We start from the raw sequence: 72,089 nt of genomic DNA, 5'->3' as shown, positions 1-72,089 counted from the left end.
CGATCCAAATTGAAAAGGTGAATACTCCCCAAACTTTACAAACTTGTTTTAAAACGAGTCAAACGTGTTATATGAAAAGTTTACATGAGACTAAGTGTCTCTAAAAACGTTATAAACAAGAGTATAAGCCTAGCCCTCAGGATATAGTATACGTTTGTCTGGATCCTTACATATGTGGTAAAATGCGGTGGGCACATCGCACCAAACTTGGTAGTAATGACCATGTGTATACATACGGGTACTTATCAAAATCGAACGCTGCGGTGTTTGATGGGGTATTTAGTGTAGAGACTCGAGTTTATAATTGTGTTGTTTTAACTTGATTATTCCTAAGGTAAGATGGGCCGAGAATTACGTGGACTTAAGGGGTGATCAAGTAAAAGAATATATTTTAGCGTTTGCATATTCACCAGCATTCATTGCTGACGTATTTTCTTAACATTTTGCTGGTGACCAAAGTTACGACTTGAAGAACGAAGTGCTCAAGATATCCGATGGCTCGGATCTTTTTGTATAAACTTAAATATTAAAATGGTGGTTTGTAATTAAACAAGTAATACTTTTGGTTATAAATTAAAACGGGTATTTTATAATCCCGTCTTTTGGTAAAGTAAAATATTGTATTTCAAATCCAAATGTTTTCAAGACTTTCGCTTTAAACACGTAACTCTGATTTATTTACATATGTGGTACCAACTGTTGGTCGCACTTCTAGGCCTTAGATGGGGGTGTGACAGGTTGGTATCAGAGCCATCGATCTTCGTGAATTAGGTATTACAAGATAATACCTAAGCTTCGATCCAAGTATAGGGAAAAATATTTTTATTACTTGTTTTATTTGAATAGGGATAAGATAGGTTGGTAACCTTTTCTTTCCCACCTCACTCTAAACCACCCCAAGGTATTAGATGTCTTTCAATAAGATGATGGATAGCTATGTAAGTAAAGCAAAGAAGGCTGGAATTGCCGAACCTCTACCCAAAGATAACATGAGCGAGGACTACTATGAGGCTTTCTTTAACCAAGACCAATATATTGACCGAACCAAGCCAATATATTTCCCGGGAACCGAGCATTATCCAATAAACTTACCCGATAGTCCACCCATGCCAAGAAATGAACCCCAAGGCATTCAAGCTACCAACCATCAAGAATAACCATGTACCACCCTTCCGAAGTCCCAACATATCATCCTTATGAGATTCCAACATATAAACCATCTGAGATTCTGCCATACTACCCATCTGATGCTCCGACATACCTACCACCAAATCCTCACCCATCGTACGCTTTCCTCTCCAACCGACCGATTATGGATGAACCTATGTCCGACTGGATGCAATTCCATTCGGATCAACGAAGATGGCGCACCGGAACCTCTGCCTTTGACTCTGTTGACTCCCGCCCCAACAACGGCGAATGATCATCCCGCAAGCCTAGAATGAGAGTTATGATGTCATACGAAAGTTTTCGCATGCCCTCGATAGTGAAGGAGACTAATCAACTAATGGAGGAAGAGGAACCTCAGGAAGAAGAGGATCCAGAGGAAGAATACGAAGAGGACCTGGAAGAGGAATACCCTGAGAACCCTAATGAAGTGTCGACACAAATTGAGGAATCGTTCTCATCCCAAAACCCGAGTTATGTCTCCATTTCTCCTTATGTGCAATATCTCGAGGAACTCTGAAACAAATCATCATCAAGCTTTGCACCCTACCAAGGCACGATCCCGACAAAGGAAGAACAAGCGGACGAAATCTGTCAACAAAACGAAGCTGCTGAGGCATTCTTCAACTACTCATCTGATGTGACCGCATCTCCATATCCGGAGCCGAAGAACCATTATGGCGTATTCATGACGGGGTACCGTGATCCGCCACCCCTCTACGGATATCCTAACGAGAGCCCTCTGTCACATGAAGAGCATTTGGACCGAGCCTTGCATGAAACCGATGATTTGAGAAAGAAGATAGCTGTGGATGGAAAGAAGAAGAAGAAGATAGGAGACAAGCTTCTTCGGAAATGTAACAAATTGACTAAGGTGGTGAAGAAGTTTGTGAAAAATTAAAATGAAGATGAGAGATGTGGAAGTTGTATGTGTTAATATAAACTTTTTTGTTATGTGTAATAGTATTTTTAAAATAAATAAGGATAGGTACATATGTATATCAAGTAAACGATATACATATAAATGTTGTAAAAATAAAAATATATATCATGTTGTGATATATATATATATATATATAATGTGAAATAAATAAAACGTGTGTTTTAAGAAAAGAAATTTGTTAAATTTCGAAAATTGAAAAGAAAAAGAACAATGTCACAACAAAGTAATAACAATAAAGCTTCTCGAAAAGAAGCCGAGAAAAGAGAGGAAAAGGGGAAAACCCTGAAAATTAACAAGAAGAAAACATTCCCGAAAAATACATGAATCAAATTCAACTTATGATTAAAGAAGCGATTAGAAATGAATTTGAAGCTAGATCCCAATCGAGGCAATCTAGAAAATCTCAATATGTTGAACTCTCCCGAAAGTCTATTAAATCTCAACCTAAACCATCCCATGTAGAAGAAAGTGTTCACGAGTCGAATGTCGATGGTGGAGTTAGGCAAGAGTTTAAGAAGTTGAAGATAAGTGGTTGTTCGTTCAAGGATTTCAAATACTTTGGACCAAAAGAGTTTCATGGTGACGAGGGAACCATTACGACTGTGAGGTGGCTAGAAGAGATGGAATCAATAGTTATTATAAACAAATGTTCGGATCAAGAGAAGATACAATATTCAACCCAGATGTTCAAAGGTGAAGGGTTAGAATGGTGGAACACGATGATAATGAGCAAAGGACGACAAGCGTTATACAATCTTTCGTGGGATGAATTCAAGGATATGCTAATGGCGAAATTCTGCCCTATGCACGAAACCGATCAAATCCAAACTAAATTCCTGAACTATAAGGTCATAGGGACAAACCTTCGAGAATATAATACCAAATGCCACGAGTATTGCCGATTCGTTCCCCAACTTGTTAACCCAGAGTCCAGCAAAGTCACCCGTTATATATGGGGATTGCCGCGGGAAATCCGCGACATGGTGAGGTCACACTTACCGAAAACCGCCGACTCCGCGATGGAATTGGCTGGTTACCTGATGGGCGGAATGATCCGCAATAAAGAAGAGGACAAGAAGGTTATAACAACGCATGGCCCAAATAAATGGGGAAATAACCACTTTAAGGGCAAGGGAGTTAATCAACGCAAGTCTAGCTTTAATTCCAATGTTCCACAATGTAAGACTTGCAGAAAATACCATAGGGGTCGATTCCACTTTTCTCCGTCTTCCACTGCCACGCAACAACCGATTGCTGGAAGAAGAAGATGACTTGCTACAATTTCAAGGAGATGAGGCATTAAAGCTTCGAGTGCCCCAAGAACAAACCTGCGACTAGTGGTGCGGGTGGAAGTGGTCAAGTTACAAAGGGCAATGCAAGAGTCTTCGTTCTTGATACTAAAAAGGCTACTGACAGGCCGGAAACCATCACCGGTACGTTTCTAGTCAATGACACCTATGCTAGAGTTTTGTTTGATTCGGGTGCCAATATAAGTTTTATAGATTATAACTTTTGTAGTCTATTAAACGAACCTTTAACAAAACTAAATAAAACTCTAAGCGTCTAGACTGCTAGCGGCGAAATAGTCAAAATCTCCGAAGTCTTTGAAAACGGAAAAATTCTTTTAGCCGGTTATATTCTGCCTATTCAATTGTTGCCTATGACTCTTTCTGGTTTTGATATTGTACTTAGTATGGATTGGTTATCCGACAACCATGCTTGTATCATTTGCAATAGCAAAACAATCAAACTTCAAGCCCCTGATAAACGAACTATTCAAATTTAAGGGGACAAAGACGCTGGCCAAGTTAGCATAATGTCCATGATTAGGGATAACAAATGTTTGAATCAAGGATGCTTAGCATTCATGGCCTACGTCACTAAAGAATCCAAACCAAAGGAGATATAGGACGTACCTATTGTCTCCGACTTTGTTGATATTTTTCCCGACGAACTTCCTGGAAACCCTCCCGATTGTGAAGTAGAGTTTAGGATCAATCTCATTCCTGGTACTGCTCCGATCGCCAAGACATCGTATCGCTTATCCGACCGAGTTCATCACCATGGGGAGCGCCGATACTTTTTGTCAAGAAGAAGGATGGATCTATGAGGATGTGTATCGATTATCGAGCATTGAACAAAGTCACAATCAAGAACCGTTATCCACTCCCTTGAATCGATGATCTCTTTGACCAACTCCAAGGTGCAAGTTTCTTTTCCAAAATCGATCTTCGTTCTGGTTACCATCAACTCAAAGTCCAATCCGAGGATATTTCAAAAACCGCATTCCGAACAAGGTATGGCCATTATGAGTTCACCGTTATGCCTTTTAGACTTACTAATGCGCCAGCCACGTTTATGGATATGATGAATCGAATCTGCAAACCTTACTTAGATACATTTTTTATCGTATTCATCAACGACATACTTATTTATTCTAAGTCTAAGGTTGATCATGAAATTCACCTCCGAACCTTACTTGAAATACTTAGAGCAGAGAAGTTGTACGCCAAATTCTTAAAATGCGAGTTCTGGTTGCAAGCAGTACAATTTCTTGGGCACGTCATCAATGTCAATGGTATTCAAGTGGACCCCGCTAAGATTGACTCTATCTCTAAGTGGGAGATTCCAAAGTCGCCAACCGAGATGCAAAGTTTCTTTGGTTTGGCCGGCTATTATCGAAGGTTCATTGAAAACTTCTCTCGTATAGCCGTTCCCATAACTTCTTTGACTCGCAAAAACATCAAGTATGAATGAGGAACAAAACAACAAGAGGCATTCGATATACTTAAACAAAAACTCACTCAAGCACCTATACTGGCATTGCTAGAAGGTACTGAGGATTTTGTTGTGTTTAGTGACGCGTCCCATTCCGGCATAGGATGCATACTAATGCAACGAAAGAAAGTAATCGCTTATGCCTCTCATCAACTCAAGGTGCACGAAAATAACTACACAACTCACGATCTAGAGTTAGGTACCATAATCTTTGCACTTAAGATATGGAGGCACTATCTTTGTGGAGTAAGATTTATCGTGTATACCGATCATAAAAGCTTAAAGCATATCTTTGATAAAAAAAGAGCTTAACATGCGACAACGACGATGGATGGAAACTCTAAACGACTATGACTGCGAGATCGTCTATCACGAAGGCAAAGCCAACGTCGTAACCGATGCCTTAAGTCGTAAGTAGCATGAAAAGCCAAAAAGAGTTCGAGCGTTAAGACTAGAAATTCAAGTAGATCTTCTCGAACAAATCAAATTTGCTCAAGTTCAAGCTATCAATGAAAACCAAATCTTCGATGAAAAACGCAACGGCACCATTACCTCGTTAATAAAAGGTGACGATGGTATCCTTAGAATGGGAAACCGGATTTGGGTACCAATCGTTGGAGACTTGCGTGAAAGAATAATGAATGAAGTTCATAAGTCCAAATACATGATGCACACCGGTAGTGACAAAATGTATCAAAATCTCAAACCGAACTACTGGTGGAATGGGATGAAAAAGGACATCGCTTCGCATGTGGCGAAATGTTTAACATGTTTGAAGGTCAAGGCTGAACACCAAAAGCCATCGAGATTGCTTTAGCAACCCGAACTTCCCGTTTGGAAGTGGGAGTTAATAACTATGGATTTCATCACTAAACTCCCGAAAACGACTCGACAACATAATGATATTTGGGTTATCATGGATCGACTAACGAAATCCACACCCTTCATTCCCATCAATGAATCATACTCAATGGATAGACTAGCGCGTATTTATGTTAAAACATCGTTGCTTTACATGGAGTACCATTGTCTATAATCTTTGATCGAGACAGTCGTTTTACGTCTCACTTCTGGAAAACCTTCAAACAAGCCTTAGGCACCAAGCTAAACCTTAGCACCGCCTATTATCCACAAACTGATGGGAAAAGCGAAAGGACAATTCAAACGTTGGAAGATATGCTCCGCGCTTGTGTGATTGACTTAGGTGGAAGTTGGGATGACCACTTACCCCTAATGGAATTCTCGTACAACAATAGCTATCACACAAGTATTCAAGCCGCACCATTCGAAGCGTTATATGGTCGTAAATGTAGAACACCCGTGTGCTGGTCTGAAACCGGAAACAATCAATCATTTGGACTCGAGAAAGTCCAAGAAACCACCGACAAGATTCTACAAATCCGAGAACGACTTAAGATGGCACGTGACCGCCAAAAGAGTTACGCCAATGTCTGTCGTAAGCCGTTGGAATTCAATGTAGGAGACAAAGTTCTTTTAAAAGTCTCGCCATGGAAAGGAGTAGTTCGCTTCGGAAAGAAAGGAAAACTAAGTCCTCGATTCGTTGGACCCTTTGAGGTACTTGAACGAATTGGTACTGTTGCATATCGTTTGCGACTACCCGAGGAAATGCAAGGGATACATGATGTGTTCCATATCTCGAATCTGCGTAAATGTTTAGCCGACGAATCTCTATCTATGCCATTAAAAGACGTCGAAATTAATGAGAACTTAAAATTTATCGAAAAACCAATTCAAATTGAAGATGTTAAGATAAAGAAATTGAAAAGACGAACATTGAAATCGTGAAAGTAAAAAGGGATTCATGAAGAGGCCCTGAGTATACGTGGGAACTCGAGTCCGAAATGAGAAAGAAATACCCACACTTATTCTAAGAGGCAATCTCGAGGACGAGATTTATTTCAAGGTGGGGAGGATGTAACATCGTGAAAATTTCGAGTTCAAAATATCAAGTTATCAAAGTCAAGGGACCAAAAATGTCAAATTCCAAACCTAAGGGATTAAAACGAAAATTTTGATTTCTTGACCCATCGTGATACGCGATGGATTAGAAGAGAGACCCATCGCGTATCGCGATGGGTTGTCTGACAAACGTGGCACGTGGCGTGCCACGTGTCAACACGTGGCACAAGGTCGCCACGTGTCAACACGTGGAACAACTCCTGCCACGTGGCAGGTCTAGGGGTGACTGGCCATAGCTACATCTTGATACGCGATGGTCTAGCTTAAGGCAATTGCTAATCGCGATGCCCCTCCTGGAAATGTCTATAAATAGGAAGCTCAGGTTTGATCATTTTTCACATCTAAATTCACTCATCTCTCTCACACTAACATCTCTCTAAGTCCCGACAATCATACCCTCGATCCACCTTGAAAAGCGTGCCCACATTCCTCGATTACAGTGTCTGTTTCCTCGTACTTCGTGCCACTTTCCACCGACGTCCCAATCAAGAAGGAGATTGCTATTCCGACATCTAGAAGACTCATCTCGTAAAGCGTTCCGACGTGTGAAGAGGTGTTGGTGTGCATTGTTTTGCGTGCCAACAAAGGAGTATCGAAGAAAAGGGTTTTTGATCAAGAAGGAAAAGATAGTGAGGCGGCGTTGGAGTGTTGCTCAAGTGTTTAGGGTATTCTTAATCCAACGAAGGTAGGCATAATGCCTGAATAAGAATAATGATAAAATATTATAAAAGGCTTAAACCTTAAGTCGAGGTTATATTCGATACCTCGATAAATATAAGAAAATATAACAAAGAAAAGGAAAGAAAGAAATTGTGATTATTAATATAAATATATATATGTGTGATTATATATATACATGATTCATTGTATAGAAATATTATTTATGTAATAATAACTATTCTTAAATAATAAAGAAAAGAAAAGAATACGTTTCTTAGAGAAGAAGAAACGTAGGGTTTTATGAAATAAACTTAAGATTTATAATATAAATTAAAAGAAAGACTTTTTAATTTATAAAAGAAAAGAATACGTTTAATCTAAAGGTTTTAATGTAAAATAATCTAGGTAAAGATTATAAAAGACTAAAGGTCTTAAGAAGGATTGTATATCCGACTAACTAAAGGTTATACTCGTACTATAGGTGCGAGATAGCAACGGGAAAGACCCTCGGAAGGTGTTTGAAGCCGATCCAAATTGAAAAGGTGAGTAGGCCCCAAACTTTACAAACTTGTTTTAAAACGAGTCAAACGTGTTATATGAAAAAGTTTACATGAGACTAAGTGTCTCTAAAAACGTTATAAACAAGAGTATAAGCCTAACCATCAGGCTGGTATACGTTTGTCTGGATTCTTACATATGTGGTAAAATGCGGTGGGCACATCACATCACACTTGGTTATAGTGACCATCACCTGCGGGGAGTAATGACCATGTATATACATACGTGTAACACCCCGTAACTGCAGCGAAAACGTAAACGGGGTGCAACAGACACGTCTGATATCAACAGCATTGTTTATAAAGAAAACACCACTACATTAATTTACACCATATTACATTGTTCCGAGTTTAGTTACCGTCTAGGCGTTAACACATAAGTTTTACCAACAGTACATTAACATATTTAATACAAAAGGATCATTTAGCTTCCACAAAAAGCACGCATCGTCAAGCATGTAGCAATTATTCCAGTTTGGGGGTACCTAGAAAGCATGTAAAGAAAACGGGTCAACTACGAATAGTTGGTGAGTTCCACTAATTTAAATAAACAGTGACAAATCATTATAATGATCATTTATTAGCGATGTAATTATGCTGAGCCCACAAGTGAAACCTCTGACTATCCACATACAACCCCGTGGCATACTCCGCCCACGGACCTGCCCCAAACCGCTATGCCTAACTTTACATAGCAAAAATATATAACAACAAAATAGACATGTGCAACTGGCTGGGAAACATCAGCAAATCCATGCCGGACCAGTTGGGTTTGTCAGACCAATAGTACTATTCACACTCTACCGGCTTTTAGCTAATCACTCGTGTTACGGGGCCTTACAATGTTAGCAACTCAGACAATTACCATCTTAGTACATTTCCGTACGATTCCCGTACAATAAGATATATATAAATACACGCAAATCCATGCGTTCAGTATGTACTTAAACATTTTAATAGTAACATGCTTCCCGCCCCGAGAAAATATTTAAAAACAATTCAGAAAAAGGGGCTCGTGAAACTCACCTTATCGTAAGCAATTAGGTAACACAGTACGTCAGCTACTAGTCCGGATCTGTAATACGATCCCTAAGTTCGTTACTATACAATCATTATTAATATAACTTTAACCGTGTTAAACGGTACATCTGGGGACACTGTTAACCCAGCACTGTACTCGTTCTGGGGGCAATGTTAACCCAGAAACACTTCTCCGGACTCAGATTGTGATATCGTTTAGAGTTCAATAGTTAAAATTACTATTAGTTCGTTTTCCCCGTTTAGCGTGCCTAGCACGGTTATCCGTTTTTACGTTTCAAAAATGAGTTTGGTCACACACGACCCGAAAATAGTTGTTGACTGATAATTTAATTAAAGTTGTGAAATTAGAGCTCGGTTTAGACGCCCCGATTGGCCGCGGGACCCGTTTCCGTCTTTAGTGTACCGGAAACTGTAAATCGGATAAAATTACCCAAATCATCCGAGTTATTTTCGGATGATTCATTTTTACCTGTTTAACTCAGTTATAAGAAAATAGTTCATTTTTAGGGTTTTTATACACCAGTCAGCTCGTTTAGGCGAACTTTACCGGTTTACGCGTTTTAAACTTTAAAAGTTTGTTTCTATTTTCTTTTTAGCACAAATAATTATCCGTTTAGTCTCGGATCTTGAAATTTTGCACAAATCACTTTTTGACAGTGGGGAATTTTATAAAAATACTTCTAGAATTAATTTTTATATTTAAAATTTATTTATCTATTTTTAAACACCATTCAAACACTAAATATGTCGTAAATACCAAACGACCTTGGAAAAATCCCAAATTTTTCCTGGATGACCCCTGCCATCCACATACTCCCCTGTAATTTTTCCAGAACCAAAATCTATTTTTACATGCCATTTTCACTAAAACCGAGCTAGAAAACCCTAGAACTCGTTTAACCGAAAAGCCTACTTAGACTTCTCCAACTGACTTAAAATTTTGTGTGTGACTTTTACATGTTATAAAAAGCTTATCTGGAATTTTCCAGAATTTATCATGATATTTAAGTATTTTTCACCATTTTTAGCCAAAACCGAGCATTAAATTCACAAAATATTCATCCTTTGTCCAAAAATTACCAAATTTTCACAGATCTCATATTTCCATGTGTAGACCATCTCTGTGAAATTTCGTAGCCTAACTCTAAACGTACCACAATCTGTCCAAAACACATACAACATACAAAAACCGAACTACCTTGTGTTTTTAGCTTCAAATTGCAAGGATCTTGCTTTCTAGCCTTGGTTAACAACTAGATACAACACCTACAAGCACAATAACACCACACCAAGCAAGTTACACCCACAATCAAGCCATTTCTTTCATGGTTTCGGTTATGATTTAAAAACAAAGATTTAAACCGTAAAAATTCGTTTTTGGTTCGTTTAACTCCTTTCTTGGACCAAGATCCCTTGTATAACCCGTATACATCACTTGATCATGCAAGAATCGGTTTTCATCTTTGAAACCTCATTTTCTTGCAAATAAACTCAAGAAACGAAGATGGAAACGTAAATAACTCGATCTTTACCTTGATTTTCTTGCTACAAATCTAGGTTTTTAGTTCATGAAGTGGAGAGAATTGTAAGATCTTGAAATACTTGGTTAAAAAAAAATGATAAGGCAAGGGGTATTTACCCCCAAGCCGATCGGAATAGAGGGGAGGTGGGGTGGGACCCACCTTTCCAATTCTAGCCACACATTTGGATTTTTGGAAATCCGGATAATGTTTTGGATAATCTGGTTCAGTTCGTTTTTCGGTTAAATGTTTAATTTAGCTTAAAACGAGGCTAAAACGGTCGTTTCCGGCTTAAAAAATGAAATTTATATTAAACTGATTTAAAAACTTTAAAAACTTAACCCATGACATTTATTAAGTTAAAACATCATATTATTAATAATTGCGCATCTATTTCGGCTTGATCGATCGTCTCTTGCTCGGTTTGGTATTAAAGGTTTCGTTTAACGTACCGACGTACCATTAAATCGAAAATTCTTTTTCTGTGCTTTAATTCACTTATCCCGAAGCTTTAATACTTCGTAAACATCACTAAATATCATATCTCATCTATAATGTAATCCTCGATTCGTTCGGGCTTCAATAACCGTTAATCGGTTAATCGTATTTCCAATACGATTAACTGTATAATCGAGTATAATCCGTACTGTGAATCATACATACTCGTATAAACGCATTATAATTCATTTATTCATTATTAAATAACACATAAATAGTATATACCGGTTAGGGTGTACCTGATTTTGCCGGAATCGTTACATTCTCCCCCCGTAAAATGAAATTTCGTCCTCGAAATTTTACGCGTCGACTACTTCCTTTTGAGGAAATTGATAGGGGTATTTCTTCCGGAATTCGTCCTTTCGTTCCCATGTATATTCTGGGCCTCGTTGCGAATTCCATCTAACTTTGACCAACGAAATCTTATTGTGTCTAAGTTGCTTGATTTTCCCGTCTACTATTTCTATGGGTTCCTCTACGAAATTGAGCTTATCACTTATTTGGACACCCTCTAAAGGTAACACCGACGTCTCATCCGCCAGACATCTTTTCAAGTTCGATACGTGAAACACGTTGTGAACTGCACTCAGTTCATCGGGTAGTTCTAATCGGTATGCTACGGAACCGATTTTTGCAGTAATATTGAATGGTCCAATATATCTCGGGGCTAACTTCCCCGCCTTTCCAAATCTGACTACACCCTTCCAAGGTGATACCTTCAAATACACTTTATCACCTTTCTCAAACGACAACGGTTTTCTACGGGTATCGGCATAACTCTTCTGCCGATCCCGCACGGCCTTCAGATTGTTCCTAATTTCAAGGATTTTGCTGGTCGTTTCCTGGACTAGGTCTGATCTAATAACCTGGGTGTCGCCCACTTCAGTCCAACAGAGTGGTGATCGGCACTTCCGACCATACAATGCTTCGTAAGGCGCTGCCTTTATACTGCTATGGTAACTGTTATTATAGGAAAATTCAACGAGTGGGAGATGTTGATCCCAATTTCCTTTAAAATCCAGTACGCATGCACGAAGCAAATCCTCCAGGGTTTGGATGGTCCTCTCAGACTGACCATCGGTCTGAGAGTGGTAAGCTGTGCTTAGATCAATATACGTTCCCAGCGCTTCTTGGACAGCTTGCCAAAGATTGGAGGTGAAATGGCTATCCCGATCGGAGATGATTGAGATGGGTATCCCATGACGGGACACAATTTCATTTATATAAATCTGCGCAAGTCTCTCAGTGTTATAATTATTTCTAATCGGGATAAAATGTGCCGATTTGGTTAATCGATCCACGATTACCCAAATTGCATCATGTCCTCGGGACGTTTTAGGGAGATGTGTCACAAAATCCATCGTGATTTGCTCCCACTTCCAATCGGGAATTTCCGGTTGTTGTAACATCCCCGAGGGTTTCTGGTGCTCCGCCTTAACTTTCGCACAAGTCGTACACTTACCGACATACGTTGCTATATCCTTTTTCATACCCGGCCACCAGTAGAACTCCTTCACATCCTTGTACATCTTATCCGATCCCGGATGTATGGAATATTTCGATCTATGCGCTTCGTCCATGATTAATTCACGAAGGTCATGGAGGGTCGGGATCCAAACCCGATTTTTGAAATAGAGAATTTTGTCCACGCGCTGTTCGAAATTCTTCTCATTGCCGTAAAGTCCCTCCTTTTCCAATTGTTCCTCTTTCAACGCCTCACGTTGAGCGACTCGAATCAGGTCCGAAAGGTTCGACCGGACTATCATCCCTAGTGCTCGCACTCGCAATGGCTTAACCCGATCTTTCCTACTCAAGGCATTGGCTACGACGTTAGCCTTGCCGGGGTGATAACGGATGTCACAGTCATAGTCGCTTAACAACTCGACCCATCTTCGTTGCCTCATATTCAGTTCTTTCTGATCGAATATGTGCTGCAAACTTTTATGATCGGTGAAGATGGTGCACTTCGTACCGTAGAGATAATGTCTCCAGATTTTAAGTGCGAAGATAACCGCTCCCAGTTCTAAGTCATGAGTAGTGTAATTTTTCTCGTGTACTTTTAACTGTCGGGAAGCATAGGCTATAACCTTATTATTCTGCATCAACACGCATCCTAACCCTCTACGCGATGCGTCACAATACGCGACAAAACCATTGTCTCCATCGGGGAGACTTCAAATCGGCGCTTGTCACAATTTTTGCTTTAACGTTTGAAACGCCGTTTCTTGCTCTTCTCCCCATTCATACTTTCGATCCTTTTTAGTCAGGAGAGTTAAAGGTTGGGCGATGCTGGAAAATTTCTCTATAAATCGACGATAATATCCAGCTAAGCCTAAGAATTGGCGGATTTCCTTTGGCGATTTAGGCGCTTGCCAATTCTTAATTGCTTCAACCTTACTCGGATTAACGTGTATTCCTTGATGGTTTACAACGTGACCGAGGAATTGCACTTCTTGTAACCAGAAGTTACACTTGGAGAATTTTTCATACAACTTTTCCTGATTCAGAAGCTCTAAAATTATTCTTAAGTGTTGCTCGTGCTCTTCTTTACTTTTCGAGTAAATCAAAATATCGTCAATAAACACGATGACAAATTTGTCGAGGTAGGGTTTACAGACTCGATTCATGAGGTCCATGAACACTGCCGGCGCATTTGTTAGTCCGAAAGGCATAACTAAGAACTCGTAATGGCCGTAGCGAGTCCGGAATGCGGTTTTTGGGATATCTTCTTCCTGAATTCTAACCTGATGGTATCCCGATCTAAGATCGATTTTTGAGAAATAGCTCGCACCTTGCAGCTGGTCAAACAGATCATCAATTCGGGGAAGAGGGTACCTATTTTTGATTGTTAACTTGTTCAACTCCCTGTAATCGATGCACATTCTAAGGCTCCCGTCCTTCTTTTTCACGAATAATACAGGTGCACCCCACGGGGAATGACTAGGACGTATAAATCCTTTATCCATCAATTCTTGCAACTGATTGGATAATTCTTGCATCTCGGACGGTGCAAGTTGGTAGGGTGCTTTAGCAACAGGGCCAGCTTGAGGTATTAAATCGATTCTGAATTCGACCTGTCGGGTTGGCGGTAATCCAGGAAGTTCTTCTAGGAAAACTTGTGGAAATTCGCGTACCACCGGGAAATCATCCACCCGTTTCTCCTCAGAATCTGTGGCCGTCAAGCTCGCTAGATACGCCACGCATCCCTGGCGTATATATTTTAACACCTTGAGGTGGGATATAAATGGTATCATTGTGCCCGACTTCTCTCCTTGCACTAACACCTCTTCGTCATCCGACACCCGGATCTTGACGATTTTCTTTTCACAGTTTATTTCCACTTTGTTACGTGCTAACCAATCCATTCCCACTATCACGTAAAAACTACCTAATTCTACCGGTAATAAGTCAATCAGGAAGGATTGATCGTTCAGAATAAAAGGGCAATTCCGAACTATCTGATTAACTATCATGGTTTTACCGTTAGCGACTTCTACGGTATAAGGTTCTATGGTTTCACTAATCGGAAGGTTTGCTATCGATAGGAATTTAACGGAGACAAAACTTCTATCGGCGCCCGTATCAAATAATACAGAAGCGTAATGATCAGAGACGAGGAATGTACCTGTCAATACGCTGGGGTCCTGGCGTGCTTCGTTCGCCCCCATCATGAATGCTCGGCCTCTCACCGGATTTGACGACGATGCCTGACCCACGGTTTGCCTCCCATTTCCTCCCTAGTTCAGTTTCGGACAGTATCTCTTGAAGTGATCTGTGCTGCCGCATTCAAAGCAAGCACGGCTGGTGGTCATCATTTGGTTTCCTTGTGGGTTTTGTTGTCGGGCTGGTTGGGTCCTATGTGGCTGCACACGGATAGGTTGCGGTTGTCGGTTCAGATTGTTTAGGTTTGTCCTACAACTCGGTGCGTAGTGCCCAATCCTGCCACACCGGTGGCACACTACTCCCTTGCACTCGCCACCATGCTGGTAACCGCATTTCCCACACTTAGGGAACGTCCCTTTCTGCGATTCCTGCATTCCGCCTGAACTAGTCATGACGTAGTTCTGGGCAGCGGGCCTAGCATGTTTATTTTGCTGCTTCTCCTGGATCCTATTGTCATACGTACCTTGCTTTCCCCCAGCGGACTCTCCTGCCACATTCAGTGACCCACTCCTCACGAAATCGTATGTGACGATACCAGCTTGTGTCACCGCACCCTCAATCGTCTTGTGTCCCCCAGAGTTGACTATACTCCTTACTACTGGAGTTAGTCCCCATATATAACGCTCAACTCTCTTTGACTCTGGGGTGACCAACCATGGCACCAATCGCGACAGTTCATTAAATCGGTTCGTATAACCCAAGTGGTCTGCCCCCTGCATCTCCAGGTTCCACAATTCGTTTTCTAACTTCTGCAGTTCGTTTTTCGGGCAGAAATGTTCCAGTACAAGGGCCTTGAGCTCTGCCCAGGTCATGCGGTTCGTCGCTGCCTGACCGCGAGTTTGCACTATTGTGTTCCACCATGTCAAGGCATGGTCCGTGAACGTGCAGGTAGCATACTTAACAACGTAATCCTCAGGGCAGTTGCTGATGTTCACAACAGACTCTATTTTCTCAATCCACTTAACCAACCCATTTGGTCCCTCAGACCCGCTAAATTCTAGGGGCTTGCACAACATAAAATATTTGATTGAACATCCCTTTGTTGCAGGAGTCGGTTCAGTGCGGTTCGTTTCTACACTAGGTATAGGGCCATTACTGTCTGTAACGACCACCCTAGGCGGTGCGTCATTACTCGGAATCGGGTTACCGTTCGGTGGAGGGTTAACATTTTGTTCCCCATCATTATTGGTGGTCGTTTGATTGCTCGCAGGGTTTGGATTGGTCGTATTGTTAATACTGGCGGCGATGCGCGATACTATATCCGGTATCGCCGCCTCTAACTGTCGAGCAATCAGATGGTCCACATCCACTTCTGACATTCGAGCTGACCGTTTTGGTGCCATTATACACAACATTAAGAAAATACATATAATTGAAGGACCGGTTTGGGACTCGGTTTCCCAACGATTCACGGGGCAACGTGTTAGAGTGCGGAATCCTCTAACACGGCGATTCGGTGGTGATCAACGGGCACGTAGGTACGATTCCTAAAGGTGTTTGACGCCTAGTATTGGAGGAAACGACCAAGAACACGAAGAACGCTCGAGAGTGTTTCTGGAGGCTGCTGCTTCTCTGATTTTCGTGAGTGTGAGTTGTGTTGAAAAGCCTCTGTGAAATTTCCTAAGTAACGTTTATATATCGAAAACTGGTTCGATCGAATGAGATACCCATTCGATCGAATGAGATCTGGTTCGATCGAATTAGTGACTGATTCGATCGAATCAGCTTCGTTTGACATTTTCAGTACGTTAACTTGGTTTCACGATCGTTGGTTTCTTGTTGAACCAACCTGATAGAACTGGGGACATACATGTGACATTTCATGTCCTAACAAACTCCCCCTTGGAGCCAGTTCTATTTGCTTGTAACCAATCGAGTTCTCTTGCTCGACCGTAACTCCCCCTTGGAGTTATCTCACTCTCTCTTTTCTCAAAACTAGTGGTGCATACGTTGCATCCACAAACTCCTTTCTTCATGGAGTTCTCTCTTTACCAAATGGTACAGTCAGTCAGACTTACCATAGGTTCCGCATATCCTGAGACGCTGTCAATTGGAATTTTGGATTAACATTTAAGCACAATTGTATTAGATTTGCAAAATAGACATTAAAGCATAATCTATCACAATATTCCAAATCATATTTCATTCAATTCAAAACAATTACAACCAGAAGATTTAACTTTGAATTACAATAAGAAACAAGATAAATGATAGACATGACAATTAATCTTCAGTTTCTTGGGCATACTTCTTCTGTTGTTCTTTCCAATTTGATCCTGCATGTATGTCATAGGCAAAGCAAATCCTAATGACATTTCTGTACGTTAACGCTTGCTCTATGTCTTCGGGAGCGTAAAGAATCTCTGTCTTGTACAACGTATAGACATCCTCCCTTGACAAATTTGTGAGCCACATTGGATCAAAAATACGAATTGTGCTCCAATTTCCATTGTCATTGAGCACAATAACTGCCTCATGCAGTTTACCATCATAGTACCAATGCCTGAATGATTTGTAGAAGTCCTGCTTCATCTTTCTAAGAGGAATCTTCTTCATTGTGAGTGGTGGCATGTACTTCAAGATAACTTTTGGCCTGTTGGTGATCGGATCGATCTCTTTTTTGCTTAGATATCTCTTCGGCCTTTGTGGTGTGATCATCTTCCATTTTGTGTTGTACTCTTTTCGCAACACATTCTGATAATACGTGGCAAATGGAGATGAGTTGGCGTATAGCAGATCAAGATAATTCAGACGGTTCAGATCATGAGTAGGAAGGGTCTTCAAATCAGTAATACGTTGAAAGTATTCAACCCCCCTTTCCCTCTTGACAGCTACGCAGTTAAGATCCTTCAGACATGCCCAAGCGATAATTTCTCCTGAAGTTCTGCGACCCTTCATTTTATATGACGTTGTATGAGGAATGGTCGGCTTCGCTTGTTGTCTGGATCTTATCTTCTCAAGAATAGCATTGAATGCTTTCTTGCATTCCTCGGTTTTCTCTAAAAATTCGGCTTGATCCGCTTCAGAAGGCTGTTCCATATTGTTTGACCTTTCTTCAGCCTTTTTCTGCATTTCCTCCTCTATTACATTTTGGAAGAAACTTGCAAAGTTAGGAAGATCGTCATTTTGAGACGTATAGTATTCAGGATACTCTTCCTTTGACAAGTCTTCCATTTCAACGTCATCAAATTGAGAGGGATCGACGTGTGAGGGATCAGTGGCCGTAGATGATGATGATTCAGGTGTAGCAGCAGAAGAAGACGTTTGTTCTGTTGGAGGCAAAGCCAGATACTTGCCTGTTTCTACGTTGGATAACTCAAACATTTGTTCCAATTCTTCTTCTGTGAAATTATGAGAAATTTCACCTTCTTCCAAGTCTCCACTTGCGAAGTTTAGCTGCTCATTTGGATTGTCCAGTAGAAACGTGAAAAATTCTGCTGCTGTTTTTGATTGCAGCGGTTGGACATTAAACGGATTATCATCACCTGTTTGATTAAACAAACACAATGTAACAACAATTGTAAATAAACATATGTAATATCATAAACATGAAATACAATATCATTACATATGAAACTGAGTTTATACAAAAATCATCATTTAACAAGATTTAACATTTAAATCCTCACTACATCCACTCAACTCACTCTTTAGTACCTTCACCACCATCATCTGAAGAGTCAAGTTCGTCTGTGTCCACATCAACATTTGTTGGACCTTTCAAACGTAGAACATTTCCTTTCAGTTCTGTTACTTTCGCCTCAAGGCTTAGATTCGACTCTCGTAGTTCCTTGATAGAAGAGCCCTGTTCGGCGACAGTCGCATTCAGCTGAGTGTTTTCAATTCTGAGCATGTCGTTTTCGGCTTGAAGTTTGGCAATCTGCTCATCTTTCAGTCGATTTTGCTCTTGTTGCCGTCTATTCAGCTCTTCTTGCTCAGTCTTGAACATGAACATCTTCATCATTGCCTTGTGAAGATCAGCTAGTTCTGTTGCAACCTGAGGAGGTATAGACATTTCTGGTTGAGGTTGAGTAGTCGGTTGTGGTGCTGATTGTGGTGCTGGTTGCTATGGTGGTGGCGGTGCTTGTTGAACGGGAGGAGCAGCAGACGAAGTCCCAACTGATTGTAACGGTGGAGGACGTGGGAGATCAGAAAATAGACTACGATACTTCCTTGTAACCTTCTTCTTTTGCCTCTTCGCAGGCCTTTCTTCGCCCGCAATTATATCGGCCAGTTGCTCCTCGGCCCTAACCTCACCAGCAAAGTGCACATCCGAAGCACTTGCTTCATCACCAGCATCCAGATCCTCAACGCTTAAGAATGAATCAGCCTTTTTTTCGGCATCTGTTCTGGTGTATGCCGGTACCCGCCTCCTCCTCAGTGTCAGACTCGTCGCTGGTTTTCTGATAAGGTAAGTTCTCGACGTCTGAATCACTGGTGGCTTTCCTCCACTTCCTCTTCGGAGGAGCCTTGTAAGACTGATTTGCCACGTGCCCAAAACACCTTTTGTGTGGTGGCCTTGTGGGGCGGTCCTTGTATGATTTTAATCGGTTGAGGGTTTCGTTCTTCATGTGGTCCAGTTTCACCACATCACCCTCATTTTCTTTCAGTAAACCCGGAGCTTGACTATCGACGATCATTTGCACAAATCGCGGGTACTGTAGAAACTTCTCACCCGCCCTTGTTTTATTGTAAGATTCTCCACCATATGGCTGAAGGTCATCTGCGAAAAGTTGTAGGGGCGGTTCATCACTAATGCAGCCATTGTAAACTGCATGCTTTCCCTCAGTTTATCAAAACTTGTTCTTTGAGGCCCTAAGCAGTGCATCACCACGTGTGCCAGATATTTGAACTCTGGACACAGATTGGCTTTATGGAGTAGACCGGCATTTAGGTCACCGTCGTACTTCATTCTGGCAAAACAGCCTCTGGTTCCAGCAGGATGTAACACAGTAGGATCTGAATCAGAATCTACAAACCCACAGACTTCCCTAAGGATTTGGGCAGATATAACAATTTCGTGCCCTCTAACAGTGGAGCGAATTACCGACGGCACAACTGTTTTGTCGTGCGTGGCATTCCTCCAGAATTCCTGTTGAACTGACATGACGGGTTCGACTACCCTAGAGATAGGTCCGTGAATCCTGGACCGTTTCAGAAATTTGATCATAGTTGCAAAGTCTTTCCCATGGCTTGCCTTTTCGTCAAGAAAGGCTACAATGTTGTGCTTGATGGATGTTTTGAAAGGCACAAAAACTTCTGCAACTTCAGCCATTTTATCTGCAAACATAAACGTGTTAGAACGAACAGATATCGAAAAGATTGAATGCGTTTAACATTTTCAAACTTTCTGGACTGGTTCAATCGAATGAGTAAAGATTCGATCGAATGAGCTACTCATTCGATCGAGTGAGATCTAGTTCGATCACAGACAGTCGAATAAGATAGATATCACCTTTGACCTCTGATTCGATCGAACTACTGACCGAATAAGTCTCATTCGATCGAACAAGAGACTCGTTCGACCGAATAGACTGATTCGACTCATTCAAACGTCAGCCCAGATTTTGAAGAATCCCGATCGAAATTTTCGATCGTTTAAACGATACACAACACACAGATAGCATCGATTGTAGTTTGTGAACATTTATCAACATTAAACTACAAGTTTTAAACGGTTAAAAACAGTTTATTGTGTGTTTCTTTCTAATGTCCGATTCCGAGAACAAAACGACCAAAAACTTGATCAAAACACGGTTATAATCCAAAAATTCTTACATATTTGTGATGTACGTGAAAAACCGAGTAAGATGTATGGATCAAAACGAGGGATTCGCGAAAACGATTTTGAGAGCAATTTTCTGGAATTTTTTTCGAACATTTCTGACCGATCGAATGAGTCTGAGTATTTATAGTGTTTCTGGACTCATTCGATCGAACGAGATGTCATTCGATCGAATATGATCTCATTCGATCGAATAACATTCCTATTCGTGCGAATGGCAATTCAGTCGTACGAATGAGATTTCATTCGATTCACAGGACTTGTTCGATTGGACCAATCGATCGATTGTGAGTCTATTCGATCGAATAAGTCTCTTCGCAACACTCTCATTCTCGCAACAACTGACTCGATCGAATCGGCTCATTCGATCGATTTACTCGATCGAATAGTCACATATTCGATCGAATGAGGGAAAAACTTTGAAAAAAATAAACTTTTAAACTTTTTATTCCCCGCCATCGATCGTGGTGCCTTTGAACCTGCAAGAAAACATAAACTTTTGACACTTGGTTAGTTTTCTTAGACATTTTCCGATAATGAGAGCTTAGTTCCTACAGAACATATAGACCATAAAACATTAGTAAACAAACGGAAAAATATCAGGCACAACCATCTTTGGGTTTTCTTGCCACTTCTTCTTTCTTTCATGCACAGCCGGTTGCGCAGATAAACATTTAGCAACCTGCATGAAGTTTTCTTTCATTCCTACACCCTGGATAAACATTTAGTAGGAATAGACAGGGATCAGACTACCTGTCACGATGATTTCTCATCGATTTTCAAACAAACAGAACTAAATAAAATGAAAAATAAATAGAAATAAAATCTTTTTGGTTTTTTTTTTTTTTTTTTTTCAAAGAATTTACAGGGAGGGACAGGGATCAGACTACCTGTCACTGGATGATTATTCATCAACATTAAAGCAGAATAAAAATAAAAAATTAAAAATAATTCAGAATAAAAATCTTTTTGAATTTTTATAATATTCAAACTGAAATAAGCAACTGTACAAAATTTAAAGTACAATATTTTTGGTTGAGAAGGATCTATAATAAGAAATCATACAGACTTATTTGACTATCTACTGAGACTTTTCGTGATTTTTCACATGTTTTTGATTTTTCTGAATAAAAGAATATACAATATTAAACTAGACATAATGAACATTCTTTTTGTGAGAAAGATCCGAACATGGGATCAGTACTGACATTGTAGCACTCAGTAAGTTCAATTCTTATAATTTCTTTTGGTCGATACATATTACCGATGCGATTATGGGTATATTTGTCCATTTAAACTTAAACAAACATCCTCTCGTCTGTCAATGACCATTTGATAATTGCTTTAATCATATTTCTATGATAATTGCTTGTGATCACAGCTATGTGTCCCACCATATTTTTGATTGACTCATGTAGGACCTCACAACATATTGAACAGTCAAATCGGCGCATCTTATTTTTGACAAACGACCATAAGCTTATAGGATCCCCTTTGTTCGCTTAGACATGTTTTTCACATACGTGTTCGGTATTCATCTACTTGTCCCAAAATCATTTATTTTATTTTTTACAGGAGATATCCAAGTTATCAGCGCTGTCCAGGTCGATACTTACGTATCACAGAGGGAGATAATAATTTAGATATACCAGCATGGAAGAGCGCTGTCCAGGTCGATACTTACGTATCACAGAGGGAGATCATTCCAAAACCGGTGGAGCATAAGATATTTAATACAGATATCCAAGTTATCAGCGCTGTCCAGGTCGATACTTACGTATCACAGAGGGAGATAATAACTTTAGATATACCAGCATGGAAGAGCGCTGTCCAGGTCGATACTTACGTATCACAGAGGGAGATCATTCCAAAGCCGGTGGAGTATAAAATATTTAATACTCCTCCTTAATCAACGCATAAAGCATATGATTTAGAAGGGACTTTCGATGAAAGCAGACCTGCAACACGAAGATCTAACATTCTTTAAGAATTTAGGTTTTGGGGGAACCAATTTGGGCCGATGGTAATTCGTGTACGCGTGATAGGACATATCCTCAATTGATATTGGTCTTTAGACAGTGACGTCTCGTCAATTTATCTTAGATGTACACCCATAGCTGACAATCTAAATGATTTAGATAGGTCAAATCCAGACTCAATTCAGTAAGATAAGCCTACCAATATATCACATTAGTACTATGCATGACCAATTTTTCACTTTATATCTTTCTAACATCATGCTACTGTCAGTGTGCCATCACTTCCCAAAGGTTGGATACAATTTCTCATTTTCTGATTATTTGAATGTTTTTGGATTTTTTTTAATATAAGGAAAATGAAAATAAGCTATACAGAAATAAAAATCTTTTTGATGTCTCAGTATGATAGCGTCTGTGTACTATCATCTTTCTTGTAACAAGATCAACTTCTCAAAATTTTAAAATTTTTGATGTTTTTGGGTTTTTGTATTTTATATTGTTTTTTGTTTTTCTTGAAACCTTTCTCCCCCTAAAAATTTTAAAAACAAAATCTTTTTGGATTTTTCAAAATTTTTAAGAAAAGAAAAAATGAAAAACAATTTAAATGATATCTTTAGTAACATCATCTGATTGACGTTTAACGCCGTTGATCTCTAGCAAATATAAAAACCGTGGTTTGTCAAATGCTTTAGTGAAGAGATCAGCGCGTTGTTCCTGAGTGGGGATTTTTACCACATCGATTAACTTCTTTTCGTAACAGTCACGAAGGAAGTGATATCGAATTTCGATGTGCTTCGTTTTGCTAAATTGGACAGGATTTTTGGTAATTGAAATTGCAGCAGAATTATCAAGATATATGGGAGTAGTAGAACATTCAATACCGTAGTCACGCATCTGTTGCTGAATCCAAATAACTTGAGAACAGCAACTGGCAGCCGCTATATATTCTGCCTCAGCTGTTGAAGTGGAAACTGACGTCTGCTTTTTGCATTGCCACGTTACTAAACGACTTCCAAAGAACTGACATCCTGCTGTTGTTGATTTGTAATCGAGTTTACAACCACCATAGTCCGAATCACTATACGCATGTAGATCAAAGTTATCATCATGAGGATACCAAAGACCCCAATCTGGAGTACCCTTCAGATAACGCAAAATTCTTTTGACTGCAATAAGATGGGAGACCTTCGGCTTTGACTGGTAACGTGCACAGAGACACGTAGCAAACATTATGTCCGGCCGAGAAGCAGTCAGGTACATTAGAGATCCGGTGATCCCTCTATAGTGAGTTGGATTGATCAATTCACCCTTCTCGTCAGGATTAATCCCGTGATTAACCGCTAACGGAGTTCCCTGTGAAGAGGAACTCAACATCTCGAACCGTTTCAAGATGTCATTGACGTATTTTGTCTGGTGAATGAAGACACCGGAGTCTATTTGATCAACCTGAAGTCCTAAGAAGAACTTCATCTCACCCATGGAGCTCATTTCAAATTTTTCTTGCATCACTTGTTCAAACTCCTTGCATAGTGTTTTATTCGTGGACCCGAAGATGATGTCGTCCACGTACACTTGTACCATAATGAGATCTCCTTCTTTCTCCTTTGTAAATAACGTGCAGTCGATCGTTCCTCTTCTGAACCCGTTGTTCAGAAGGTGTTTGGATAGTTCCTTGTACCAAGCTCTCGGGGCTTGGTGAAGACCGTACAAAGCCTTGTTGAGCAGGTAGGCTTTGTCCTTGTGATTTGGGTCTTCAAAACCTGGAGGTTGTGCCACATATACGGTCTCTTCGATGTGACCGTACAAAAAGGGACTCTTGACGTCCATCTGATATACTTTGAATCTCTTGAAAGACGCATACGCCAAGAACATCCGGATTGCCTCCAAACGCGCAACCGGAGCATACACTTCATTGTAGTCTAGGCCTTCGATTTGCCTAAACCCTTGGACCACCAGGCGGGCTTTGTTGCGAACAATCACTCCCCGATCTTCGCGTTTACATTTGAGTACCCACTTAGTGCCAATTTTCTTCTGTCCTCTGGGGAGATCCACCAGCTTCCACACACCAAGTCTCTTGAACTGCAATAGTTCTTCTTGCATGGCTGAGACCCAGTTAGCGTCTTTCAACGCATCGGTGATGCTGCTGGGTTCTTCTTGTGCTAAGAAGCATTCATGGGCATTTAGCGCAACTGATCCTGACTCCATCATTTCAGTGTAGAGGCCAAAATTCAGCTGTCGACGTGTTTTGACACCCTGTTGAATGTCCCCTATAATGTTGTCTTGTGGATGATCACGTTCAGTCCTAACCACCGGATTGTCAGGAACGACAACATTTTGTTCCAAGTTAGTTAAGTTCGGCTCAGGAACTGGAGCGGTTGGTGCCTCTGAAGTAGACGTTAGAGGCTGTACTGCATTTGGCGCTTCTTGATTTGACGATGAAGGTTGTGGAGTAACCTGTGTCGGCGCCGATTGTACATCATCTGCTGGTGATTCATCTTCAGAGTCAGATTCGGATGACTCTTGAACTTGCTCGCTAGACTCTGTGGAGGAAGACGATGATGGACCAGGATGAGGTGAAGATTGCTGTGATTCATCAGGAGGTGCATTTTGCGCCTCATACATCATCTGAATAGCAACCTCATACAGATTTAATGACTTGAACAATTTGTCAAAATCAAACAACCAGTCTTCTCCTGACCCCTTGGCTGGTTCTGTGTAGCGTTGAACGTCGACATGGTACCATTCTTCAACTAATTTTGTTGATCTGTTGAAGACCCTTTTGAGAGGTACGCTGTAACCCAGAAAATAGCCGTTGATGATCTTCTCCTCGAACTTATTATCGACTTGCCTTTTAAGTAACGTGCAAAGAGCTCCAAATGGTTCCAGGTGCTCTAAGTTAGGCCTCCGTCATTGAAGAAGCTCGAAGCTTGTCTTGCCGTGGCGCTTGACAATGCCTACCCGATTCAATGTGAAACAGGCGTTGGCAATTGCCTCACTCCAAAACGTGACAGGCAACACTGAGTCTGCTAACATTGTTCTAGCTGTCTCGATTAACGTTCGATTTTTCCTTTCAGCAACCCCGTTCATTTGTGGAACGTACGGGGCACTGAACTCCTGGACAATGCCTCTTTCTTTGCAAAAGTTTTCAACATTCGCATTCTTAAACTCTGTCCCGTTATCTGAACGCATTCTCCGAACCTTCAGATTGTACTGTGACTCAAGAGTTGTAACCAGCAGATTTATACACCCAAATGTCTCGGACTTTGCTTTCAAGAAAAACACCCAAGAGAATCTCGAATATTCATCAGTTGCCACCAGGCAGTATGAGTGCCCAGAGATACTCTTGACGCTTATTGGGCCAAAAAGATCCATATGAAGGAGTTCCAATGGTATATCAATCGAGTGGAAACTCTTAGACTTGTGGGACCTTTTTACTTGCTTTCCCGCTTTGCACTTCACACACGAGTCAGGGAGACTGAAACTTCTCAGATTAACTCCCTCAACTAGCCTGTTGTGCACAAGCTTATTCATGTTCCTGACATTAATGTGACCCATCCGTTTATGCCATATGACAGTATCACGTTCGGATGCCTTGGACACAAAACATGTCACCGTTGGAGACGATGACTCTGCCTTAGCCATATCCAGAATGTAGAGATCACTCTGGCATGCGGCTGACATTAAAACTTTGTCTTCAGGAATGGTGAATTCCTTAGCCAAGATGTGGCAGTCTCGGTCATCAAACATAACTTTGAAACCCTTGTCACAGATTTGACTTATCGACAACAGGTTGTTCTCCAACTCCTTGATGAAATTAACCTTATCAAACGAAATTCGCCCATTTGAAACAATTCCTTGGGCCGTGATGTAACCACCTTGAGTTCCTGCAAAGGAAACTGCACCTCCTTTTATCTGTCTGACACTGGATAGGAGATTCATGTTTCCAGTCATGTGCCTGGAAGCTCCTGAGTCGATGATCCACATGTTGAATCTTGGATCATAAAGAGCAACCTGCACACAAAAAGCAAAAGGTTTAAACATCATTGGAAACCCAAGCCTTTATGGTCTTGGGTTTTCCATTTTCGTCACGAATTAACAGTTCAATCCATTTACCCTCATTAACACTGTTTTCTGGTTTGACATTGTTGTCAACAGTGTTGTTTTCCATTTGTTTCCAACTGTCAGTCTTCTTCTTAGCCTGTTTGACATAGCTGGTTGAAGACTGACTTTCACTTGTTGAAGTGGAAACACTTGGGTTTGAGGGATCAACAACTTTTGTTTTAACATTTTGATATTGTTGTTTCTTCGGTGATCTGTGTGGTGAGGTTGACTGAGGTTTCCTAGGAGAAACCGACCGCGGTGTGTGATACCGTGTTTGACTTTGAATGTCAACGGTCGGTCGCCTCATAGGAGTTGACTTGACATATCTAGGATCCGGAGTTGATATGTATTGCTTAGGATCCGTGTACTTGTAGCAGAATCTTGCTACATGGCCAACCTCTCCACATGAGAAACAATAGTTTCTCTCCCTTTGACGTGGTGGAGAGTAACGACTTTGTTGTTGTTTGTTACCATAGTACCCCTTGGATTTGACATTTTGGGGTGAAGTTTGTCTGGGAGGAGGTTTTGGAAAATTATGTTTTTCATTAAAGTTACCCTCCTTGACAAACTGGGTACCATGTTCCACATGCACTTTCTCAGATTTATGATTAAACTTGTTCTTCTGAGAATTACTTGTTGTTGCCTTTGATTTAGATGTGGATGGGCCTGACTTAGTTGTGGAACCTAAGTCTGTGGCAACAACATTTGGTTTTGGCTTGGTCTCAGGAGCCGGGTCAATGACTTCTTTACCCTTGGACTTTGAAATTTGTTTTGTGTCCTCGGGTGTTTTAACATTTGAGTCATCTTCTGGCACAGCTCCTGGTGTGTTCACAAATTGGTTCAGCACTGGGGGTGGGACATTGTGATATCCCACACCTCTTTCCTTATTGCACCGGAACTTGGGGATAATGTGTTCTAGCAAATAAGAGGAATTGGAGTAACTCTTTAACTTGAAAGTCAATGATTCAAGATCAGCTTTTGTGTTCTCCATTTCCTTTTTTAAGACATTATTTTTATTGATATGAAAGTTTATAGAGTCTTGTTGATTTAGAACACATATCTCCAATTCCTTGTTCTGACGCTTAAGGCTATCAACTTTTTCTTTATAAGCAGACTCTTTCTGCTTCCAAGCCTTGTTTTGAGCAAGAGCGTCAGTCAGTTCAATTAAGGATCTTGAGGCTGCTTGTTTATAAGCCTCGACATCTTCAATTCTCTCTTTCAGAGAATGAATTTCTTGTTCAGACATTTCACATTTTAAACATTTGGTATTTTCTGGTTTGGGAGTAGTCGGGTTAGAACTTACCTTGGCATCATTTGACGTCTCTGCCATGAACGCAAAGTAAAGATTCCCCGCTCTTTCCAGAAAAGATGCAGAAGTTGCTTTCGACAGTACTTCGTTGACTTCTTCAACAGTAGCAGCTTCTGCAGGAATTGTTGAACTTGGAGATGATTGAGGAACATTTGATTCTTTTGCTTGATCCTCCTTAATCTCCACTGATGACACTTCAGCTTCATGCTCTCCTTCATTTACTTCAGTAGCTGGCTCCTCGACAATGTATTCTTCATCAGTTGAGGAATCATCAGACCCAGATTCTGAGTCTCCATCCACAACGGTGATGTCAGCCATGTTAATGCTGAAGTTCCAGGACTCGCCTTCATCACCTTGAACAGCAAGAGCAGTTTCATTGTTGATGTTGGCGTTGTTTGCTGCTGTTTGATTTTGAGGGACCAGTTGTCTCTCATTGTTGACATTTGCAGCAGCTGCAGCAGGAGTAGATGAAGTTGAAGTAGTTCGGAAGGGATATTGGTGACCTTCCCTCTTTGGTTTAGAGCACTCCTTGGCAAAGTGACCAAGTTCGCCACAGTTGTAGCATTTAACTTTGGTTTTATCAAAACCAAACTTGGATTTATTATTGATTGAAAGGGCTTGGCCTGTTTTCTTAGCCCACTTTCTAGCCCTACGGAACGCGCTGCCAAGTGCCCACATTATGTCGATGCGTTCCATATCGTCTTCATGTAGCTGTTCATAGTCATCGCTGTCCAGATGACTGTTGCCAAGTTTACCAGCCACCATTAAGCTGTATGATTCAATTATTGTGCCTAACGTTGCCATATGTTCTTTGGCAACTTCCACCGTTACCTTTCCCAAGCCTTCGGTGTTTAACGTTGCCTTTTCAGTTGACTTGGGTCCGGAGTTAGAACTTGAATTTCCGGAATTTGATGTTGGTGGTGCAGAAGATCTCGTTTCGGTCCCCTTAGATTGATTTGACATTGAGGAGACAAACGCAGTCTTCATTGGAGCATGGTCATTTGAATCTGACATTGGTGAATTTGACATGTACAGCGACTTGTCAGATGTTGCTCTGGGTTTCCTGGAGGATGCTCTTAATTCAGCATCTTCCTGTCTGATTTCTTTTATAAAGTCAGAAAGAAGAATCGTCTCCAGTTGATGACTTCTTCTCATCACAGTCAGGAAGGTGTTCCAGCTTGTTGGGAGTCCTTGAGCGAGACATCTAACCTTTTCAGTCCCTGTTGTTTTGACATTATAGGACTTTAGCTCTGACATAAGATGATAGAATCTTGACAGCAACGATTCAATGTCTTCGCCGGATTCTGGACCAAACAAATCAAATTCACGCTTTAGCTCCCGTGCGTGAATTTCTCAAGCGACTCAGATCCTTCGCATCGTTCTACCAGTGCGTTCCAAAGAGTTGACGCTGTTGTGAACTGGTTAAATTGATGGAAGAGATCGCTGGAGAGAGCTTGAGACAGTAAAGAGAAGGCTTTCTTCTCAGCATCAAAGGCTATCTTTTGTTCTTCTGACAGCCTAAAGTAGCTCAGGCTTTCACCATCATCGTTTGTAGGATGCACCCACGTTGTCTGAACCGCTTCCCATAGTCCAGGATTCACACCTGTGATATGGATCTGGAATCTTGTCTTCCATGTAGTAAACTCATTGAGTGCCATCAACTTTGGAGGCTTGTTGAAGCTTCCAGATTCTGAATCACTCTCAAGGATCGATTGGATCCTCTTGTTTGCACTTGAACTGGCAGACATGTTTGCTTCTTTGTTTTAAACTTTGATCTGTAAACACTTAACAAATAACGTTAGTAACAAAAGTGTCAGTCAATTCTAGTGAAAAAATTCACTTGAAAAGACTGAAAAATAATTGAAAATTTGCTAAGTATTGAGAAATCAGCCTTTTAATCGAATGTGACTTGATTCGATCGAATGTATTCTTTATTCGATCGAATGTGTCCTGATTCAATCGAATGCCTGACTGATTCACAGTTCTGGTCTTCTGAAGCTTATCCGATCGAATACGATCTTGTTCGAGCGAATGAGGTGACAGGTTCGATCGAAGGAGTGTCCGGTTCGATCGAAAGGGTTCTGGCAGTCGAATAAGTAGGAGATCGAATGGGAGGATCGAATGAGACTTATTCGATCGACTGGAAGCAGGTTCGATCGAATGGATGAATTTATTCGATCGAATGGACTTGGCGTAAATCACGGCGCGAAAAACTAATTCGGTCAAAATTCAAACTGGTTCGATCGAATAGAAGGCTTATTCGATCGAATGAGTTCCAAAAATACGACTTGTTCGATCGGGATTTTCGGAATTTCCAAACTTAGAAGATTTGACCAGATTTTCGGTTTTAAAATCACTAACACGAATCCTATTCGATTTAGAAGCAAAATAGGACTCTTTTAAGTGTTTTAACACTTAAACAAACAAGTAAACACACAAAAATGGATCAAACGTTTAAAAAACGAAGAACACTTTGAATGTTCTTGATAAAATCCGAAATTTTAAGAGCAAACATTTATGATTTAGACGTGTAAAACGAACACAGATGATTAGAATTGATTGAAAATCAATAAACCAACACTTTTAACACCAAATTTTGAGATCAAAAACCAAAATATTTGACTTTTTATGAGTTTTTGATAAGAACACTAAGAACACCAAGAACAAAAACACTTGTTTTCGAAAATTTTTCAAGCAAAATATATGTATTTGACAAGAAAAACACGAATATCACCACGAATCTTTCGTGAATCAAGAACCTGAAGCTCTGATGCCACTTTGTAGGACCGGTTCGGGACTCGGTTTCCCAACGATTCACGGGGCAACGTGTTAGAGTGCGGAATCCTCTAACACGGCGATTCGGTGGTGATCAACGGGCACGTAGGTACGATTCCTAAAGGTGTTTGACGCCTAGTATTGGAGGAAACGACCAAGAACACGAAGAACGCTCGAGAGTATTTCTGGAGGCTGCTGCTTCTCTGATTTTCGTGAGTGTGAGTTGTGTTGAAAAGCCTCTGTGAAATTTCCTAAGTAACGTTTATATATCGAAAACTGGTTCGATCGAATGAGATACCCATTCGATCGAATGAGATCTGGTTCGATCGAATCAGTGACTGATTCGATCGAATCAGCTTCGTTTGACATTTTCAGTACGTTAACTTGGTTTCACGATCGTTGGTTTCTTGTTGAACCAACCTGATAGAACTGGGGACATACATGTGACATTTCATGTCCTAACAATAATTAATACAAATTCCAATCTCGAAACACAACACACATTCCATTCATTAATAAACATTAGTACATATTACATAAACATCGTCCCATAGATTAAGTTTTCATACATCGGTCCTACATCGGCATCATTTCGACATAACCCGCTATGGGTCAGTGCTTGAATGATACACCAAAAGTATCTACAAAGATATTCCCAAAAGAGACCCCCTATGGGCTAGTGGCTGTACTATAACTACCCAAGATTCACTCTATGTTAGCATCGCCACTAACTGCTTACACAGAGTATCAAAAAGCGGACCCTGACTACTACCACCCTAACACAACTAAGCATGGTGGTATACCAACCACACCAACACTGCCACCATCACCACCAACACCGCCAACAAACCCCGGATCCGTGTCTCCATCCGGTCAATCATCCACCGGGAGTATGCGCCCTCTCTCCTCAGCTGGCAAATCGCGTACTGGCTGTCCAGTACGCAGTCCGCCAAGTGTCTCCTCCTCTGGATTCCCACCGTCAAGGCGATGGTGTGCTCAACCACCTGCTCAGTGAGCACTCGGAGCCATGCAGCCTCAGAGGAGGGACGCTCATCCCTCTCCAGCCTAGGGGTACCCCACACGGGTGGAAGCACAGGCTCGGGCTGGGGGCGGGAGGACTCGCCCCTGTGGAAGGTAGGTCTGGGTGGGGCAGAGGTAGGTGGGACATAGGGGACACTGATCCGCGCCGTGAGGCGGGGTCCGGGTCTGGGAGGGGTAGGGGTGACCTGTGGTGCGGGTGGGGTGGGGGATCTGGCAACCCTAGTCGGGGAGGACAGGCTAGTACTCCTACGGCTAGTCTCACTAGGCTCAGTGCTGGATGCTAGGCGTAAGCTCCTAGAGTTCCCGGAACTGGCCTCCTCCGGGTCCTCTTCCACTGACAGACTTCGTGACCTCGACATCCTTACCTGTACACAAGTTAGCAAACATATAGTTCCTTCCATAATGTAAATCATAATTAATATACACATACTTATACAACTTTGTCACATAAAAATATTATCATATACTTACACATATGTTACCAATTTTACCTATTAATGTTCCCAGTGACTTCCCCTGAATTCCCTCGTGCGGACAAGTCTGTTATTATGTTCCGGACCATAATAACTCACTTGTCCATCCAAGTTCATCCAGATCTCGTCACTATAAATTATTAGTTGATATTCAGATCCTATAATACTTGAGCTACTGGTTATATTTTAGGTATCTTTTAAAGACATCCTAATTCTTTATAACCAATGGCTCTGATACCAAGTTCTGTAACACCCCGTAACCGCAGCGGAAACGTAAACGGGGTGCAACACACGTCTGATATCAACAGCATTGCTTATAAAGAAAACACCACTACATTAATTTACACCATATTACATTATTCCGAGTTTAGTTACCGTATAGGCGTTAACACATAAGTTTTACCAACAGTACATTAACATATTTAATACAAAAAGATCATTTAGCTTCCACAAAAAGCACGCATCGTCAAGCATGTAGCAATTATTCCAGTTTGGGGGTACCTAGAAAGCATGTAAAGAAAACGGGTCAACTACGAATAGTTGGTGAGTTCCACTAATTTAAATAAACAGTGACAAATCATTATAATGATCATTTATTAGCGATGTAATTATGCTGAGCCCACAAGTGAAACCTCTGACTATCCACATACAACCCCGTGGCATACTCCGCCCACGGACCTGCCCCAAACCGCTATGCCTAACATTACATAGCAAAAATATATAACAACAAAATAGACATGTGCAACTGGCTGGGAAACATCAGCAAATCCATGCCGGACCAGTTGGGTTTGTCAGACCAATAGTACTATTCACACTCTACCGGCTTTTAGCTAATCACTCGTGTTACGGGGCCTTACAATGTTAGCAACTCAGACAATTACCATCTTAGTACATTTCCGTACGATTCCCGTACAATAAGATATATATAAATACACGCAAATCCATGCGTTCAGTATGTACTTAAACATTTTAATAGTAACATGCTTCTCGCCCCGAGAAAATATTTAAAAACAATTCAGAAAAAGGGGCTCGTGAAACTCACCTTATCGTAAGCAATTAGGTAACACAGTACGTCAGCTACTAGTCCGGATCTGTAATACGATCCCTAAGTTCGTTACTATACAATCATTATTAATATAACTTTAACCGTGTTAAACGGTACATCTGGGGACACTGTTAACCCAGCACTGTACTCGTTCTGGGGGCAATGTTAACCCAGAAACACTTCTCCGGACTCAGATTGTGATATCGTTTAGAGTTCAATAGTTAAAATTACTATTAGTTCGTTTTCCCCGTTTAGCGTGCCTAGCACGGTTATCCGTTTTTACGTTTCAAAAATGAGTTTGGTCACACACGACCCGAAAATAGTTGTTGACTGATAATTTAATTAAAGTTGTGAAATTAGAGCTCGGTTTAGACGCCCCGATTGGCCGCGGGACCCGTTTCCGTCTTTAGTGTACCGGAAACTGTAAATCGGATAAAATTACCCAAATCATCCGAGTTATTTTCGGATGATTCATTTTTACCTGTTTAACTCAGTTATAAGAAAATAGTTCATTTTTAGGGTTTTTATACACCAGTCAGCTCGTTTAGGCGAACTTTACCGGTTTACGCGTTTTAAACTTTAAAAGTTTGTTTCTATTTTCTTTTTAGCACAAATAATTATCCGTTTAGTCTCGGATCTTGAAATTTTGCACAAATCACTTTTTGACAGTGGGGAATTTTATAAAAATATTTCCAGAATTAATTTTTATATTTAAAATTTATTTATCTATTTTTAAACACCATTCAAACACTAAATATGTCGTAAATACCAAACGACCTTAGAAAAATCCCAAATTTTTTCTGGATGACCCCTGCCATCCACACAGTCCCCTGTAATTTTTCCAGAACCAAAATATCTTTTTACATGTCATTTTCACTAAAACCAAGCTAGAAAACCCTAGAACTCGTTTAACCGAAAAGCCTACTTAGACTTCTCCAACTTACCTAAAATTTTGTGTGTGACTTTTACATGTTATAAAAAGCTTATCTGGAATTTTCCAGAATTTATCATGATATTTAAGTATTTTTCACCATTTTTAGCCAAAACCGAGCATTAAATTCACCAAATATTCATCCTTTGTCCAAAAATTACCAAATTTTCACAGATCTCATATTTCCATGTGTAGATCATCTCTGTGAAATTTCGTAGCCTAACTCTAAACGTACCACAATCTGTCCAAAACACATACAACATACAAAAACCGAACTACCTTGTGTTTTTAGCTTCAAATTGCAAGGATCTTGCTTTCCAGCCTTGGTTAACAACTAGATACAACACCTACAAGCACAATAACACAACACTAAGCAAGTTACACCCACAATCAAGCCATTTCTTTCATGGTTTCGGTTATGATTTAAAAACAAAGATTTAAACCGTAAAAATTCGTTTTTGGTTCGTTTAACTCCTTTCTTGGACCAAGATCCCTTGTATAACCCGTATACATCACTTGATCATGCAAGAATCGGTTTTCATCTTTGAAACCTCATTTTCTTGCAAATAAACTCAAGAAACGAAGATGGAAACGTAAATAACTCGATCTTTACCTTGATTTTCTTGCTACAAATCTAGGTTTTTAGTTCATGAAGTGGAGAGAATTGTAAGATCTTGAAATACTTGGTTAAAAAAAATGATAAGGCAAGGGGTATTTACCCCCAAGCCGATCGGAATAGAGGGGAGGTGGGGTGGGACCCACCTTTCCAATTCTAGCCACACATTTGGATTTTTGGAAATCCGGATAATGTTTTGGATAATCTGGTTCAGTTCGTTTTTCGGTTAAATGTTTAATTTAGCTTAAAACGAGGCTAAAACGGTCGTTTTCGGCTTAAAAAATGAAATTTATATTAAACCGATTTAAAAACTTTAAAAACTTAACCCATGACATTTATTAACTTAAAACATCATATTATTAATAATTGCGCATCTATTTCGGCTTGATCGATCGTCTCTTGCTCGGTTTGGTATTAAAGGTTTCGTTTAACGTACCGACGTACCATTAAATCGAAAATTCTTTTTCTGTGCTTTAATTCATTTATCCCGAAGCTTTAATACTTCGTAAACATCACTAAATATCATATATCTCATCTATAATGTAATCCTCGATTCGTTCGGGCTTCAATAACCGTTAATCGGTTAATCGTATTTCCAATACGATTAACTGTATAATCGAGTATAATCCGTACTATGAATCATACATACTCGTATAAACGCATTATAATTCATATATTTATTATTAAATAACACATAAATAGTATATACCGGTTAGGGTATACCTGATTTTGCCGGAATCGTTACAATACGGGTACTTAACTAAGTCGAACGCTGTGGTGTTTGCTGGGGTATTTAGTGTAGAGACTCGAGTTTATAATTGTGTTGTTTTAACTTGATTATTCCTAAGCCAAGATGGGCCGACTTACGTGGTCTCGAGGGGTGATCAAGTAAAAGAAAATATTTTAGCGTCAGCGTATTCACCAACATTCGTTACTGACGTATTTTCTTAACATTTTGCAGGTGACCAAAGTTAGGACTTGAAGAACGAAGTACTCAAGATATCCGATGGCTCGGATCTTTTTGTATAAACTTAAATATTATAATGGTGGTTTGTAATTAAACAAGTAATACTTTTGGTTATAACTTAAAACGGGTATTTTATAATCCCGTCTTTTGGTAAAGTAAAATATTATATTTCAAATCCAAATGTTTTCAAGACTTCTGCTTTAAACACGTAACTCTGATTTATTTACATATGTGGTACCAACTGTCGGTCGCACTCCTAGGCCTTAGATGGGGGGTGTGACAGACATGGTATAAGAACAAGGTCATCTCCATCGCAGTTATGCATGTGCATAAAGGATTAAGAAAGAATCAAAAGATAGCTGTAAAGAAAATGGGATTTGGGAGGATGTTGAAGTTCAATGTTGACGGGATACCGACCAAGTTAGGGCATTTTGTGGTTGACAGGTTCAATCCGGATGAAATGACAATAGAGGTTGAGACGGGGAGTATTAAGGTCACAAAGAAGTCAATAAGAATATTGTTTGGAATACCATGTGAGGGGGGAAATTGAAAATCAAAAGTATTATGAAGAATGTCAGAAGAGTGTGATTGAATGGAGAGAGAGATACCTAGGTGTACATGTTTCCCCAACTGAAATTGTGGCAAAAATAAGGGAAGACGAGGACAAAGACAAATTCATGTTCCGTCTTGATTTCTTAATGTTGTTTTTATGTATTATGTGAGACTGCAAAACTCAAGGGAGATGTAGGGAGGAAATCTTGCATTACATAAGCAGGAAAAAAAATTTCAAGAAAATTGATTGGGGGTCTTACATTATCGAATTCTTGAAAACATGTAAGCTTGGATAGGAAAGATGTAATGTAAGCAAGTACTTCTGCGGGCTACTGACAGTTTTAACGGTAATTTTGAAGATAAATTAATAATGTTAATGCACAATATGTTTCCAAATTGTAAAATATATTAAAATGTAGGAAACTAATGTTTGTTACTTTTTTGTTACAACTTCTATATGTTGAAAGCATGGACTTCAAAGAGGTATGTTCAGATGAAAAAATGAACCCAATGTCATTTTAGAATAAGGAGTTGCTGTGTTCAAGAGATAAAAAAGAAAGGTTAGTAGGAGGATTCGGAGTATGGGAGAAAAAGAAAATTAGAAAATGGATAAAGGAAGAGAAATTTGATGAAGAAGAAGTTTTGCTGGTAAGGATAAAAGGTTTTAACATATTTTATTTATTAAATAAAACGTATGTTAATGTATTTAATGTTTATTTTTGTAACAAAGGCTAAGGTGGGTGAAGCCAAAGAATATCTCCAAGATTTTGAGAGTGTCAAAAAGAAGTTGGATAAAATGTTAACAAATCTAATCCATAAGTACATACAAACAGAGGAGTTTGAAGAACTTTATATGCGTTACGGAAGTACATTAACAATCAATCGTGTGGTAGGAGACCCAACAAATAGTGACAATGATGATACCAATGAGTTAATTAAGAATGTTTTGGATAATCTGAATTGTGAAGGTAAGAAATTTGAAAAATAATATATTATATTATAAATAATTATCAACAAGTTTGTGTTTTTTAAAACTTGTAAATGATGAAAAAAAGAGTATGATGAGGAAGAAACAGATGTCCAAGAAGAGGAAAATGTAGATGATGCAACAGAAGTTAGCTTAGACAATGACCAAGAAGAGTATAATGTCAGCGGGGGAGGTTCGTGAAACAAACAATAAACATCACAAACAAAATTAATACATAAAACAATGTAGTTCATATACATATATTTTGTCAATCATTTTATGGCAGGGGATAGAGAAAAAAACAAACAAAGTGAAGGAAATGAGATGGGAGATGAAGGGGAAAGTGAAGGGAAAAATGAAAATGACTCTGAAATGGAAGAAGATAAGAGCAAAGGTGACCTAGAGGGGGATGATGAAGAAGAAAAAAATGGGTTGGGTGAACAAGAAAATGAAAAGGAGAATAACAGTAGTGACAAATCCGAAGACGAAGGTAAGTATTAATTTGTATAAATAGTTAATTTTTTTTCTGTGAATATACATATAAGTAGAATAACATGACGTCTGCTATGTTTGACAAAATTATGATAGGTTGTGAAAATAATGATGTGGAAAAAATGGAAGTTAAGATGTGGATCTCAATGCTGATGATAAAACAGCCAAAGATGCGGATGACAAGGATGGTGATTAGAAGACGCAGGAAGATGAAAACGAAAAGTTGAGGTGGTTAACGAGGCAACACCAAAAATGGAAAATGTCAAAAAATCAAAGACAATAGGTAAGAAAAAATTGAATAATTATTGATACAATGAAAAGTTTAAAGTTATTAATAATTGGAATATCTAGATCATGAAGATTTTGAAAATGATGGACCCTCTTTCAGTCTAGGTGTATCACAGATAGGTAAAAAATAAATATTACTTGTTAGTTATCGATTTCGGGACTGGTGTAAATAAAAATTGTATTAACAACATATTTGATGTTTTCTTTATGTTTGTAGCCACACCAAAAAAGACAAAGAAAAGTGATGATGTAGGGAGTCTTTCAAATGAAACAGTAAAAGAGGATAAAAAAACAGGTACTAAAATTTAAGTGCAAAAAAAAAAAAAATTGGAAAAAGCATTTTGCATATATAAAATATTAACATATTTGTTGTGTTCTTTATTTGTTGTAGCCAGAACAAAAAAATCAAAGAAAAGTGATGATGTAGGAAGTCCTTCCCCTCAAACAGTAAAAGAGGATCAAAAGTCAAGTATTAAAAAACGAAGTGCCAAAAAAATCTTAGTAAATATCATTTTACATAAAATGAATATAATTAGTTTTGTGTTGGTTTCGTATAATGTGGAAATGAAAATTGTATTAACAACCTATTTTTGTGGATCCTTATGTGTTGTAGCCAAAAAAATATTACTAAATATCAATTTGCATAAAAATGAATATAATTATTTTTTTGTTGATTTCGTATCATTTGGAAATGAAAATTGTATTCGCAACCTATTTTTGTGGATCTTTATGTGTTATAGCCTCACCAAAAAAGAAAAAAAAAGTGCTGACGTAGGAAGTTCTTCGCGTCAAACAGTCCAAGATGATCAAGAGACAGGTATTAAAAATGAAGTGTAAACAATCTTTTGAAATATCATTTTCATATGTTTTTTTGTAAAGTAAACATACGTTCTAATTTGGTGAAAACGTGTGTTATATCTAGTTGAGCAATCGAAAAAGGGAATAGATCTGAGTGGGATGATGTCTGAAATGGAGAGAAATAAGTTGAAATTGAAGACAGGGGAAGTTGGAGGAAAAGTGGACAAAATGTCAATCAGGAATGGGGTGTTAGATATTGAAAGCAAGACAACGATTTTGGAAGACATAATATGGGATAATGTGATGGTTGGGGATGAAAACAGTAAAGAAAAGTATGGGTAACTTACTAAAACTAATGGTTGGGCTATTATGGTGTCTGTGTTACTAACTACAATTTTATTGCATTTCAGAATATGGGGACAGAAAACCTCAGGCCTACCGTCAAAGTAAGTTTAATTTATGATTTTCAGTTGCAACATTAGATTTAGTTGTGTTCTTTATGAGTTGCAAAAACATAAGTCCTAAAAAAAGTAAAAAAATGCAGGAAAATAATATTCAAAACGAATCACGGGCTGACAGCTGAAGTGGAGGAGATTAGGAGCTTAAAATATGAACAGAGGATAAACAAGAAGGTTGTGAACTTGTGGTCGGCGATGTTAAATGAGAATGTAACTTTCACGACACAAAAAGCTCCTACAAGATACTTCTTGAACACAGATGTGTTGGTAAGTTTGTACTTATTTTAAAACAATTGTTGATTGTAAAATCTAAAAAATATTAATTAATATGACAACAGGAAGAATGGATGATAGGCTCGGTGGAATCAGACAAGAATGTTAGAGAAGAAAGTTTGCACAAAACATGTACAGTTCAATGAGGTCAGACCTGAGTATATGTAGTTTCAAAAACATCGACTTGGTCTACTTCCAAGTTATGGAACATGAGGAATATTACATGGTGGTGTTCAATCTTAAAAAACCGTCAATTTTTACAATTAACCACTTCCCAAACATGTTTTCAGTTAGCAACAATACGGGACAATGAAGTGTTCGAACTGAAAGACACCGCATACAAACTGGTAAGAATCTAGTTAATACATGGTTATATAATAAAAGCAAACAAAACATTGTATTAATAAATAATAATAAAACAGCTATGTTACTTATTTTATTAATGTTTATGTAGAAGGACATGTTTGTGAGATATATGGAGTCGTGGAATCATCCAAAGAGACAGGAGATAAAGGAAGCTAGGATGGAAAGAATTCAAGTCAAGTGGGCAATCACAAACCATACGACAGAAGGTGGAGTAGTGCTGATGAGGCACATGGAGACTTTTATGGGGGAGGAAAAAAACTTTGAGGCTGGGTTTGCTAGAAAAGGAATGAAGAAAAAGAGTCAACTTAAAGGTTTAAGGAAAAAAATCTTGGCAATAATTGTTTTGTCGGATTTAAACACTCTAAAACAAGAAGTTTGGACGGATGCAGGAGGTAAGTAAAATCATTTCCGTATGGTTTGGTTAAAACTTTAGTATTTGTTAAATGAATATCTTGTAGCTTGTTTTGTTAAACAGTAAGTGTAGGGTAGGCCTATGTTGGGTATGAACTTGTTTTGTTGAACTGGAAGACTGGTTGTTAGGGTAGGCACGCGTGGGTTGTTAGGTTACTTTATGAACTTGTTCTTGTTGAACTCTAGTAAGTGGTTGGGGAAAGACGTGATTGATGTGACGTCTGATTTGGTGTATTTTATGTTTTAAAATATGATGGTGGAAAGTATGATGTATGTTGTACTTTTGGACACCTTTTGTTTTTTTTTTACTTTATGTTTAAATATGTGTGGACCAAAAGTTTATTGGGAAGATGTTAAGTATAGTAGGAAGTATGGTAGAAAGGAAAACATGAAAACCTAGAAAACTACGAGATGTGATAATATTAAAGTTGTACCATACTTACTTGGTTGTGACCGCATTTTAAAAAACCTTTAAAGCAGTATTAAACCTCAAAAAAAATGTACAGGTGATTATCTATTTCTACCAATAGCGAGTTTATATAGTAAGATAATTTTTAGGTTGGTATTTAACACACTTAAACAAACCTTTAAAGCAGTATTAAAATAGGGGAAAAATGTACATGTGATTATTTTGTTTCAAGTAATTGCGAGTTTAAATTGTAAGAAGACTTTTGGGAAATAGAGGTGGTTTGGTTTGGTTTGACAAGATAATGCTAGGTGGGACCTTGTAAAGTGTGGTCAAAAAGTTTATTGGGAAATATAGATTAAATAATAAAATACTATTAGGTGGGACCTTGTGTGGAATATGAAGTACATGAAGATAAAGTGGGGTACAATAGAAAGTGTGTTGGGTGAGGGTAAGTAAAAAAACTGTAGATGTGACATTAAATGTGAGTTTATTTAGAAACATTAAACTTGTGTGGAATATGAAGGACATTAAAGTCGTACCATGCTTACTTGGTAGTGACAAAACAAGTTAAACAAACATTAGAAAAATAATAAATCAGAGAGAAAATGGATACGTTCATATGTATAGAAATTAAACGTGAGTTTATTTAGAATAACAATTTTTTTAAAGATTAGACGAGGGATAAAAAAGATGTTAAAAAATGAAGTGACCAAAAGATAACAGAATGTCTAACCAAAAGAGAGATGAAATTGTAAAAACTGGTTTGATTGAATAAACTTTTATAGTAAATAGCATATGTTTATATTAGAAAAACATATGTTCTAACTTTTTGTAAAAACGTGTGTTCTCCATTTTAACATAGGTTTTCCGTTTTAACATAACATATGTTTTCCGTTTTTACATAATATACTGTTCGAGTAGACACTAACAAAAAAAACATGAGCTGGTCGAGTAGACACTATAATAATCGTTCATCTAAAAGTGAAATGACATCTAATAACGTTTTACTACGTTGTAAATTTAAAGATTTTATTATAATAAGTTAAATTATATTCTCTTTTCATTAAAGTTAAATTAAACATGCATGTAGGTACTAACCATCATTAAAGTTAAATCAAATATAGCTTACATCAAAATAGGAAAAGACGTATTCTTATTACATGATCCTTTCTTATTACATCTCTTCGTATACAAATGTTAAAAAAAGTTCAACTGATATTGTTAAAAATAAAGTTTTATTAAAGCATATTGTAATATCTTGTACTTTTGCAGGTTGAATAAGATTATTTCAAAGTTTTTATTTTTTCAAGAGTCACATTTACCTTGTTACTATACAAAAGTATATGTAGGATAAGACATAGCAAGTAAAGATAACCTAGTTATGATAAGACATAACAACTATACACATGTATAGTGCACATTTACCCAGGAAAACTTTAACTTTAACGTTACAACAAAAGTTAAGGATGGAACAAATTAGAGTCATTCTAAAAAATGACTCTTTTAATAAATTAAACTATGTAAGTAAACCAAACTAAATTAAAAATAAGAGAAAAAACCACAACAAAAATAAAGTTAAAATAATAATAAGAATGTCACTATCGCGTATTTGCCGTTGCAAAACTTGGACATCAACTTCAAGATTGTTTTTTGATTTCAACAACCCATGTATTATTTGGTTTGAACGGTCACACATGGGTTGATCTAGCCAAACAAAATAACCACACTTGTTCTCCTGTAGATTTAAAAACATAAACAAAAAATAAAAAAAACATAAATATAATGAAATTAGAAAAAAAAAAAAATAATTATGTAGACAAGGACATAATATACCAAATGAGGACATGAATAAAAATGGCAACCAGAATTCAAATCTGTCCAGGATATATGTAAGGTGGCAACCTTATGGCAGTAGCAAACATACATAGTGGTGTGTGTGTGGTAGAATGAGTTTTTGAGTTTTTGAGTTTTTTATGACTCAGGGGGGAGAAGAAATATTAAATTAATAAAAGCAAATAAATGTAAATACATAAGGTAGGAGGGAAAGTAGATAGATCAATTAATTGATTTACACAACAGAGGCTTGGCACATTTCCCAATATAGTAAACAAAGTAGAAGAGTAAACATATTTCCCGTGCACTACTACAATAAACAAACAATATATTCTAAAGCTAGTACAACAACATAGTACACATACATTGGGAAACAATAAAAACCACCTAATACATTTTAAAAAAAATACATGAGATAGAGTACATAGGGAGTAATAAACTTAGATAATTTTGACCAACTGAAGTGAGGATCTCACAAACTAACGAACAAATTAGAAACGTTTGCAACAGTAACAAAAGTAAAATGAGGGAGTCGGGTATGGAAAGAGAGTGGTGATGTTAGGTAGGGGATTATCAAAATCATAATAAAACATCCATTCATCATCATGATGTTGATCGTAACAACTTGAATTTTTTATGCAACTTTGCTCAACTTTGGGCCTCTCAACCTTCGGGGTTTTGTACTTAAATTCTTCAACTTTAGGTTCAACGGAATTTGGGTAAGTTTTGAACGATGGTAGGTTCTCTTTTTGACGACAGGTTTAAAGTACATTCAAGAAGACGACTCAATTTTAATCATAGAATGAGGAACTAATCTACGACGAGGTGTAGAAATGATAAAAAATGAAAAAAAGGGATCTTGTAGAAAATAAGAGTTCAAGTATCACCTTTATATAATGAAAAAATAAAGGAGGTTAGATGAAGATGTGATGTGTTATAAATATGGTTGTAAATGTAAGTCCAAATGTCAAATGGTTGTTAAGACCACAGGGATAATACACTCATTTTATTAACAAAAGAAAAAGTTAAAAGAAAGTAAATTGAAAAAAATAAAAAACACAAAATAACAAAACCATTATACCACTTGCAATGTAATTCATGATAATAGGAAATTAAGAACGAGCATGCTGAAAAATAAGAACAAAATAAGTATCAGAACCTAACATGCATTCCTATGAAATTTATTTATTAATTCCACAAATCATGTTGCATCCAAAATGGCTTCCCAGAAACTATCTAAACATTATAACTGGTTTCAGGCTCTGCCAAAGACTTTTTCTTCTTGTTCTTGGGATTTAAAGGGCAATTACGAGAATCATGATAAACATACTCACAGCAAGTACGACATAACCTTGCGACTTTAGCTGCCTTCTCGACATTTTGCTCAGTCTCACCCATCACTTGACGAACCTTGCCACATCCTTTAGTCCGAACATCATTTGGATTCTCAATAAAATCATCACTCTCATTCACATTGCCAATAATTTCTATAAAAACAGATTCGTTGTCATCTACCGCATCCGCATTTTTAAAACTTTTTTTAAAGAAAAAAGATATTAATTCTTTAATATTCATAGCAAAAGAATTAAGACCTTCAGAATCAACCCTCAACATGTCAACACACTGACTAACCATCTCCAAAATATCAAAACGTAAAACACTTTGAGGGTTCGAATACACACTAAAATGATTTGAAAGTGAGAAAACACTTCTAGGTAGAACATCCTGTTTCCACCTATCACTTACATACTTCAAAGAGATCTTGTCAACCTTTTTAATTCTGTAAACACAAAACACATGGCGGCATAAAAACCCAATACGATTGAATCCCATGCAAGAACAAGACGCCTAGTTGTCAGTAGGATCAAATTTAACCTGTAGGTTAAAAAGAAAATGTATGATTATATCATATGTTAACATATAGTTCACTTATAACATATGTTTTGAGGTTAACGTATAACATATGTTAACAATATAACATATGTTAACGTGTTAAAACATGTCACTTAACGTACCAGAAAGACGTTCGTTATATCCTTCCTTTTGTCCAAGTGTGTCACAGAAAATAAAACATGAGCATCAACGGATTTATTATTTGTTACATAACAAAAATACTTTCCTTTCATTATCTCCTTTCTAACTTCATTAAAAATTGTTTGAGTGTACAACTTAAATGCATGGTTTTCTATTTCTTCATCACTAGAACTTTTAAATGAAGCAGATGAAGTCTTGTACTCAAAACTTCTTTGAGAATAACGTTGACTGTCAAGTCTAGACTCCATACACAACATGAATTGGACAAGCGCATTAGTGCTAGTTGAGTTGACCTTAAATGTTGCGTTAGAGATTTCACACTGAGATGTAGTCTTCATTAAAAAACAAAATGGGATATCACGAAAATAAGCAGGAACCCAACGATCTCGGATCTCAAACATATCATTCAACCACTCGTTTTCTTGTAAACCAAACTTCTCAATAAGATAATGCCATCTGGACTCAAATGTATCAGGGGTGCTAAACAAATTCCAAACCAAACGATGTAGTCTCGATTGTCAATAACATCACCAGATACCTAATTTAAAAGAAACAAAAATGTATCAAAAAAACATAACACAAATATCAAAAAAAAATATCATTGCTCAATTTAATATCATAACCTTGGCTGGCAATTTCCTCATTATGTGCCACATACAAAGCCTATGACGTGACTCAGAAAATACCTTAACTATTGCTTGCCGCATAGAAGGATCCTGATCACTTAAAACTAACTTGGATTGTACACCATGACAATTAAGAAAGGATTGAAGCAACCATTTGTAAGAGTCGATAGTCTCACTAGTGATCAAAGAAGCTCCAAAAGTAACACATTTTTTGTGATGATCTACACTAGTAAAGGAAACAAATATCATTTTGTACCTGGAAAAGAAAAATTGTTAACATTATAACCATATGTTTTAAGTATAAATGTACATATGATAAATTGAAAACAAAACGTGGAATCAAAAGACTGACCTATTAGTCTGATACGTGGCATCAAAAGCCAAAACATGACCAAAACCTTTATAATTTAACTTGGATATCTCATCAGCCCAAAAGCTAGATCTTAACTTGCCATTTCAACTATAAAATCAAAAAAGAATTCGGGGCAACACTCGTAATGATTTTTCAACCGGTCAATAACTAACTGGGAATCGCTATCACCTATGAAAATCTTCATTCCATTGTAAAAGTTATTGAAATAAATAGGTGTACCTCTATATGATGACCACCCTTTATTGAGACAAGTAAACGATGAAAAACAGTAAGACCAATTCTATTTAAACTCATCTGGTGGATAATGTTTTGGTTGAAAATGAAACCTTTCTAGATATCTTAGTCACGTCACGGTTAAAAGTGTTAACAAGACAATGATTGTGATCTTCTACAAACTTTGACACAATGAAGTTAGATGTTTCACAACAAAATGAAACACCTAGGTGAGCCTTGCAATTAGTTACGGTAAATTTTTTTTTGCCTGAAATACATTGAGGGTTCAGCCATGGAATAAAATGAACGTTTGCTTTGGGGGGTACCACACTTACTACACCCTAAATACTTATGAGTAACGACACCTTTCCATTTCTTAGTTTGGACTTTGTGGACCGAAAAACCAGATTATTCAGCATACTTATAATACATAGTAACAACATCTTCCCAAGATTTAAAAACAGTGCCTTCAATAGGTTTTAAATTGTTATCAATCTTTGGACGCCAAAACTTCGTAACATTAGGAGAATAAAACATAATAAGAATCCTCTTCTTGAAGAATTGTTGGTTCTATGAAAACAGGAGATACGACATCTGGTTGGCCTAAGGATGTTTGGTTGCTAAAGATATTCTCTAAAATAAAAATAAAAAAAATTTAAATATAGTAGACAAGGGATCCCTAGTAGACAATAATACTTAAAAAAAATGGATTTTAAGTTGTTAAAGCATTAACACAAAACCATTTATAACCAAATGGAGTATTTAGAAATATTAAAAACTAGACTCATAACATCAATATGAGTTAATGAATACTACCTTGTTTGGTGGGAGTAACTAAGTTGTTCAGAAAAGTATTTGAAGTAGACTGATCAAAAGGGATACTAAAAACTTGTCTGCTGGGAGTAATTAATGTGATATCATCAGGAGAAGGATTATAGCCGGCTGCAACATCCATTATGATAAAGGTAAAGTGGGTGAAGGAAGGTGGATAAGATTAACGGTGAGTCTTAAATTGTGTTTATAGAAGAAGTAAACAAAATATAGGAGAACATATGAAATGACATCTACTGAAATATGAAAAGACAACAAATGACAACAATATAAAAAAGATTTTCCAACATCAATTAAATAAATTAAAATAAATGGGGTTCAAAGGAATTCAAAATGGTTCCACCAAATAAATAATCAGTGTCATCTCCCAAACTCCCACTCACATCCCATTCACATTTCGAGTAATACATTTTACTCTACCCATAAAAAAAATATACAAAAATGTGTCCCGGCCCAAGTACACCTCCTAAGGATGTTATTGAAAACAAAAGGTGATTTGGACTAAATAACACTACAGTTGAAAATCCTGCTAACAATGTGGTTGAACCAGCTAATCAACAAGTGGAAATTGGCATTGTCTAGGTTGAACCGAATGGTGAGGTTAACAATCAGCCACATGTAGACGAGAACCCACATGAAGACAACCATCCTCCTCCTCCACCTCCTCCTTCTAGTCTTCGACCCACACAAGAAGTGTCTGATTGGGAAGAAGGGTACGAAACAGACCCCGTGTAACACCCCGTAACCGCAGCGGAAACGTACACGGGATGCAACAGACACATCTGATATCAACAGCATTGCTTATAAATAAAACACCACTACATTAATTTAAACGAATTACATTGTTCCGAGTTTCGTTACCATCTAGGCGTTATCACATAAGTTTTACCGATAGTACATTAACATATTTAATGCAAAATATAGATCCTTAATCTTCCACAAAATAGCACACATCATCAAGCACGTATCACTCATTCCAATTTGGGTGTACCTAGAAAGCATGTAAAGAAAACGGGTCAACTACGAATAGTTGGTGAGTTTCACTAATTTAAATAAACCATAACAAATCATTATAATAATCTAAATAAGCGATGTAATTATACTGAGCCCACAAGTGAAAACTCTGTTAACCCCGAAACCTATCAAATAACCCCTGGGGACACTGTTAACCCAGAACATTTCCAATAACCTCTGGGAACACTGTTAACCCAGAAACACATTTAAGAACCTCTGGGGACACTGTTAACCCAGAGCACTGTTTCGGGCCTTACAATATTAGTAACTCAGACAATTTCCATCTTAACACATTACCGTACGATTCCCGTACAATAAACATTATATAAATACATTCATTTCCATGCGATCAGCATGTACTTAAACATTTTGATAGAAACATGCTTTCCGCCCCGGGAAAATATTTAAAACAGTTCAGTAAAAAGGGGCTCGTGAAACTCACCTTTTTGGTGAGCAGAGATGTAATACTGTGCACGGCTACCTGTCCGGATCTGTAATACGATCCGTAAGTCGTTACTACACGATTTCTATTAATATAACTTAAATTCGTGTTAACCGGTACGTCTGGGGACACTGTTAACCCAGTACCGTACACGATCCGGGGACAATGTTAACCCCGATACACTTCTCAGGACTTAGATTGTGATATCACTTAGAGTTCTTTAGTCAAAACTACCATTAGTTTGTTTTCTCGATTTGCGTGCCTAGCACGGTTATTCGTCTTTATGTTTTCAAAAATGAGTTTGGCCACATACGACCCGAAAATAGTTTTTATTGATATTTTAATTAAAGTGGTGAAATTAGAGCTCAGTTTAGACACCCCGTTTGGCCGCGGGGCCCGTTTCCGTCTTTAATATACCGGAAACGACTAAATCGGGTAAAATTACCCAAATCATCCGAATTATTTTCGGATGATTTATTTTTACTTGATTAACTCAGTTTCATGAAAATAGTCCATTTTTAAGGTTTTTATACACCAGTCAGCTCGCTTAGGCGAACTTTGCCGGTTTACACGTTTTAAGCTTTAAAAGTTTGTTTTTAAGTTCCATTTAGCACAAATAAATATCCGCTTAGTCTCGGATCTTGAAATTTTGTACAATTCAGTTTTTGACAGTAAGGAATTTTATAAAATATTTCCAGATTTAATTTCTATATTTAACATTTATTTATCTATTTTTAAACATCATTTAAACAACAAATATGTCGAAAATACCAAATGACCTTAGAAAAATCCCAAATTTTTCTGAGATGACCCCTGCCATCCTCATAGTCCCCTGTAATTTTTCCAGAACCAAAATCTCATTTTTCATGCCATTTTCACCAAAACCGAGCTAGAAAAACCCTAGAACTCGTTTTACCGAAAAGCCTACTTAGACTTCTCCAATGGACCTGAAATTTTGTGTGTGACTTTTATATGTTATAAAAAGATTATCTGAATTTTTCCAGAATTGTTCATGATGTTTAGCTATTTTTCACCATTTTTAGCCAAAACCGAGCATTAAATTCACCAAATATTCATCCTTTATCCAAAAATTACCAAAATTTCACAGATCTCATATTTTCATGTTTAGATCATCTCTGTGAAATTTCATGACTCAACTCTAAGTCTACCACAATCTGTCCAAATCTTACAAATCATACGAAAAACCGAACTACCTTGTGTTTCTAGCTTTAGATCGCAAAGATCTTGCTTTCTAGCCTTTGCTAGCAACTAGCTACAACACCTACAAGCACAACAACACCACACCAAGCAAGTTATACCCACAATCAAGCCATTTCTTTCATGGTTTCGGTTAAGACATCAAAACAAAGATTTTAACCGTAAAAATTCGTTTTTGACTCTTTTAACTCCTTTCTTGGACCAAGATCCCTTGTATAACTTGTATACATCACTTGATCATGCAAGAATCGGTTTCATCTCGGGTTTTCACCCATTTTTCACTTGAAACCTCATTTTCTCATGATTTTGGAATTAAAAAGCAAGATCAAACCATAATAACATGTTTATACCTTGTGGATCTTCTTAAAAATCAAAGGTTTTGATTGAATGTGTAAAGGGTTGAGAGGATTTGGAGAGTTGGAATGTTAAAAAAAAAATGAAGTGTGTGTGTGTGTACCAATGGACCGATCGGTCCATGTATGGTGTGGGGTGGGGCCCACATCTCAAACCTTGGCCACACATTCGGATTGTGTAATCCGGATAATGTTGTGGATAATCTGGTTCAGTTCGTTTTTCGGTTAAACGTTTAATTCCGCTCAAAACGAGGCCAAAACGGTCGTTTTTCGGCTTAAAAATAAAATTTATATAAAACCGATTTAAAAACTTTAAAAACTTAAACCATGACATTTATTGACTTAACATATCATATTGTCGGTAATTGTGCATCTTTTTCGGCTTGATCGATCGTCTCTTGCTTGGTTTGATATTAAAGGTTTCGTTTAACGTACCGACGTACCATTAAATCGAAAACTCTTTTCTGTGCTTTAATTCACTTATCCCGAAGCTTTAATACTTCGTAAACATCACTAAACATTATATATTTCGTCTATAATGTAATCCCCGATTCGTTCGGGTTTCAATAACCGTTCATCGATTAATCGTAATTTCAATACGACTAGCTGTACATTCGAGTATAATTCGTACTGTGAATCTTATATACTCGTATAAACACATTATAATTCATATATTCAGTATTAAATAACACGTAAATAGTATATTCCGGCTAGGGTATACCTGAACTTGCCGGAATCGTTACACCCCGGGGCAGAATACAAACCACCACTACACTCTCCTCCACCTCCACAGCCGGAACCGGATGGTTACGAGTATGAGCCCGACCCCTTTTACTATGTTAGTGAGTCTGACGAGTCATGGGACTAATACAATTGGGGGAGAAAATAAGTTGTTTAATGTTTAATTATGTTCTATTTTTAATTTAGGTTTAACGTTTAATTATTTTAAAGTTTAATGTAGGTTGAATGTTTAATCTACATTTAATATTTAATTATGTATAACAATAGTTTAATGTTTAATTATGTATGCTATTGGTTTAAGTTTAATGTTGTAGCTCGACTCAAAGTTTGGATGCCATTATTTGTTAACACACTCTATGTTTTTTACTCTATTTTTACATTAATCCACAATTATCACGTGATTGGATTTCAAAAGGACATATATTCTAGCATAACGAAAAAGTTAAGAAGCATAACGAAAAATATACACAAAGGACATATGTTAAGAAGCTTACTATAACTTATGTTAACATATAAAAAACATATGTTATCATAACAAGGACATGTTATCATAAAAAGGACATATGTTATCATACGTTTATGTCCTACAACATATAATTACCATACTAATAAAATATGACAAGATAAAGGGAAATACAGTAAACTAAAAAGAAAAACCACAAAGATCTAGATTATATTAATAAAAAAAATGAGTTCAAGATTAGAACTACATATACAAAAGACTAAAAGCATACTAAAAAGAAAAGAAATAACAAGCTAACAAAAGAAAATGGCACAGAACAAAAAAATTAAGGTGATATATCAGGAGTGTAATCACCACATTGGTTATAACGATCTGGACTGACTCGAGCCCACTGCCAAAAAAAGCATTCCTCACCCATCAAACTTGGATACGGGTGGTAATCATCACACAAAACGCAAAAACCAAACTCTTTAGGATCAGGAGTATGAGAACCAAATATAACCGAAGATGTAACTTCATCAGAAACATGATAAGCATCGAGATGGGTGATTACGGTGACCGGCTTGAATGTATAATTAACATGTTGAACAACGGGAAAAACGTCAACAGATACGGGGAGGTCAAGTGTTGGATTAACTTGATGAAAAACTGGAACAACATCAACAGACACGGGGAGGTCAACGCTTGAATAATGAAGATTAGAAGAATCGTATGGTGTTAGTTGATGTTGTTTCTTTGAAGAAGAAAACCCTGAAAAATCTAACACTCTCTTTGCTTTGGGAGACATGTGTGAAGAAGGGTAAACTGGAAATAAGAAAAATGAAAATTTGAAAATGTAAAGAGAGAGGAAATGATATAAACAGGGAAAAAAAGATATGGTTGTGAAAATCGGTGATTTGACAAGTTGAAAGCATAAAGTCGGGAAATAAAGAGGATGGAGTCAAAAAGACTAATTTACCCTTCTAGTTAAACAACTATTAAATATATCAAGTGAACACATGGCAAAACCACAACCACATACTTGAGTTTCCAGGGTTTTCACAACTGGAGAGGATTTCTGGCATATACTTCCCATATATATATATATATATATATATATATGGTAAGGATCCTAAGAGAACCCTGTGCAAATTGGTAACTTTGAGAACCATTTTGAACCACTAAAAACACCTTTAAAAAATCATAAAACAAAAAATAATAAAAATTTTAAGAAGGTAAAAAAACCAAAATTCTTATATTTCATTTCGGTTTTATTAAAAAAAATAAAAAAAATAAAAAAAAAACGTCATATTATACACATATGTATAATTTTATTTAATCTTTAGTTACGTAATACACACATATGTACAGTATCATTTATCTTAAATTATACATGTGTACAAAAAAAAACATGTAAATGTACATATATGTATATATTATACATATGTGTATATAATTTAGCTAAACCGAGTTTTTTTATGAAACCGGGATGATAAAATAAGAATTTTGGTTTTTTTACATTTTTGATTTTTGTGTTTTTTGTGATCCAAAATGGTTCTCATAATTCTCAATTTCAAAAAAGTTCCCTCATGATCCTGATCTATATATATATATATATATATATATATATATATATATATATAATATATATATATATATATATATATATATATATATATATATATATATATATATAAGATTGATTTCTTTTGAAACCGCTTTTAATTTTAAGAACTCGAAAGAACTCAACGTAACAAAAAAAAATTGAATTTTTTTTACACATGTGTAATAAGTTAGTGTAAGTAATGTACAAAAAATTACAGTATTTTTTACACACCGAATAGACTTATTACACATGTGTAACTAACATTTAAACTTGTGTAATTATCAAAAATACATATTCTCTCTCTTGATTCATTTTTTAATTAAATTTAATCTCAGCTACATATTTCATATCATTTAATTAAATGTGTGGTCCAAAATTGAGTTCTTAAAGTTCTTACAACTCATCAAGTTCTCAAAATATCTCTCATATATATATATATATATATATATATATATATATATATATATATATATATATATCATACTGACACATATAAATCATTAGATGCTTGCATTATTTCATTGAATTCTTTTTTGGATAAATGTAAGGCCCCTAACTCGGTAGCCCTATATTAAAGTCGGATTTATTCATAAACACAGTCCTTACAAATCAGAGTTAATTAAAACTTTCGCGAAAACGTTAACTTAAATCATTCATTACAAACCATTAATCTATTCTTAAAACCATAAAATATAACATCATATTTAAAATATCATTTCTTACATCTTTAGATGCCAACCGTTCAATCCATGCCATGTGCCTTCCTCATGCTATTTCTTTAGTCAAATCACCTACGTGCATGCTAAAAGTCAGCTACGCTGAGTGAGTTCTAGTTAATCAAGCAACTTATCATACAACCATTACATGCATTTATATACATTCTCGAAGACACATAGGTTGTGTTTGTTTTTGCTTCAAAGGTCTGCAGGAGGGTTATGTCTGCGGCGCGCAGACATAAGTTCCTGAAGACAGTTTGTTTAAAAAAAAGAAAAAAATCTGAAAACTACTTATATGGTCTTAAATAAGAAGCTAATATCCGTCATCTTCACACTTCTTCACACTTCTTATTATCCTACGAACATTCAATGTCCAACAACACCACCACCCCCACCACCACCACCCACTGTCGGCCACCACCACCACCACCACCCACCACCTACTGTCCACCACCACCCACCGTCCGACGCCACCACCACCACCCACCGTCCAACTCCACCACCCACCTTCCGCCACCACCACCCACCGTCGACCACAACCCACTGTCTGCAACCACCACCCGCCACCACCACCACCCACCATCCACCACCACCACCTTCCACCACCCACACCACCACTGGTCATCACCACCGCAGACCACAACCACCGTCCATCACCACCACCCACCACCACCACCACCACAGTACACCACCTACCACCATACCCACTATCGACCACCATCACAGTCCACCACCCACCACAACCATCCATCACCATCGTTCACCGCCTACCTCAATCGTCTACCACCAATCGTCAAGCACCACCCACTTCCATAATTCGTACACACCACCCACTTCCATAGTTCGTACACACCACCCACTTCCATAGTCCGTACACCACTACCAATTATTTTAGCAGTCTACAAACGTTAAATGACTTCTATCTATTGTGATATATATGATAGGTTACTAGTTTTCAGCTTATGCAAACGGTATCCAGTTTATAAAACAAACAGTATTATATTTTCAGATTGCAGACCTTCAGACCAGATCTTCTGTTGCAGACATAAAATCAGATGAAATCAGATTGTAGACAGTTTTTGTCTTCAAAAACAAACAACACCATAGTCGTCTATCTAACCTGCTCACCTCGCCACTAACGTCTTATTTACCCCTACATCTTAGCCACTTGATTACGGAAGCGCATTAAGGCTTGCCCTCCCGCGTACTTGCGTAATGCCACTTAATAACGAAGGAACGCAGAGGCTTACTCTACCACACACTCACGTTATGCCACTTTAATAAAGAAGGCACGCATAGACTTACTCTACCACGTACTATCGTTATGCCACTAACCCCCTTACTAGACCCCTATCCTTTTCTATCACACTCTACTTCTACTTGTCTATAACACACTTTCTATCAGTTCATTATTTACATAATAAGCAAGCCACATCATAGCATTCATACACACTAATAACCACTAGACAATCACTATCCTTGACGATACGTGCAATATCCGATGATCGTTCACGCACCGACAAGCATTATATAATAGCTACCTCGTATATCATCTATGGCATACACTTATCACTTAAGGTAAGTGTGTTCACACTTCACATCGAGTATGCACACAGCCCCGAAAACATAACAAGGAAAATGGGGCTAGAAACTCACCTGAACTAGGTTACTTCTTCTGTATATGGTTATTCCTTTATTGAGTTGTGCACGACTAACTGTATAATCATTACATGTATTAAATACCGATCTAGTTCTTCTTGTCGTTTACTTAATTAATCTTAGGTGCTAGCCGGTTTTACTTCATTGAATCTTTACCCGGTTAGTTAATCGTTACTCGTTAACCTTTAAAGGTATCTTTCATAAATTATCAAGTCCAAGGGCTATTATGTAATTATATCATTCTTTTCTAAGTCCAGGGACCATTCTGTAATTCTGCCAAACTTCTAGTTCATCCCAGTCCCTTAACAAATGGGTTTCATAACGAATGAACCCATTCGTTACTTCTTAACGAACTGCCTATTATAACGAACGGGTCATCATCATAACGAATTGGACCTTAACGAACTGGTCATCATCATAACGAATTGGACCTTAACGAACTGGTCATCATCATAACGAATTGGACCTAACGAACTGGGGCTAGTTCATTATTCTTTCATTAACGAATCAATTCACGGATGGCTTAACGAATTACCTCTAGTTCATTACCTCTGCTTAACGAAAGGTCATAACGAATTACTTGCTAATTCGTTATGTCTCTGTTAACGAACTAAGGTTAGTTCATCACGTTCCCGCTAACGAACTAGGGTTAGGTCAGAACATTCTCTGACAAAACAATCAACCTCGTACCCACATTCTCCGGCGCCGCCATTGCCGGAAAACCAGGATCTCGCCGGAAAAGAGAGATCTCGCTTGTTTCACCACCGTTTTCACCGTTTTTCGTCCCGTTCGATCCAGATCTGAGCTAGGGTAATCCCTAAGCTCATCTTTTGATCGGTTTATACCCGATTCCATCCGGATCTCGTGACTTTAACGGTTTAAGGTGCCGGCTCGTCGTTTCCCGACTAAATCTAACGGGTTTGAGTTCATACAATATCATACTATCATTACCTCGGGTCGAGATCAGTTCTTCTTCTTGGTTTCGGCTAGAGAGAGAAAGTAGGATGAGAGAGAGAGAGAGCTAAGAGTGTGTTTTGGGTGGTGTATGAAATATGTGAGAATGAAAGGATTAATGGGTGATTATGGTTTATATATTATGTGTCATGGGCTTGAGCCCATGGTCCGTCTTCCTCCCTTTCTAATCCAAGTCCATTACCCATATTACTTAACCCAACACAAGCCGGACTCATAATAACTCCTACTTTATTTTATTATTTCCCCACTAACCCGAGTAAACTTTCCTACCCAATATTAAATAATATAATTAAAATTATTTTTAGAAATTTCGGGATGTTACAATAAACTAGGATTTCATCAATAAATCATACAAACTTGAAAGAAAACATGAAATCAATAGACTTACGTGTGATGATTCCTAGATATTCGACATAATTTTTAGCACTTCCAAACACCCAGAAACCCTAGAAATCCCCCCAATATGTGTGTGTCCTTGTGTGGAAACGGCTATGAGGAGTTATGAGGAGACTAGGGTTTGATTTAACGGTTTAAAACAAATTTCTGCATTTAGTGCCGCTTACCGACATGCGAAAGTTGAGGAAGTTATGTCGTCGCGTGCCGCGACGTATTTTTTTAAACTCTAATTTCATGCCTTGCAATCATATAATCAAATAATTCAAACATATAGTTAAGTAAAATAAATATTTACATTATTCAAATTTCTTAACTCGTTATGGTTCGCTTCACCAAAGTGTTAGGACAGACTCGTGTGTGTATCATGTTACATTATGCATGAATGTTTAAGATAACAAAATGTGTATTAATGAAGTTAACCTGAAAATGTTGGTATCACATCATGCCCTTGTTGAAAGAACTTCCGTCCCAAAAGTTTGAATGATGTCGCTAGTGAAAGAAAATATGATTTTACTTTTACAAGTGTTACACCAAAAGTCCAATCTAAGGTTACACAGAGGTTTGGTTTTTTTTTGAGTAGTCTGACCAAAAACACTCTCCACCGACCGGAAACTAACGACGTTAAAATTATGTTAGTCGCGGATCGTTGAGGTAAATATGTTAAAATATAGGATCGCCAGCAGACATTTCGGTAGTTGAGACCGTTATTTACCGATAGTAAATAGTTGAGAATATTTAAATCTAATTTTCTTTCTCAAGATGATTCTTACATTTTTTTTTGAAAAAAACCACATCTTCATTAATCTAATGCTTATCTTCGAGACTTCGATCCACATAGCAAGTAGCAAGTGTTGCATCAAATTTGATAGGCCATTTATAAACATGGGATTACATTGACTTATTTTTAGTTAAATGGGCCGTAGATAAACTCTTGGTCCAAATGAGTTTAGAACTCGACCGGTATGAACAATATTATCATGAAACATTCTAATGTATCTATTTGTTCTAAAGCAAATTCAAACTTGCTAAAGGTCCAGTGCCACCGAGTTCAGAGGCGGGCCAATTGTTAAACAATTAAGTCCAACAAAATATACCATAATCTAACTTGTTATTGAGTCAACTTCAAAATTTATAGTTGACAAACAAAATATACCATAATTATTTTTCAATATCATTATTTAATAGGGGAGTGGACGAGAAAACAAATAAAATTAAATGACCTATAATGGTGACACGCACCCTTAGGTAGTTTTATTGAATAGTATATATAATACAATACTTATATGGAAAAATATAAGTAGAAGGTAAAACTAAAAGTGATTATGTTAGCGGTTCCCGAGGGAAAAATGTAAATACTATACTTCTGCACCACTTTTTTAACGCGATTCAATTGCTGATAAAAAAAATTGCGAGGAGGCTTAACTCTAGGTCACAAGTCGTCAAAACCAAGGGACAAGTTTTGTATGAATTTAAGCGTATATCTTGAACTTTTCATGTTACTAGCTATCACCTACTTGAGTCGTGTTGCATCGTGTGTGAATAATGTGATAGGGATCTTGAAGATTCAGTCATTCGCTTCAACAAGTTTCGGGACTCTAAAAGGTTAGATTTCTTGACATATCCTATGGTTTTTTAATGTTTTTTGCAATTTGTAATTTTAACATGGTGGAAAGTTCAAATCATTGTATGTTCAATTATTTTACTACTAATGTAATTGTTAAAATATGTATACAAATCCCCACAATATGATAAAATGTCAAATTAGAAAAACATTTTCTAAAAAATTCTCAAGGAATGAAGATGATATTATAAATGAGATAAGAAGAAACTTTAAACTTAAAAACTTCTATATATAGAAAAAATATAAAATTTGGATACACAATTTATGATGTTTTAAATTAATATAAGTAACTTTTATAACTTTCTAAGATGCTTTACATAAATATCCATTTAAAGAATATATTTTTTTTGTATGCAGAAACACCTTTCTCAAATACACATTTTCATTATTATTTGCTATCGTGGGGAAAAAGAATTGTAAGATACTTAATTACTACAGATAGTTGGCGTACCATGATTCTGGATTGGGCTTATGTGTATGCGAGCTTCCTAAAACGAAAGTCAACAATTAAACGAGTGCTATACAATGTCACTTAATGTAAAATTATCGCAGGAGCTTGATAAGTGGGCCTAAGTGGAGAACTTACATTAAACGTTTTTGGTAAGTTCGAGTCGAGTAAATATGGATACGTACAATGGGGACGTGATTGGTCACCGAATGCATATTTGGAATAGCTAATTCTAAAAAAGTTAACATTCCTTGTTTAAGAACCACTTGTTTGGATGTTAGAACACTTGATTCTTATGCAATGACGGATGTGGTATGTCAAAACATCCTTGCTTGGTCTAGTTTGTTGTCACAACCCGGCCCCAGAGGCCTAGCTGTGTGACCAATAGTTGGTACCGGTTTTGTAAATATATCAAAGTTACGTTCTTTTAGTGGAAGTCATTCAATAAATAATCTTTTTTTTATTTAAAATTTTGAGTTTTAATACCCAACTTTTATTTTAAACATATCTTTGAAAACAAAATATAAATTATATTATTTTATAATTTAAAATGATTGAGCCATCAGATAGCATCTAATGACTATATCTCCAATATTTAATTATGTCTTCTTACATGTTGATACGTTACTGACGTCTCAATGCCATTTTCAGAATTTCGTTAAAACACAAATATAGTTTTATGTACAGCTCAGCAGGGCATCTGCTTTTTTCCCTGGGGGTATCCAATAACATACACACACAAGTCAACATTTCTCTAAGAGTTGTGCAAGTATGGAGATATTGTTTGAGACTAGCGTATAGCATGTAATGTGCTAAATGTGGTCTATAAAAACTTAACCTAACCCGGACGCTCTAGTTTTAAATTTATAATCCTAGATTATCCTAATGTTAAACCACTAGACATGGAAGTGTACATATCGACTATAGTAAAGCCTAATAAAGTCTGGATATCAAACCCACATGACATTAGTGACACTTAAAACTAGACTCTAACTAATAACTTAAGAATTTTTATTTACTTGATTTGGGGTTATTTAAATATTAATGATTAAATATAAACTTATGAATTAACTAAGAAAACTAAATAATACCTAGAAAACAATTGAATAAGCCTAAGTGAATCAGATGAAGAAAATAACTACCTGGTGTTAGTGCAAAATGTCTAATACTAGATTTTGTAGGATTAAACGAGCTTATTTTGGTTATGATAGAATGTTAAGGACGTATAAGTTTGTTCCCAACGTATAAGTCTTATAAGCCCGTATAAGTCTTATACGCTGTAGACTTATACGCCTATAGGCCAACATGTATAAATAGGTGAAACTTTGTCATATTTTGTAATCTTTTGGTGAAATACTTTGAGAATCACTTGTACTCTTTAACATTGTTATATTCAAGAGTATTGGGATGAGAAAAGACTTAAGGAAGATTGGAATCTTCTCAACCTCCTTGGAAAATGGCTAAGTATGGAAACCGAGCACACTTAGGCCTCCCGACAAGCTAAATCTTAGTCAAGCAAGGTTTTGCTCTTCGAGTAAAGTTATCTTCTGGAATTCTTCTTAAGTGTTAGTTCGAGCAAACTACACTTCATCAAGCACGGTTGTTCTTCAAGTCAAGAAAGGTTTGTTTCATAGCGAACTCTTGACTAAACCAAGCTAAAACCAAGTATTTTGGTGGAACAAGCAAGGTTTATTTATAATAAACAGTGCTCCGAGCAAGCTTTAAGGATGCGAATGAAGAAATTACTTAAGGACTTCTAATGATCAAGGTTCAACCCCGAGCAAGCTACAGTGTCAACAGAACACTTGGACTTGTTCAAATAAGTTAAATAAACAAAAGGTTGAAGGGATCTCTGAAGAACAAGTTTGCTCGTAGGATATATACCGAGCAAAATTTGGTATTATCAGGAAGATTGAAGTTTGCTTGATAATTACTTTCTAAGAATAATAATCTAAGTAAAGCTTACTCGGAGAACTGTTCCCCAGCACACTTAATGGTTACCAGGTCTGCTTGCTAAAGACAAAAGCTGCAAAGCTTACTCAAAGACCTGTTTTACACTTAGAACTTTTTGTAATACGTTTGAATATGTTTAGTATCAATCATTAGGGTTTCTAGAAGGAATGCCAGTGTATGCCTATAAAAGGAAACTTTAGGGCACGCCTATGACAACAACAGACACTGGGCAAATATTGTGATTTGACGGCTGTCTTTATCTTGTACGGAAAAGCTGCCAAGAATACAAACATTCCACCTAGAAACCCTAACTGATTTTCATTGTATCCTTCATAATATAAATGGAAATCTTTTGAGTTACTTTGTGTGTTTGTTACTTTCCTGTCCATTGAGAAATATTAAGAGTATTATTGATTCCGCCTTTAATATTCTTAGGTTTTTCATAAAAATAGTATGTCGTAAGCTTCTTATCAACACGTTTGTGTGGGCTACGATTGTGAGTGATTGAGCGATTAAGTGAGCTATAAGAGACCGACAAAGAGTGATTGTTACGATGAATTGCTATTTGTTTGATTCCTTTGCAATTTGTTTCTGCCTTGTAGCTTAGTATAATAACACAACATATTCGGTCCGTATCGTATTGCACTTACATGTATACGATGACATCTTATGATCCGGAAACCGGTCCTTCAAGTGGTATCAGAGCATAAGGCTCATGTTTACTACCGAATTAAACACATCAGTTCGTATCAAGTTGAAAGTTTGCAAGGCAAAGTTATCACCGAAACTTATTTCTTCAATTAAACACTCAAATGTGGATCAAAATCAAATTCAATCTCGACATCATGTTCGTAAACACCTTGTGATCACTTCTGCCCGAATCAAAACCTCAGATTCAATCAGATTATTCAAGAATCAGGTCATGATCGGTTCACAGAAACTTTCACTATATAAGACTGCTGATCCACGTATATGTTTCTTGATCAGCGCATAAGTCACTTGCTCTTCATAAATGTGTTCCTACGTATAAGTCAAGTGAGAGTGTATAACTTTTAAAACGTATAAGTCACTTAACAGCGCATAAGATACTTATACGTCGTATAAGTTTTATACAACGTATTAGACTTACCGCTAGTAATACATATACGTTCTATTACTTACATGCTGATGTTACTGTTTTACGTGCAAGTATGGAGGAAATTAATGCTTTGGTATCACAAACTTCGGCATTACTTCAAAACATAAATCTTGAGAATGAGATGGGCATGTCTACTAAGCCACCTAAGCTTTTGAGAATGGAGGATTGTCCGAGTTGTGCGGATAAATTTGAGATATACTGAAAGCTGTTAATTACAATGCATGGGAAGCGGTCGAAATGGAGTTCATCATTCCACATAACGAGAATGGTACCATATATCGTTTATCCCAAATCCCTGAGGGTGATAGAGCCAGATTTCTTCTAGAATAGAAAATGATGAATCTCTTTCAACAATCAATTAAGTCCGAGATTTTCCAACTGTTACATCACAATGGATCGTGCTACTCGATCTGGAAAGCTTTACTTAACAAAGACAGAGGAAATCCATATATGAGGAAGTCCAAAATGGCCTAGTTGAAAAAGGAATTTGATATCTTCACCATGATCAAAGGAGAGACAATGGCACAATTAATTGAGAGGTATTGCCATCTGGTTAATGAAATGAAAATATTGGGTATTGAGAAGAAAGAGTATGAGTATATTGATAAACTTTCTGACGCTTTACCTTAAGACTGGGAGACATTCATCATGATTCAACAATTGAACCCAGTTTCATATGCCAGGTTGACTCTTGCTCGATTTATTGAGAAATTAGAAGCCCAAGATCTCGAACTTCGCAAGAAGTAGAAAATGAAGAGTACCACGGTAACTCAAGATATCGGGTTACACTTAAATCCATCACAATCCATGGTGGCTCCTAGTCCGAAAATTCAAACTGCTTTTTGTCACTGATAGTAGTTGTGGTGGTAGTTCGCAACAAAATCAATTTCAACCAGCTACCATACCACACTACATAGGCAGCTACACTGGAACCAACCTATATTCTGATCAATCCTCAAAACACTCGAGTCCATCATCCGATGTTATGCAATGCGACATAGCTGTTAACATCAAGGAAATCAATGGACTTACTGACGTGAGGTCGAAGACTCACTAAAAAATAAACCTATTACAACTAATTAGATAGCAGTAAGCGGGTATCTAACACAGGGAGTTTGTGGAAAATATGTTACTAAGTAGCTATGTAATTTATCTATATTAATATAAGTGCAGAAAATAAATTCAAAGATTTGGTTGTTTGGTTTAATTAACAAAAAGAGCTTAAAACAATTTAACGAGTTTTAAAACAATAGGAGAAAATATGCCTTCCCTCGGTTTCAGGTTTCTATGAATGTCAAAGTTAATGTTTAAACTGAGATGAACAATAAATAAAGTTCGTGCTTATGTAAATGATTGCGATAATTGAGGATCAAGTACTTGGATTATACAACGCAAGGTAATCACTCAAAAACCAATTAGTTTATCCAACCCCGAATCTCTCCCGATTAATCTCGATTGCTTAAAACACCAAGAACTGACGTTTTAGAACACGAAATCAATAAACTAACAATCTATCAATGAATTCATAAACACCATAATAATGAAATCAATAGATTCAAACTATTATCTCAGAATTTGCATAAACATTCAATAAAACATTCATAAATAAACCTTACAGTCTGAGGGAAAACACAAAGAGAACTAACCGAGCATGATTCAGTTCATCATCCCCTTCAATTATAGTAATCATACGAATCAAATAAAGTCTCTAATGATTACCACACTCCAAATAATGTTATTTCACCCCAAAATCGCCTCTAGGTCGCTCTAGGATCAAAATATATGATAAGGATGTCAAAAGCCGTCCATAAAAAGACTTTATAAGGCTGTTACAAGTTTCAGCGTCAGGCCCACTGTAAGCTACGGTGGCCAATGTAGCTTACAGTGGCTTCAAATTACCCACGGTGGCTTAAAACTGCTTTACGGTGACCATTTTCTTTAGGGGCCACCGTAGTTTACGGTGGCCGGTGGCTTCCATTCTTGCCTCCTTGTTTTCTTTATAACTTACTCGTTTCAACTCCGTTTTCTTCACCGTTTTCGCCCACATTCTCATAATTACATCCTCTATCTTCTCCTACCTACAATTATATGAGTAACCATAGTCAACTAATTCCACAAAATAAACTGATTGTATGCATGGTTATTAACGATCATATATCACTTAAGGGTTATCCAATGGACCACCTGTCACATTTCCACACTTACCCGTTAATTGCCCTCATGCAACTCAATCATTCAAAGTTAAACATTAACTTATTTAACAAACCATGTCTCGAATAAGGTCCCAAGTCATACCTTATTCCCACATGTTTCGTATTTGCACTATTAACGCATTTATTTATCAAACCTAGAAATTCAACCAAACCTAACATGTTTCCTGTTTTTCTTTCACGCAACACACCCCCTCAAACTTTCCACTCAATACTTTTCTCAAAGCTAGCTTGATGCGCTAGTCCATCCAAAATGCACGTGTGCCAATCTACTATAATAAGCTTGTGTAACTATCGAACCTCCACCTAATGAATGCATAGACACTCGCACAAATCAAGAGGGCTTATTATGGGTTGTAACGAGGCCAAGTGTTCGGGTACAGAATAGGAATATTGAAAGTAGCTCAGGAGATCCGATCCGGCTTATTACATACATTATAAGAAAACCTAAGAAATGAGATAAACAACTACAAACACCACTAACTGTAGCTTACGGTGGCTTCAAATTACCCATGGTGGCTTAAAACTTTTCTACGGTGACCAAATTCTTCAGGGGCCACCGTAGCTTACGGTGCCCACCCTAAGCTATGGTGGCTTCCATTCTGGCCTCCTTGTTTTCTTTATAACTTACTCGTTTCAACTCCGTTTTCTTCACCGTTTTTGCCCACGTTCTCGTAATTACATCCTCTATCTTCTCCTACCTACAATTATATGAGTAACCATAGTCAACTAATTCCACAAAATATGCATGGTTATTAACGATCTTATATCACTTAAGGGTTGTCCAATGGACCACCTGTCACATTCCCACACTTACCCGTTGCTTTCCCTCAAACAACTCAATCATTCAAAACTAAACATTAACTTTTTTAACAAGCCACGTCTCGATTAAGGTCCCAAGTCATACCCTATTCCCACATGTTTCGTATTTGCACTATTAACGCATTTATTTATCAAACCTAAAAATTCAACCAAACCTAACATGCTTCCTGTTTTACTTTCACGCAACACACCCCTCTCAAAATTTCCACTCAACACTTTTCTCAAAGCTAGCTTGATGCGCTAGTCTATCCAAATGCACGTGTGCCAATCTACTATAATAAGCTTGTGTAACTATCGAACCTCCACCTAATGAATGCATAGACACTCGCACAAATCAAGAGGGATTATTATGGGTTGTAACGAGGCCAAGTGTTCGGGTACGGAATGAGAATATTGAAAGTAGCTCAGGCGATCCGATCCGGCTTATTACATACATTATAAGAAAACCTAAGAAATAAGATAAACAACTACAAACACCACTAACTTTTTTTTCTCTCTCATTTTCTTTTTTTTTTTTAATTTTGATACTTTGAATAATGAATCTCATTTTTTTTATCTCAATTTTTTTTGCATATCCTCAACAGTCTAATAAACCTAATACTAACTTCTCATATCAACTATCAAACAACAATATAATTACAAGAAATAACCTACTAAGTCGGATCGTCTCGCAAATGTTACAACGAGGTTGATTGAAGAATAATAGGTCCAAGAAATAGCTTCTAAAGGAACCAACCCCCGCCCCTCTCGTTAACCACGCTCATATGTATAATGTATGAGGCCTAACCCCCAAAACCCACACTCGCACTCATCCAGACGAGGCTATACCTAAATCCTCTATCATTTTTGCACTAATGCCAAGCTAAGGTCTCGGAGCGCATTCATTACACAAGTTCTAACAAGAAGGGACACACTGCTATCTTCAAATAATGCCAACCATGAAAGCCCGTGGTATAAAGTTTCAACCTAAAATTTGTTACCAGCATGTTACGTGAAATAAATAACCAAAAACATGTCACTCTTGGCTGAAAATATGTTACCATTTCTTTTAAACCTTGGCAACAATCACACAAGGTAATTATGACCATGAAAATGGACCTTTATCTCAACACGTATTTTGAACCACAAACAAAAAATTTCTCCAAAATTTTGAAATTTTCTCAAAAATATCTCCACATCCCCATACTTGGGATACATTGTCCCCAATGTATGGTTTTGGCACATTTTTTTATTTATTTTTATTTTTTTAAACATGAAAATTACCCTAAACCCGATACAGTGTCGAAGAGAAATCCATAAGAATTTCCCCACATTTGGTTTTTGCTAAGATGGCATGCTTAAAATACCAGTAATAACAAATAAACTAGAAATTATAATTCAAAATAAAAATAAAAATATACAAAATGTACAATTACCACCTTTTTGAAACTTTATGACATTCAAGGTGGATGACTGGCCCACTCCCGTGCAGCCTTCTCGTTATCAGCACCCTCTTTTTCAAGCAACTGTTGCCAATCTTCTGGCAAAACAGGGTCGGGCCCGAACATCCTCAATCTCCACCCTGGATCATTTAGGTTAGGTGGATGTTTCACTTTCGTCTTCCTTGGTCGACCACCTTTTTCTGCCACCTTCTCAGTCTGTTGATGCTCAACTTCTTTCTTCTTAACTAACCTGTCAATCACAAAACACTCCACTTTCGTGTGGTCCTTGCTAAAGGATACACACTTGTTAAAAAAATCCGCCTTCAGGCTTTCCTTGTCAATAAGAGTGTCATTAGTATTTTCAAAAAATAATAACCGTCTATCACGATTCCCAAATTTAATTCCCAATGTCCCTTTAGGACAATCAATCACTGTAAGTGAAGTGGCAAGGAAGGGTCTACCCAATATGATCGTGGGTTGCGTGTTAGTTACATTTCTTAGCATAATAAAGCACTAAAAAGTCAACCGGGTAACAAAAATCCTCCACATGTACCATCACATTATATATCATGCTTCGGGGAAGTGTATGGGTTTGATCCGCTAATACCACGGTGGTGTTTACTTTTTGTAGTAGACCAAACTCAAACTGATCATATAAACTACCGGGCATGATACTAACACAAGCTCTAAGATCTAGTAGTGCCCGATCATTTAAAATTCACCAATTTGGATTGATAAAAGGGGTACTCCTGGGTCTTGAAGTTTAATCGAGATAATATTATTATCAACCCTCTCATCCCTTATTTTGGTTAATTTTTCATTTAAACATTTATCACAAGAACAATTTTCAAAAAAAGATGTTTCATTCGGTTGTAATTCAGATTTATTTTGAAAAATTGTTTCATAATTACCCACATTTTCAATCTCATCACTAATATCTTCCACCACCTTCTCAACAAACTGTGGTGTTGGATCACTTTGAACACTAGAAATTTCAAAATTAGGTAAAAGACTTACCACGTTGATATGCACGTTTTTCCCCTTGTTTAAGCTCGAGTTGTTTTTCTTCAAATTCGCCACATCGGTTGCAAGTTGACCCATTTGATTGGTCAACGATTGGATGGCTTTGTCACAAATTACATCCTTTTGCGTGCGCACTTCATCAAGTTGATTTCTCCGTTGCATATCTTGTTGAATCATCTTTAACATGTCCATGACTTCATTCCCACTTGATGAAATTTGACCCGTTGACCCACTTTGACCGCCACTTCCTTGACCTTGAAACCCTTGATTATTCCCGTCATGAAAATTACCTTGGTTATTATATTGTTGGCGAGGAACATAATTACCTTGATTTCCTTGAAAATACGGGTTAGATTGAGTAGCCGGGTTTCCATAGCGGAAATTTGGGTGATTTCTTAACTAGGGGTGGTAGGTGTTGGAATTCATATTATAATTTCTACCACCTCCCTCTTGAAGTGCATTCACCTCCTCCACTGAAACTTGACCCACCACACACACATCCGAAGCATGACCCAGCTTGTTACAATTTGTACAAACATCAATTACCTGATTAGTTGTTTGTACCCCTTCTTCTTCCACTGCTCGCACTTGCGGTCTACCAATCGCCGGTCTTGCTCTTCGTCTGGTTTGAACCTTTCTCTTTGAAGTAACCGCCATTTGTTCCAAATATGCCCAATCATCTTGTTCAGAATTGGTATCAAATGTACCATTCGTGATCGACCTCAAATCTCGTTCATCCTCCATACTCAACCCTTCATGAAAAGCATTTAACAACTCCCAAAGAGCAATACCATGAAGAGGACAATTTTTAATCATCATGTTAAACCTCTTGAATGCTTCATGAAACATTTCCCCCGATTTTTGTTGGAAGGTTCTCAAACTCCTTCTCGCATCATTGGTCTTTTAAGCCGTGTAGAATTCTTCCAAAAATCTTTGTTGCATTTCGGCCCATGTATAAATGGATGTGGAAGGCAAAGTGTAAAACCATCTCTTTTCCTTGTCTTCCAACGAAAACTGAAACAGGTCCAACTTAACCTCATCTGATGTAAAACCTTGACCCCCAATCGTGTTACAAATGGAGTCATATTCCTCCAAGTGAAAGTAAGGTTCCTCTGTTGCTAGACCATTATACTTCAGGAGACTTTGAAGGGAATTGGTTCTCACTTCAAATGTCCTCCCTTGTTGATTGTGAGGAATAACGATCGGAGACGGATTATTAGTAATTATCGTTCGAAAATGGGCTTCAATCCCCCTCACCATTTTTGTTGCATAACTTCTTGGTACCCCCATTGGTACCCATGGTTGACTCATTTGCCTATAAACGGGCCTTGGAGGTGCAAATTGTTGAAACTGTGGTTGGGGTATTTGTTGTTGAAACTGTTGATCTTGTTGTTGCCCTTGTGGTTGCACTTATTGTAGAGCTTTTTGTTGTTGGACAAACGGTGGTTATTGTCTATTAAGGCCTTGCACCGATTCCGGTTGTTGCCATTGACCATAGGCAAAATTTCCCGGATTTACCCTTTGACTTTCATCACCTCCCGCGTAGTAACCTTCCACTTCATACCCTTCAAATTCATTGTCAAACCCATACCCATAACTGTCACCTTGCGTTCTTGAATGTTGCATGAAAGGCGGGGGTTGATATTGGTAACTTGATTGTGGTTGTTGAAATGTTGGTTGTTGGTTTTGTTGAGATAACGATGCACCAAAGGTTGGAAATAGGTGGCAATGTGGATGATGTTGAGTAGGTGTACTGAGCAGGGATAGGTTCGGTTATGTGACTTAGTCTCAATTCACTTGATGCAGTGGGTATGGTAGTAGTGATCGGTGGAGGTGGATTTGGTGGAGGTGTGGTTCGGATTGTTTGACCCGAAGTGGGAGTTGGTGAATTCATGGTGCTGTTTGATGCAGTTGGAGAACCAAGAAGCTTGTTCTCCCTAAGTAAGACTCGGTTTTTTCGAGGTGTTCGTTCAATATCAGGATTGATAACTAGTGGTGATGACATGTTAGAGCCTCTACTATGCATACACCTGTAAGTACCTGCACACTAACACAACCAGCGTAAACCCAAAAATAACAAACAAAAACTACTAAAGCTAACACACGTTGCGCACTACTCCCAGGCAACGGCGCCAAAATTTGACGTGAGGTCGAAGACTCACTCAAAAATAAACCGATTACAACTAATTAGATAGCGGTAAGCGGGAATCGAACACAGGGAGTTTGTGGAAAATATGTTACTAAGTATCTATGTAATTTTTTTTATTAATCAAAGCGCAGAAAATAAATTCAAAGAAATGGTTGTTTGGTTTGATTAACAAAAAGAACTGAAAACAAATTAACGAATTTTAAAATAAAAGGAGAAAATATGCCTTCGGTCGGTTTCAGGTTTCTATGAATGTCAAAGTTAATGTTTAAACTGAGATGAATAATAAATAAAGTCCGTGCTTATGTAAATGATTGCAATAATTGAGGATCAAGTACTTGGATTATACAACGCAAGGTAATCACTCAAAAACCAATTAGTTTATCCAACCCCGAATCCCTCCCGATTAATCTCGATTGCTTAAAACACCAAGAACTGACGGTTTAGAACACGGACTCAATAAACTAACAATCTATCAATCAATTCATAAACAATATATTAATGAAATCAATAAGATCAAACTATTATCTCAGAAATTGCATAAACATTCAATCAAACATTCATAAATAAACCTTACAATCCAAGGGAAAACACAAAGAGAACTAGCCGAGCATGATTCGGTTCATCATCCCTTCGATTATAGTAATCATACGAATCAAAGTCGAGTCTCTAATGATTACCACACTCCCAAAAATGTTATTTCACCCCAAAATCGCCTCTAGGTCTCCCTAGTTACAAAAGATATGATAAGGATGTCAAAAGCCGTCCATAAAACGAGTTTATAAGGCTGTTACAAGTTTCAGCGTCAGGCCCACTGTAAGCTACGGTGGTCACTGTAGCTTACGGTGGCTTCAAATTACCCATAGTGGCTTAAAACTACTCTACGGTGACCATTTTTTTCAGGGGCCACCGTAGCTTACGGTGCCCACCCTAAGCTATGGTGGCTTCCATTCTGGCATCCTTGTTTTCTTTATAACTTACTCGTTTCAACTCCGTTTTCTTCACCGTTTTTGCCCACGTTCTCGTAATTACATCCTCTATCTTCTCCTAACTAGAATTATATGAGTAACCATAGTCAACTAATTCCACAAAATAAACCGATTGTATGCATGGTTATTAACGATCTTATATTGTCACACCCCGACTAGGTAGTTGCGGAAGCGTAATACGGGAATGTAACAGATAACACTGGTATCAACAACATTGTTTATAAGGAAATTCATAACTAATTTACATCATAATACATGGGTTGGTACTAAGTTTACAAACTAGATGTGAAAAACACATAACCGGTTTACGAGCTTCTTATACAGTATTACATCTGCGTCTATTCACAGCTATTCAACTTTCTTCCTAACACCAAGCATGTAAGCAAATCATTCCACTTTTGCTTTACCTGAAAAGCATGTTAAAACGGGTCAACTACGTCTAGTTGGTGAGTTTCAAGTTTCACGAGTATCAATGAAATCAGTTCACGAGTTCGTAAAGTTTACAGTGTGTATGTATATATGTCTGTGTATGATGTATTATACTAAGCCACAAGTGAAACCGAAACGAGCTATACTGCATGGCCTCTCCTGCCCATGCACTCCTGTTGGCATTTAACAGCCATTTTGCCCCATGTATGTACTATGTCTAACACCACATAGCAGTATGTAAATATATAATGACAATGTGCAACTGGTTTTACATATGTTCCGGCATACCCCACCGGCTCTGTCAGTTGGGTTTGTCAAACCGATAGTACTATCCACACGCCACCGGCACGAAGTTAATCACTTGTGTTTGTGGGGACTTGTCAAGTGTTAGTACTTAGATAATCCACATCATCACACGTTTTCAAGTATATCAGTTTATGTAAACATGCTTTTCACCCCAAAAGTTCGTAAAACAGTTTAGAAAGTGGGGGTCGTGAAACTCACCTTATCGTAGTTCGCACAGAAATCACGTATCAATAAGTCAGATGTCTCGTTTATAGCCTGATTCCTATAAACGGTATCGTATCGTTATTACTAGTACAGTGTTCAAGCTAAGTCGGGCTGTACAGATAATCTGGGTATAGCTGTTAGGCCCAGAACATGACCATAGTCTTAGATTGTGACGTTGTATACTATGAAATGTTTAAAACTGGATTTGGCTCAGTTTCACCGTTTTCCGAGCCTAGCTCAGTTGATCGTTTATACGTTTCGGGATTAGGTAAGATCACATAAAACTTAAGTAAATATATTGATTAATAAAATAATTTGATTTATGAAAGAATTTTAAAGTTTCGGTGTCTGGTTTGATTGCATGGCTCGTTTCCGTTTTCACACGGGTTTGATTATACAAAATGCGCACAATCCACCCGATTTGTCCGGAATTCTCGTAAAAAGTTCGTTTTTATCAATATCATTCAAAAATATGATATTTGACCCCTTTTGACATTTTGACATGCCAGTCAGTCCGTTAAACACAAAACTGCCGGTTTCGTTAAAACAATTATAATTTAAATCTTTGATTAATCATAACTAAATATGTACTTATATATAAATTATGTAAATTTTTGTAAAAATACATTAAGACATGGAGAATTTTATAAAAATATTTTCAGAAATTTTATGATTATTTATTTATTTATAAAAATTCATTTTATAGGTTATAATCGTGTAATAAATGGCCCGTTTATATCAAACGACCTCCGAAAAATCTGATAATTTTTACCAATGACCTCAATGTCATTACATAGTCCCTGCAAAATTTCCAGAACCTAACTCTTTTGACAAAATGCCTTTTTGTGCGTTTTTCGGCTGTTAAAATTCGGTTAAGCCATGATCGCACAAACCATACTTAGACATTTCCAATGATTCCCAAACTTTACCAGTGATCTTACCATCACATATTAAACTCCAAAACCAAGTTTCATAATTTTTCAATATGTTTAGCTATTTTTCCCAAATAAACGCTCATAAACGGGAATAAATTCACCAAATATTCTCCGTTTATCGAAAAATTA

At 37.5% G+C, this 72,089-nt stretch overlaps 1 protein-coding gene across 1 annotated transcript; it reads right to left on the bottom strand.

Moving 5' to 3' along the window:
• Positions 1-43,912: 43,912 nt before the first annotated feature.
• LOC143538329 (uncharacterized) lies at positions 43,913-67,608 on the bottom strand. Its single transcript, XM_077031911.1, has 6 exons — positions 67,498-67,608; positions 45,689-45,783; positions 45,397-45,592; positions 45,141-45,248; positions 44,792-45,042; positions 43,913-44,456 (listed from the first exon to the last, which is right to left on the bottom strand). Exons 1-6 carry the CDS (start codon positions 67,606-67,608, stop codon positions 43,913-43,915), a joined length of 1,305 nt encoding a protein of 434 aa, XP_076888026.1.
• Between the last annotated feature and the right edge of the window lie 4,481 nt (positions 67,609-72,089).

The sequence above is a fragment of the Bidens hawaiensis genome, unplaced genomic scaffold, assembly GCF_021521415.1.
Source record: "Bidens hawaiensis isolate Kalapana, Puna unplaced genomic scaffold, B.hawaiensis_p1.1 tig00011607_1, whole genome shotgun sequence".
Taxonomy (NCBI): domain Eukaryota; kingdom Viridiplantae; phylum Streptophyta; class Magnoliopsida; order Asterales; family Asteraceae; genus Bidens; species Bidens hawaiensis.
The sequence above is the reverse complement of the archived record's forward strand: the minus strand, read 5'-3'. Positions and strand labels throughout refer to the sequence as shown.

What these genes read in the sequence shown, in the direction of transcription:
- LOC143538329 (XM_077031911.1), bottom strand. Translation starts at nt 67,608, where the DNA reads ATGGCGGTTACTTCAAAGAGAAAGGTTCAAACCAGACGAAGAGCAAGA. An exon ending in TTATCTTATTGAGAAGTTTG is followed by an intron (nt 45,043 to 45,140) that starts GTTTACAAGAAA and finishes TTTTTAATGAAG; the next exon opens with ACTACATCTCAGTGTGAAAT. An exon ending in AAGGAGATAATGAAAGGAAA is followed by an intron (nt 44,457 to 44,791) that starts GTATTTTTGTTA and finishes TTGTGTTTACAG; the next exon opens with AATTAAAAAGGTTGACAAGA.